At 32.3% G+C, this 72089-nt stretch overlaps 6 protein-coding genes and 2 non-coding genes across 9 annotated transcripts; 4 read left to right on the top strand and 4 right to left on the bottom strand.

Annotated features, from left to right (window-relative positions):
* Positions 1-30250: 30250 nt before the first annotated feature.
* Positions 30251-30469, top strand: BDBG_16418 (uncharacterized protein; the record flags this gene model as incomplete). The annotated part of the gene is made up of 1 exon (XM_031724375.1): positions 30251-30469. The coding sequence occupies one exon, from the start codon at positions 30251-30253 to the stop codon at positions 30467-30469; it is 219 nt and encodes a 72-aa protein (XP_031576549.1).
* A 6499-nt stretch (positions 30470-36968) lies between these two features.
* Positions 36969-37061, top strand: BDBG_16417. The gene has a single exon. It is a non-coding gene; the product is annotated as a tRNA-Pro (tRNA).
* A 183-nt stretch (positions 37062-37244) lies between these two features.
* Positions 37245-37336, top strand: BDBG_16416. The gene has a single exon. It is a non-coding gene; the product is annotated as a tRNA-Pro (tRNA).
* A 347-nt stretch (positions 37337-37683) lies between these two features.
* On the bottom strand, positions 37684-38151 carry BDBG_16415 (uncharacterized protein; the record flags this gene model as incomplete). The annotated part of the gene is made up of 1 exon (XM_031724374.1): positions 37684-38151. One exon carries the CDS (start codon positions 38149-38151, stop codon positions 37684-37686), a length of 468 nt encoding a protein of 155 aa, XP_031576548.1.
* A 61-nt stretch (positions 38152-38212) lies between these two features.
* Positions 38213-38562, bottom strand: BDBG_16414 (uncharacterized protein; the record flags this gene model as incomplete). The annotated part of the gene is made up of 2 exons (XM_031724373.1): positions 38213-38445; positions 38511-38562. 2 exons carry the CDS (start codon positions 38560-38562, stop codon positions 38213-38215), a joined length of 285 nt encoding a protein of 94 aa, XP_031576547.1.
* A 573-nt stretch (positions 38563-39135) lies between these two features.
* Positions 39136-44900, bottom strand: BDBG_01549. Of its 2 annotated transcripts, XM_031720382.1 has the most exons (7): positions 44426-44854; positions 44153-44335; positions 41587-44077; positions 41306-41515; positions 40978-41237; positions 40237-40904; positions 39136-40156 (listed from the first exon to the last, which is right to left on the bottom strand). In XM_031720382.1, exons 2-7 carry the CDS (start codon positions 44207-44209, stop codon positions 40075-40077), a joined length of 3768 nt encoding a protein of 1255 aa, XP_031576546.1. In that variant the 5' UTR covers positions 44210-44335; positions 44426-44854; the 3' UTR covers positions 39136-40074. The 2 variants fall into 2 exon arrangements, with proteins under 2 accessions (XP_031576546.1, XP_031576545.1); XM_031720381.1 differs by having other exon boundaries at positions 44153-44900.
* Positions 44557-46641, top strand: BDBG_01548 (uncharacterized protein). Its single transcript, XM_031720380.1, has 6 exons — positions 44557-45110; positions 45245-45288; positions 45397-45470; positions 45595-45656; positions 45762-45863; positions 45969-46641. The coding sequence occupies exons 1-6, from the start codon at positions 45016-45018 to the stop codon at positions 46048-46050; spliced, it is 459 nt and encodes a 152-aa protein (XP_031576544.1). The 5' UTR covers positions 44557-45015; the 3' UTR covers positions 46051-46641.
* On the bottom strand, positions 45648-48030 carry BDBG_01547 (proteasome component PRE6). The gene is made up of 5 exons (XM_002628593.2): positions 47476-48030; positions 47390-47396; positions 47275-47327; positions 46798-47185; positions 45648-46718 (listed from the first exon to the last, which is right to left on the bottom strand). The coding sequence occupies exons 1-5, from the start codon at positions 47504-47506 to the stop codon at positions 46388-46390; spliced, it is 810 nt and encodes a 269-aa protein (XP_002628639.1). The 5' UTR covers positions 47507-48030; the 3' UTR covers positions 45648-46387.
* Between the last annotated feature and the right edge of the window lie 24059 nt (positions 48031-72089).

Raw genomic sequence — 72089 nt, 5'->3', positions numbered from 1 at the left:
TTGCATTATATCTAGTTTATTATCAGAGTCATTTCTCAATTCTCTAATCTTAACAGGAGTTTGAGAATTCAAATTCTGTTTACATTTAGCTGAAGAATTGAAGTTTGAAGATTTAGATAGTTGAGAGTTTCTTCTTTTTAAGCTTACAGTTATAAGTCTACTGACTTGACTCTTCTCTTCAGTTCTAGATTGACTTTGAGCTTCATCTTTTCTCCAGTTCTTTTGAGTTCTAGAAGTAAATATACATTCTTTTGAGTTAGATGCATGTTTTTCTTTGCAATTAGAGCACTTAAGCAGAGTATGTTGATATATTTCATCTCTTTTTGAGCATGTTTCATATTTATACTCACTAGTTTTGTAATCTCTGACACAGAATGCATATTTTGAGTCTCTAAAATATAAGATTGTAAAGTGTTCATATCTTTAACAGTTTGAACACTATGTTTGAGCTTTGAGATTCATTCTTGAGTCTTTGTATTCATGAACTCTCATTTTCAAATCTGCTACTCTTACTTCAGAGATTTTTGACTGTTCAAGTGTTTTTATATATACTAGAACAGAGGCATTTCTTCTGCTTTGTCTGAACTCAATTGAATTTAGTTATACAGGCTTCTTTCTCAGTTGAATAGAGTTGTATTCTTTCAATTCATTTTTGAGAAGTAGCATTTCTTCTTCACAGTCAAAAATTTCAACTGAAATATTATAAAGAATGAATTTGTCTCACTTTTCATCTCTTTCAGATAGAATTATTGTGTTTAGTAAAGATTCTACTGCTGACTTTCAGAGATTCTCATTCTGAATAAGGAATTCAGTACTGAATTCAGACATTGTAGTCAGAATGATGAAGTTTTTAAAGAATAATGACTCAATTGAAGCTATAACTAGTTTTTAAACTTTAATATTAGTTATCAACTGAGAAAAGAACTGCTGATTAATTTCATTTCTAATTCTGAAAATGAGATTTGAGTTTAGCTTGTTTCTTTGCAGAATGTCCTGATTTGAGACTTTGAGAATAAGTCTTCTATTTCTGAAGATTTGAAAGTTTTTCTCTTTTTACATTTTCTTTTTCACTTTTCTATGAATAGAGATATGAGCAGTATTCTTCTCAGTTTTCTCAGAATTTTGAGCAGATTTTGAGATAGCAGATTTAGAGACAGCAGATTCAGCTGCTTGAGCATATGTTTTCTTCTGATTTAAAGAAGAAGAAGAAGTAGGAAAAAAAGAAGAAGAGTAAGATGAAGAGTCAGTGATTGTACTAGAAATTTTCAATATTTTTTGAACTGTATTTGAGATTTCAAGTTTGAACTTGATCATCTCCTGTAGTTGTCTAGTCTGAGTATAAAGAATTAACAGAACTTCTTCATTCATCTCACTCAGACACTGCTTTTCAAGAATCTTGCTTACTTTTTCAAGTTTCTGTATTTCAAGAACTTGTTGTTTCTTTATTTCTTCTTTCTTTCTTCTCTTCAGAATTTCAATCTCAGAAATAGTATTTGAGAAAGCATCTTTTTTCATATCAACTAAGTGTATTTTTGAATTTATTATTCTCACTTAATGAAAAGTTGATCAGACTGTTTCAATTGAGATATTTCTAAGTCTGTTTTCAATTGAAAAGTTGATCAGACTGTTTCAAAGGAAGAATAAAAGACTTTTATGTATAAAACACCTGATTTTTTTCACACTAGTTCAGTAACTAGAAACTAAAATTGATTTTTAAGATAAATCAATAAAATATTTACAATCTCTTTCTTGAGATACAGTGAGAAAGAGTATGATATCAATTGATAATGAATCAGATGATATGACAGTTTTTAAGAGAAAAACTGATAAAAAATAAATCAATTTTTTACAGAGAAATTGATTAAAACTATTCAATTTTATTCTAAATCATTCAATTCTTCTCACACAACAAGTGTGCAACTCAAATCAGTTAATAAAGAGTGTAAAAAAGAATTAAGTATTAATGAAAGCTCTTCAGTCACTGAAAAAGTAATTCTTACTTAAAAGAATATGAAATTATGATAGAAAACAGCTCTGTTTTTTATTCTTTATAAGAATATTGTATAAAACTCAGAGAAAAACATCTTACTTTTTCAAGAGAAGTAAAAAACTATTTCTAAGATCTTTGTTTTACATTAACTGCTGCAGAAGAATGAGATAGAAACTGCTAAGATATGCACTACTGTATACTCTCTATCAAGACTTTCTCTCTTCAGAGTCTTGATATTATAGAGAATATAAGTCTGTTTCTATATAATAATATAAATATTATCAGCATAATGTAGAGGAACTAGTTATTTATATCTTAAAATAGAAGACTTTGTCAATGATTATATTAATATAGAGTTAATTCTCAAATTTAATAGAAATCTAGTGTTGCTGTTCTCAATCTCTTATAGAATCTATTAAATATTGAGATATTAAAACTAGATTTAATATATCTCACTATTCAGAGATCAAAGACTCAGTCAGATCTTGAGATATACTGATTTTATAGTTATTGTATCTGCTGATTATGTATTGAGTACAGTTACTGAGATATCTTTTTATACTTTTCTATCAGAGATGAGCCAGATTGAGAGAAGTGATACAAGAGTGAGACTTGATGTTGATGTCTAGATACACTGAAGACAGATCACAGAGATTGCACTTCAGAAGTGACTGTTAATTATATGCTTGATATTATCACTGAGATATCTTTTTATATTTTTCTGCCAGGGATGAGCCAGATTAGAAAGCGTGGTATGAGAGTGAGACTTGGCATTGATGTTTTGAAACATCAAAGATGAACAGGGTTTTCACAGAGATCACTTCTCAGATTTCTTCACAACTACAGATCAGAGATCTTTCAAAATCAAGAAGATTGATGCATATGGCTAGGTCTCTTCACCTTACAATTTGTATGGCAATTTGGCCCGGGGTTGTGGTGTGGTAGGGGAGAATAGGGGATAATCCCACACAGGAGTTTTGAATGACATCTGGTTCACATTTGGCTGGATAACTCCACCATCACACAGGGTATGCGGTCGGTGATGGGGTCAAAATGCTTGTATGATCGAGGGCTTTTCGATGGATCTATCGGCGGGTTCTTATTCGAAAAATCGAGCGAGTTTGTGGTGAAGCGGTTGTGAATGTCATGACTGAGAGTTAACACTCTGAAAATCTCTGTAAGAATTCTTAAAGAGAGTATCTATAATCTGAAGAGTTTACAGACTTTAAGAAGTGCTGTGAAAGACCTGATATAAGAGAAAATAGAGTATAAGTCTTTATAAGATCTTCTATTCAGATTGTCTGAACTATAACTGAAGAATGAATATACTCAGTATATTCAGAAACTGCTTATAATAGAGATCAACTCTACAGAAATAAAGAATTGAAGACACTTAAATAATCTCTTATGAAGAGAGAGCTGAATTTATATACTTATAAATAAGTTTCTATATATAGAACTCATTAAAAGATATTATAACTCTTCTCTAGCAGATCATTTTATAAATACTAGAACTCATGAGTTACTTATAAGAAAATACTTCTGACTGAAGATATAAGAACTTGTGAAGAAGATAGTGAATTCTTATACTATTGATCAGAGTTCATAGATAGTGCAGTTCAGATTATATAAAGAACTTACTTCTCTACTTATCTTATGAGAATCTTGAAAACAGTTAGAAATGAACACTCTTGTGAGCCTCTCTGAAAGCAAGGACATATATAATGCCTGCTTCAACAGTGTACTGATGATAGTGAATTACTTCATCAAGATAACACACTTTATACTCACTCACAAGAACTTGAAGTCAAAAAATTTGACTTATATCTTTATTCATAATGTGATCTAGTTGTATGAGTTGTCTGTGAACATTGTCTCAGACAGAGAATTAATCTTTATAGAAAAGTTCTGATCTGATCTGATAACTATACTGAAGATCTTACAAGATCTAAGCATGACTTTTCATTAACAGATAGATAATCAGATAGAATATCTGATAAGTATATTAAAACAGTATCTGCAGTGCTTTATCAATTACAATCAGAATAACTAAGTGTATTAATTATTACTTACAGAGTTTGTATATAATAACTTAAAATATATCAGTACAGATAAAACTCTCTTTGAGATGCTTACTGAGACTTATCTGTGAATAATCTTGATGAATCTGTGAGAGTACACTATAGAGTGTGATGATACTTGTGAACAGGCTGAGAGAATTCAGAATATCTGAGAGAAAGCCTGTGAATTCTTGAGAAAGACTTAGAAGTATCAGAAGAGATACTATAACTTCAAGTATATTATAAAGAGTTTCAAGAAAGATAATAGAGTCTGACTAAGTCTAGAAAATATTATCATGTAAAGATCTAGTAAGAAGCTGAATCTCTTACAGATAGAGTCTTATAAGATTATGAAAAAAGTTAGCTTATAGTTCTATAGATTGAAACTGTTATCTAAGTTACAGATGTATAATATTTTTCATATCTCTTTACTTCATAAATATAAGAAATTCTCAGAAGAGAACTCTGTGACTTATTACTCTGTTTATAATGTACTAGAGAATGAAAGAGAATATCAGATCAAAGAAATTATTAACTCAGAGAAGTGAGATTATAAGCTCTGATTCAAGATTCAGTGATAAGAATATTCTGATAAGATGAATAAGTTCACTTAAGAATCATCTGAGCAGATAAAATATCTACAGAAACTGAGATATAACTTTCATATTATAAATTCTGATAAGTCAGAATAACACAGTCTTCACTAAGAATCTAATTGTGATAAAGATATTAATACTATCATTTACAAACTCTAGTCTATAAGATGATGAGTTTCTACTGAGATGAACAGTTCACAGTGTATACAAAGAGAAGAAGAAATCATACTCTCATTAAAGTTAAAAAAATAAAGAAAATAAAAACAGAGTTATGAATATAATTTAGAGATTAACAAAGAAAAAATAAAAAAAAACTCACACTCACATTCTCAATATTCATAATATTTAATTCTCTTATAACTATCAATTTTCTTCTTCAAAGAAGCAGAGAGTATTATACTCACAGTACAGACAATTGTTACATTTGATATAAAGACTGTCAGAAATGCATAGACTTCAGAAAAGCTGAACACTAGAGTATATACAGTTGTAGCAGAATCTTGAGAACTGACTGTCTACATATATAATCAGATATCTCTTATAAAGCTGTATTCACTTTCTCAGTTATACTGAAGTATTTAGCTCAGAAATAATTGAGATATAGAGAGAGAACTTATCTGTTCAGACTAACTCTTATCATGAATTCATGATATTTATATTGTCTTAATTATCTGAATTTTACAGATATCTGAGAACTCATCTCTCATTAACTATGAGATTGCAGAAATGCATCATGGCTGTCACGCTCCCGGCCGCGCCAAGGCCCCGCTGCGGTTTCACACGGCTCATCACTTTCATGCGGATGATTTCATCTCATCTGAACTGGTTTCCAACCACTCTATAACATCATTCAGATATATCATAGAAAGATTCAATTGATGAATATAAGAACTCTGCTTTTATACAAGGTCAGCATATTATTCTTTCTTAGCAGTGAGATGCTGCTGAGATATTACTTCAGCTATTCTTGCTCATGAAATGAGAGAAGAGTATTCACTCATTATCTATATAGAATAGCTAGATGCTGGCTTCTCATCAAAGAAGTCAGTGATTTATTTTTCTTCTACTGAAATATATACAAGATTATTATTATTATTATTCTTCAATTATAGATGTATACAGTCAGAGACTATGACATCTACCTGAGAACTTTTAGTTCTCAGGGTTTTTCCTATGTCTGTAAAGTTAACTATTATACATTCATCAATTTCAGATATGCAAAATCAGAAAATTCCAGCCCAGAATACAAAAACTGTTTACAAATTGCAGTGTTTTAACATCTTTTGATACTTTGAAACCATTTGACAATATCATGACAAAGGAAAAGAGAAAAAGAACACAGTCTCAAAGATAGACACATTAAATAGATAGATAGAAAGAAATTGAAAGGAAAAGATAAAGAAAAAGATAAAGTAAAGAGAGACTATAACAAAACAAATTATTAAAAGAGAGTGTATAGCTGTTTCAACAGACTATATCTGATTGATTTCCTCCTCTTCATATTCAGATAGTTCTGAATTTAGTCATTTTCTTGTAGCTGCTTGAGTTTCTGATAGAAAGTCTATTAAGTATTTAATTCCTGTCTCAGTTAAGAATAAGAATCTCATATTTAATTGATTTAGATCATACTTCTCTTTCAATCTGGCTCTGAGACTATTGTATAATGCACAGTGTATTACAATATGCTCAGGATTCTCATTTGTATTGCAGAATGAGCATTCTATTGAGTCAAATCTATCATCAAATCTTTGTATATAAGATTTGAAATAGCCATGTTCTAGTTTCAGCTGTATTATAGATGAGAATATTTTCTTTTTACATTTAATTGAACAAGATTTTCACTTGGGTTTTATTTCAAATCTTGAATAATGTATACTCTTCTTTTATTTCTATCAGCTTTCATTTCACTTGTCTAAACAAGATTCTTTTATTTTTCTCTTTATAAAAGATCAGGACACAATTTTTTGAATAGATCTGCTTAATTCTGCACTCTTTTTTACAGCTGAATCAGCCAATTCATTATCATGAATATTCATATGAGCAGGAACTCAGTGCAGATGTATTATCAGCTTTGATGTTCTTCTCTTTTGAATTTTCAAAACAGAGTTTAAGATCAGTTCAAGATTCATTTGATCATTATGAATCTGACTATTTCTAAGTCTTTTTAAAGCAGCTTGACTATAAGAGAATATTCATGTCTCTTTCAAACTATTTTCTCTTTTATGAGATTTTATTTCTATGAGTTTGAAAGCTTTCACTATTACAAATAGTTCAGCAGCAAAGACTTCAGATTCACAGCCTAGATTTCAGAAATCTGAGATAAAATTGATATTATCTTCAGTATAAGCAATGCCTGCATCTAATCTATTCAGGTTCTCATTTTTTGAGTCATCTGAATAAATCAGAATAGAGTCTTTTATATTGATTGTAGAAATTCTCTTCAAATACTGTTCATATTCTTTCTCTTTTGATAGTTCACTTATTTATAAGTCTATAAGAGATTCAAGCTTTTCTCTTCAGAGAGATAACTTCTCATGATCCACTTTTTCAACATTTAAAGAAGAAAATTGATTTTTAATCAGAGAGCATAGTCTGTAAAGTTGAGAAGACATTTTCTTTGAAGAATCATTTTCATTTCAATCAAGAAATCTATTTCAATTCAGTTCATTTTCAGAGTTAATTAGTGGAAATGAAGAAGAGACTCTTTCTCTGATTATATGATTTGAGCTCATCTTTATAACTCTCAGTGCATAGTTCATACAGGCCTTTTCAAATTTAATAGCAGAAGAGGGAATTGAAGCTTCAATTTTCATTGCTTTAATAGAAGATGATTTGAATGCTTCTAGAATTCTTCTCAAGGCTCTGTTTTGCAGACTTTGAAAGAGTTCAGTGAAATTTTCTTGATTATTTCATCAAACTTGAACTTCATAATCAGCTACTGATGTAATACAGGCTATATATAACTGTCTCATAGTCTGGAAGAATAGATCTCTCTCTGTATTTAATAGTCTGATTATGTTGTTTAATAGTCTTTCAGCCTTGACAGTTCTTTGTTGAATGTGATATTTAAAATTTAACATGAAGTTTAATTATACTTCTAATTATTTGACATTTACACTGGGTTTAATCTCTCTATTTAAAAGAGTTAGAGATAGTTCTTTCTCATTGAATCTAGAAAAGAAATGAATTAACTCAGTTTTATTCATATTAAATTGAATTTGATTAATATCTGCTTTAACAAAGATTTTCTTTGCAGCTTCTTCAATTACTTTCAAATTCTCTTTGATAGTTTTTGAGCTGTAGTCTAGATCAATATCATTCATATAACTCAGAGATCACACTATTCTCATATTTCTATTTTTGAATAGATATGCAGTATATATTGTAAATAAAATGAGTGAGATTGAAGATCTCTGTGATACTTCTATTTTTATCTCAGTCTTATCTTATTTCATTTCATTAAAGAAGAGTTGTATAATTCTTTTAGATATAAAATAGTTAACTCATTTTATTAGAGAAAGTAGCAGTTTTAATATCTTCAATATCTGAATTAACTTTGACTTTGAAACATGATCAAATGCTTTCTTTATATCAATAAAAACTGCAGTTAAGATCAGACTCTTATGCTTTGCTATTTGAATATCATGAACAACTGAGAGAATAGTGTCAATTGCAGAACACTGTTTTCTATCTTCTATTTATTCACTGAATAAAAGAGAATCATCTATAGAGCTTATAAAAGATAGTCAGATAGCTATTATCTTTTCTAAAACCTTTTCTAGACAGTTCAATAGAGATATTACTCTATATGACTTAGAAATTGAAGTTTTTCTATTAGGTTTTGCAAGAATTACTTCAGTGACTTCTCTTCAGTATTCAGAATGATATTCATTTTTCAAGAGATTGAAAAAGAGCTCAAAATATTCATTCTTTAAGTAGGAATATATATTTTGAATAATCAAGTGATTAATTGAATCAGGATCTGCAGCAGTTTTAACAGAACTTGAGAAGATAGCTGACTCTAATTCATCTCATGTAAGATCAGGCCATTCTCAGTCATTTTTATCAATGTAGTTGAGAAGTGATATATTCTCTTTCTCTGAATCTGAATCTGAATCTGGTGAGTTCTGAAAGAGAATTCTCATGAAATCTTGACATTTTTTCTCAAAAGAGTTTGCTGTATATGATTCATTCTGAAACTTATATTCTAAGGCTGGAAGTTTTGCTACACTTCTTGTTTTAGTATAGTTAAAAGCTTTAAAAACTTTCTTTTCTTGTACTTCTTTAAGAAATTTATTCCAGCAGTCTGTTTTAGCTCTTTTAATATCTGAAAAATATTCATTTCTGACAGCTTTGAACTCTTCATCAGATATTACATTATTCTTTCAATCTCTTCTAGCAGTAGCTAATTCTTTTCTTTTAGATGAGATATTCTCATTTCATCAAGGTTTTAAATACTTAGAAGATTTTCTCTTTGAAATATTATCTCTAACACTTGTTAGAATAATAGATGTAATAAGCTTCACTCTATTCTCAAGCATTTCATTTGAGATATCTTGATCAGAATTTCAATATGACTCATTCTGTCTTTCAGATTTTAACAGTTTTATGCTTTCTTTAACTGCTTTTCAATCAGCTTTTTCAAAGTTATACTGATTAGAGAGAAGAGGATTTTCACTCATTTGTTTTTCACTCAGTTCAATATCAAATTGAATAATCTCATGATCTGATTCTGATGTCTCATTTGAATCAATAAACCAGTTTACAAGTCTTCTTTTTATTAGATTTTGTGATATGAAGATTAGATCTATAATAGACTTCTGTTTCATGCCTTTTCTAAAGAATGTTTGTTGATCAGACTTATTAACTAAATCTATTAAATGCTCAAAGATTCATTCAATCAGATTATCAGCTCTCACTGCTCTCTTGCATTCTGAATTTTATCAGAGATGATGTGTATTGAAATCTCCTGCAATTATAGAGTTTCTTGATGAAGTTATGTTCAGAAATTCTCTATTAATTGTTCAGATATTATTATTTTTCTTCAATGACTTTTCATTATAGATATTTATGAGCTGTATAGTATCAAACTCATTTTCTTTATCTATAATATCACTCACCAGAATATCAGGGTCAGACATGATATCAAATCTTAGATTAAATTAATATCTTGATCTCTTTCTTTCATAGATCACTACTCTTGACTTTATCTCAGACTTTTAAGGTAGAAAGCAGTAGTAGCTTGAATGAGAAATGATGTAATTTTACTCAGCATCAAAATTCAGTTCCTGAAGTAGTATAAAATCAACTTTTTATTCAAATACAATTTGAAGACAAGAATAAATACAATTTGAGTTTCTATTCACATTATTTTGAATAAATGTGATTTTTAAAGAGTTTTTAAACTTTTTTTATTATTTTTGTTGTATATTCATACTAAAAGAGAGTAGAGATAGAGTAGAATCTAGTCACTATCATCAGATAGTAGATTATAACTATTTTGAAAAGTAGAGATCTCAACTGCTTGCATTATATCTAGTTTATCATCAGAGTCATTTCTCAATTCTCTAATCTTAACAGAAGTTTGAGGATTCAAATTCTGTTTATATTTAGCTGAAGAATTGAAGTTTGAAGATTTAGATAGTTAAGAGTTTCTTCTTTTTAAGCTTGCAGTTGTAAGTCTACTGACTTGACTCTTCTCTTCAGTTCTAGATTGACTTTGAGCTTCATCTTTTCTCCAGTTCTTTTGAGTTCTAGAAGTAAATATACATTCTTTTGAGTTAGATGCATGTTTTTCTTTGTAATTAGAGCACTTAAGCAGAGTATGTTGATATATTTCATCTCTTTTTGAGCATGTTTCATATTTATACTCACTAGTTTTGTAATCTCTGACACAGAATGCATATTTTGAGTCTCTAAAATATAAGATTGTAAAGTGTTCATATCTTTAACAGTTTGAACACTGTGTTTGAGCTTTGAGATTCATTCTTGAGTCTTTGTATTCATGAACTCTCATTTTCAAATCTGCTACTCTTACTTCAGAGATCTTTGACTGTTCAAGTGTTTTTATATATACTAGAACAGAGGCATTTCTCCTGCTTTGTCTGAACTCAATTGAATTTAGTTATACAGGCTTCTTTCTCAGTTGAATAGAGTTGTATTCTTTCAATTCATTTTTGAGAAGTAGCATTTCTTCTTCACAGTCAAAAATTTCAACTGAAATATTATAAAGAATGAATTTGTCTCACTTTTCATCTCTTTCAGATAGAATTATTGTGTTTAGTAAAGATTCTACTGCTGACTTTCAGAGATTCTCATTCTGAATAAGGAATTCAGTACTGAATTCAGGCATTGTAGTCAGAATGATAAAGTTTTTGAAGAATAATGACTCAATTGAAGTTATAACTAGTTTTTAAACTTTAATATTAGTTATCAACTGAGAAAAGAACTGCTGATTAATTTCATTTCTAATTCTGAAAATGAGATTTGAGTTTAGCTTGTTTCTTTGCAGAATGTTCTGATTTGAGGCTTTGAGAATAAGTCTTCTATTTCTGAAGATTTGAAAGTTTTTCTCTTTTTACATTTTCTTTTTCACTTTTCTATGAATAGAGGCATGAGCAGTATTCTTCTCAGTTTTCTCAGGATTTTGAGCAGGTTTTGAGACAGCAGGTTTAGAGACAGCAGATTAGACTGACCGTGTGACCGTGTCTGAGACCAGGACCAGATTTTTTGATAGTCTCATTACCAATTCGACTGATCCCATTACACGGTTTTAACATTAGATAGTAGTCTCATACTGTCCCAGTGGGGCTTACTGTCTACTCTTGTCACATTTTCCAAATGAGACCATGATTTCCACTTCTCAATTTAAATTATTTTTATTGCTTTAAATGACTTTAAATCTCATTTGAGTGTTACCAAAAAGCGTTACTTTTTAAAAAATTAAAAATAGTCTAAAAAAAACCTTAAAATGTCTAAAAATAGTAACTTTATGCCAAGAATGAGACTAAATGGGACCAAATGGGACCACTTTCTCATTTTTTTCAAGTCATGGTTCCATTTTAAGATCTGATATATAGTCACTTTACATGTTTTTTTGATAGCCAGTCCCAGCGGGATTCACGCCAAGAAATGTATGGGACCAGACCAAATGGGACCAAACGTGAAATTCATGGTCCTGGCGGCCAGTCTACAGCAGATTCAGCTGCTTGAGCATATGTTTTCTTCTAATTCAAAGAAGAAGAAGAAGTAGGAAAAAAGAAAGAAGAAGAGTAAGATGAAGAGTCAGTGATTGTACTAGGAATTTTCAATGTTTTTTAAACTGTGTTTGAGATTTCAAGTTTGAACTTGATCATCTCCTGTAGTTGTCTAGCCTGAGTATGAAGAATTAACAGAACTTCTTCATTCATCTCACTCAGACACTGCTTTTCAAGAATCTTGCTTACTTTTTCAAGTTTCTGTATTTCAAGAACTTGTTATTTCTCTATTTCTTCTTTCTTTCTTCTCTTCAGAATTTCAATCTCAGAAATAGCATTTGAGAAAGCATCTTTTTCCATATCAACTAAGTGTACTTTTGAACTCATTGTTCTTACTCAATGAAAAGTTGATCAGACTAATTCAATTAAGATATTTATTAAACTCTTTTGAATTGAAAAGTTGATCAGACTGTTTTAATTAAGAGGTTTCTAAGTCTGTTTTCAATTGAAAAGTTGATCAGACTATTTCAAAAGAAGAATAACAGACTTTTGTGTATAAAATACCTGATTTTTTTCACACTAGTTCAGTAACTAGGTTAGATTTTTGAAGAGAATCTAATAAACTAAACTTGATTTTTAAGATAAATTAATAAAATCTTTACAATCTCTTTCTTGGAATACAGTGAGGAAAAGTATGATATCAATTGATAGTAAATCAGATAATATGACAGTTTTTAAGAGAAAAACTGATAAAAAATAAATCAATTTTTTGCAGAGAAATTGATTAAAACTATTCAATTTTATTCTAAATTATTCAATTCTTCTCACACAACAAGTGTGCAACTCAAATCAGTTAATAAAGAGTGTAAAAAAGAATTAAGTATTAATAAAAGCTCTTCAGTCACTGAAAAAGTAATTCTTACTTAAAAGAATATGAAATTATGATAGAAAATAACTCTGTTTTTAATTCTTTGTAAGAATATTGTATATAATCCAGAGAAAAACATCTTACTTTTTCAAGAGAAGTAAAAAACTATTTCTGAAATCTTTTTTTTTGCATTAACTACTACAGAAGAATGAGATAGAAACTGCTAAGATATGTACTACTGTATACTCTCTATCAAGACTTTCTCTCTTCAAAGTCTTGATATTATAGAGAATATAAGTCTGTTTCTATATAATAATGTAAATATTATCAGCAGAATGTAGAGAAACTGATTATTTATATCTCAAAATAGAAGACTTTGTCAATGATTATATTAATATAGAGTTAATTCTCAAATTTAATAGAAATCTAGTGTTGCTGTTCTCAATCTCTTATAGAATCTATTAAATATTGAGATATTAAAACTAGATTTAATATATCTCACTATTCAGAGATCAAAGACTCAGTCAGATCTTGAGATATACTGATTTTATAGTTATTGTATCTGCTGATTATGTATTGAGTACAGTTACTGAGATATCTTTTTGTACTTTTCTATCAGAGATGAGCCAGATTGAGAGGGGTGATATGAGAGTGAGACTTGATATTAATGTCTAGATACACTGAAGACAGACTGCAGAGATTGCACTTCAGAAGTGACTGTTAATTATGTGTTTAATATTATTACTGAGATATCTTTTTGTATTTTTCTACTGAGAATGAGCCAGATTAGAAAGGGCGGTATGAGGGTGAGACTTGGTGTTGATGTTTTGAAACATCAAAGATAAACAGGGTTTTCATGAAGATTGCTTCTCAGATATCTTCACAACTACAGATCAGAGATCTTTCAAAATTGAGAAGATTAGTGTATATGACTAGGTCTCTTCACCTTACAATTTGTATGGCAATTTGGCCCGGGGTTGTGGTGTGATAGGGGAGAATGAGGGATAATCCCATGCAGGAGTTCCGAATGATGTCTGGTTCACATTTGGCTGAATAACTCCACCACCACACGGGGTATGCGGTCGGCGATGGGGTCAAAATGCTTGTATGATCGAGGGCTTTTCGATGGATCTATCGGCGGGTTCTTATTCGAAAAATCGAGCGAGTTCGTGGTGGAGCGGTTGTCTTTCTTCTGAACATCTTGTCATTCTTCAAGTGAGAGATGAATATATACAAGAGTTACTGTGTTTCTTAAACAATCTTCTTAGTATACTAAGTATCATATCTGTGATATTCTCATAATAACTCTGTAGTCTACAAGCTCACTATTTAAGTAAGATAGTCAAGCTCACTTATACAGCTTCTTAAACAACTATCTCTATATAACACTGCTGACTAGTCATCACTTCAGTTCTATTATATTACAATTCAAATCACTTAATCTGATTATAAGTTTGAATCAGTTGAGCTCTAATAAACTGATATAATCTCATACATCTGTACTGAGACTGATCTGACTTTATTCTCTGAGAAAAATACTACATCATCTTCTAGAGTGTATATATCTCTATTTTAGCAGAAATTCAAGATTTCTGAATCTGCTGCACATTTTGACATGAGCTCTTCAACTGCTCTATCATCACCGCGGCCTCTACACACCTACATCTATTATAAAGATAGAGAGATTAAGATCAGAGATTCTCTGAGATATAAGAAAAACATCTTATCTGAATTTCACAGCTTTATTCATATTCTTGAACAGAAATTCTGCCTTAATCTGAGCCAGTATAATACTCATGAGATATGAGTAATATACACTATTAACCTTCTTGAAGACATCTCTGCAACTACTTAAATTATTAAGAAGAGAGAGCTTAAGTATACTGATACTGTAATGACTTGAGAAGAATTCAAGAACTTTCTACTGAATTAAATTAAAGATCACTGTAACTACAGCTGTATAATAATACAGTGATTTAACTTATTACATTAATAAGATAATAAGAATTCTTTCAATTTCAATACAAGATTTGAAGAATATTGAGAGAAATTGACTGATAATTTGAATCAATTAAAAACACAGTTTTATCTTATAAAGCTGACTTACAAGATATAGATAATAATATTATAATATCAAAGTTTATTAACTAATTGTACTGAGCTTATCAATCTAACTTCTCAGATCTATTTGAATAATCAATTCTCTGAGAAAAAGATTAATAAGATCTCTTCTAAGTAATTAATAACAGAATCTAAACAGCACTGTAACAGCTTCAGTGTAAAGAAAGTAAAGAAGAATTTCAAGTATTCTGATTCTTCACTCACTGTGAAGAAATATTAAAAAAGATTTGATAAAGATCTCTATTTCAACTGCAGAGCTAATGATCACTATATCAGTGATTATAAGAAGTTAAAGAAGAGAAGAAACTAAGAAGATATCTTCTTAAAGTTAACTTCTCTTCTGACAAACATATCTGTGAAAGATAAAGAAGAGAAAGAAATAAAGAATTGATAATTCTCATATCTCTGAGTTCATATTATGATTACAATACATACTCTGAATAAGAAGATATCAGTGAAATGTCTACTTAACTCTGAGATAGATATCAACTTCATATTCTATTTCTTTTCTTTAATAAAAAGTTGAAAGATGATAGACCTGTCAGATCATATAAAATTTACTGATAAAATAAAATGTCACTGTTTTAACATAATTTAAGCAAAGTATATGACTACAGATTCAGAAGAAATCTTCAAGAAAAGCAGTCTACTTCTTCACACAGTTAATATTATAGATGAGAACATCATTTTAGATCTTTTATAATTGAGAGAAAACAACTCTCTCATTGACTGAGTCACTCAGATATGACAGTACTGTCTCACTGATGAAGAGCCAGTAATAGAGAAATCTGAAGAGTTTTATTAAAAGAATCTTGAGAAAAAGATAGAGTTAATATACTATGTAGCAGATGACTGAGACTTGAGAACAGATAAAAAAGTCATCACTCTCACTGTAAGATTAGCAGCAGTATTCATTATTGAAGACAGATAAACATAATATCTCTTTATAGATTATAAGAATGTCTTTTTGAAAAGAGAAGCAGTGAAGTTTTCTGATATCAAGATATAATATAAGATTCATCTTGAAGACAGTGCAACAGTATTATACAGATCTCTTTATAACTTATCTATAAAGAAATTGAATATTCTGCACAAATATCTTGAGAAAATGCAATCAAAGAACTGAATACATTTATCAAAGAGTTCAGCAGAGACATCTATACTCTTTATACTTAAGAAGAATAATAGACTGTATCTATGTATAGACTACAGAGGTCTTAATAAGATGATGATTAAGAATTACTATTCATTATTATTAATTGATAAGATAATCAATTGATTATCTGAAGCAAAGATGTTCTCAAAAATTGATATATAGAATATCTATCATAGAATCAGAGTTAACAAGAACAATGTTTGAAAAATGACTTTTCATACTAAGTACAGTAATTTTGAATATCTTGTTTTATCTTTTGATCTTTGTAACACTTCAGTCATCTTTCAGACTTATATAAATAAGACACTGTAAGGCCTTATTGACATCTTCTGTATAGTATACCTGGATAACATTCTAATCTTCTTAAAATCAGAGAAAGAATATAATATTCATGTTTAAGAAGTATTGAGTCACTTGAGACAGTATCAACTCTATACAAACACTGAAAAATACTTGTTCTATATACAGAAGATTAATTTCTTAGATTATATTATTAAAGTGAACAGCATTTCAATGAACAGAAGCTGAGTCTTTATCATTGAGAACTGATCAGCACTGTGAATATACTGTGAGATGCAGATATTTCTAGAATTTATAAATTTCTACAGATAATTCATCTATATATATTCATGAATTACTGTCTCTCTTACAGATCTGTTAAAGAGAAGTGTGAAAGACAGAAAAATGAGATTATTTATCCTCACTCAAGATATTATGCAGGTATTTGCAGAATTGAAACAAGCTTTTATAGATATTATAATACTGAATCACTTTAATCTCAACTTACTCAGTCAGTGTGAGACTGATGTATCTGAGAATGAAGTCTGTGAAACCTTTTCACAGTTGACATTAAAAGTCTTTCAATGTTGAAAGAATCAGAGAATAATCATCTCTGAGAATACAGACAATAAATTGTCTGTGAGAGAAGGCTGGTTGGGCAGAGTCTATAAGATATTATAAATGAAGATCAGTGATCTTCTTCTTCAAGAAGTTATCACTTATGCAGAGAAGATATGATATTCATGATTAAAAGATGTTAATAATTGTCAAATTCTTTAAGATCTGATGACATTATCTTCAGAGTAGTAAGTACTCAGTGCAAGTTCTCACTGATTATGCAAATCTGTATTACTTCTTGATAACAAAGAGCATGACAGAATGTTAAGTCAGATGAGTGAAGCTGCTTTCAGAGTATGATTTCTATATTCAATATATTCAGATCAGCTTAATCTCACTGACATACTATTAGACAGCTCAATATAATATTATAATATAGAGAAGAATTCTATAAAGAATCTCTGTCATCACTGCTGAAGAAGCTGACTGTAGAGAGTTAGAGTTCTCTGAAGCTCAGAAACAGCACTGATAAGACAGCTGTGTAACTCAGTATAGAAAATGAAAGAAAATCTGAGTTCTTACAGAGAACTGATACTGAAGATCATAAGCTTCTTATATTATATCTTACAATTATTGAATTGATAAAGAATAAAACAGTTTATAATCTTTCAATCTGACTACTTTTAAAATTTATTAATAAGTTATAGAAGAGAGATATCTCTACTACAGCTTGAATTCAGAAGTTGAAGAAGAAAGAATTTAGTTTGAACTTGAAAGAGACAGACTCTGAGCAGAACAGTGTCACTAAGAAATCAAGTCACTGATAACTAGAAGAATATGAACTTCTACTACTGAATAATTCAGTCTTTGTCTCTTGTAGTAGAGCAGTGTGTCAGGAGTTATTAAGAATTCATTATAATAATTCTTATATAAGATACTTCAGATTAGAGAAGACTGAGAAGCTTCTAAAATATAAATATATTTAAAACAAGCTTCAGACAGATGTCAAAGAGTATATTAAGACTTATAATATCTATTAAAGAATAAAGATTCTATAATATAAGTAATACAGTAAGTTGATATCACTGCCTGTTTTAAAGAGCTTATAACAGAATTTATTAATGAATTTCATAGTTAATCTGCTGAAGTTAACAAGAGTCAAAGAATATGACTTAATTTTAGTCATTGTTAATCACTTTATAAAGATGATCAGATATATCTCTACTTATAAAAAGATTAAAGCCTCTGAATTGACTGATCTATTTTTAGATATCATTATTCATAATCACAGTGCTTTAAAATTATTAATAACAGATCAAGAATCTCTCTTCATTAGTAAATACTGATCAGCTTTTTACTATTATCTTATAATAAGATATCTTCTCAGTACTGTATTTCATCTGCAGACAGATAATCAGACTGAACACTAGAATCAGACACTAGAATAGCATCTTTAAGTGTTTTATTTATATTATTAGAATAATTGACTTAAACATCTTCTGATTACTGAATTCATATATAATAATACAAAGAATGTAATCTTAAAGATATCTTCTTTCTATACTTATTATAAATATAATTCTTCAGTACTCAGTGATATTACAGACAATGTTTCAAAGAAGAAAATAGACAGTCAGAATGTTGAATAGATACAGAAAACAGAGTATTTCTCAGTATCAGAAGTAAAAGTGAGATTGAAACTTTTAAATAAAATTCATAAGAAGACAGTGAAAAGTATTTATTACACTCAGAAGCAGTAGATGATTATTATTATTATTATTATTCTTCAATTATAGATGTATGCAGTCAGAGACTATGACATCTACCTGAGAATCTTTAGTTCTCAGAGTTTTTCCTATATCTATAGAGTCAACTATTATACACTTATCAATTTCAGATATGCAAAATCAGAAAATTTCAGCTCAGAATACAAAAACTATTTATAAATTACAGTATTTCAACATCTATTAATACTTTGAAATCATTTGAAAATATCATGACAAAGAAAAAGAGAACATAGTCTTAAAGATAGACACATTAAATAGATAGATAGAAAAGAATAGAAAGAAATAAGTACAGTAAAGAGAGCTATAGAACAAGATCTCTGCAGTTTACATCTTAAGGTATATACATATTTTAACACTCTATATAACTGACTGCTGTCTCTGTTCTCTCAGGCCTGCTTCAGAGATTATCATTCTCTCTAAAGAGTCATCACTCAGCTAGCTTCTGTAACTAGCTTACTCATAAGTGAGATTCTCACTAAGAATAACATCAGAGCTACTCAATTCTAGTTAAGTCTCTAATCTTTCAGCTGTTAATCTCAGCATTTCAGTCTATCAATTGACTGTCATGATCTTGCTTGCACTAATCACCTATTAAGAGTGTCTAGATCTCATCTCATCTAGGTTCTTGCTAGACTCAGAGTGTTCTAATTGAATAGTTTTTAAATCTCATTTCTCAGAAGTGAGTGTCTAGAGTGAGAGAGATGAGATCTGATCAGTTAAGCTTGATAATGATTTACTATTCTGTAGACACTCTAGATCTCAATCACTCTAGTACTAATCTAACTTGAAGTATCTGAGAGACTGTTAATTCTAAGATCAGTGAGAATTAGTATTCAGAAACCTCTGAGATAAATATTCTAAGCTTGATAATGATTTGCTATAGTGCATCTGAGAGTTCTCAGTACTGTTTCATAACTTAACAGTGAAAGCTGTAATTAAGATGACTCTTGCAGAGTTTGAACCTGCCCTCTCTTGACATTCATTCCCCGGGAGGAAGGCCGCTAATTGAGGCTCTATAGTAGTGTAGTTAATCACTACGCCACCGGGCCAGCAGTAGATGAAATACTATAATTAAAAACATCTTTTAATGAAGTTCTTAATAGAGAATCAAGTGCTACTTTCAGCAAAGAATATTAAGATAATAAGACTGTATAAGAAGCTCAGTGAGTGATGACTAGAATCTTTTTCAGTAATAAGAGTAATAAGTAAGTAGATATATGAGTTAAAATTATTCATAGAATTAAAATCAATTCATTCCATTTTTTACATTTTCTATTTAAAGCTCTATAAGCAATGTCTCAGAGTAGAGTCATCTCAGCTAAATAATATCAAGATTGAGAGTAATACTGAATATCTTATGAAGAAAATATTAAATAAGTGAATATATTATAATAAGCTTCAATATCTTGTAAAATGAGAAGATTATTCATCATCAGAGAATTCATGAGAATTACTTAAGTATTTGAAAAATACTGAGAAAGAGATTGTAAGCTATGAGATAACTAGTAGAGACTGCTCTATTACATATCAGAGATATTAAATAAGAAATACTGTTTAAAACTTCTTATTTTTTTCAAAGAGTTTTTTTAAAGATAATCTCACAGTGATAAATCAGTGTCTTATAAGCTCTGTAGCACTCTTCTTCTATTTTCTCTTAAAGAGTTTTTTAGAAGTTTAATAAGACTATACAAGTATAAAATTTCTGAAGCAGTTAGAGAAAAGAGATATTTGAAATTAATAAAAAGATTAATATTATTAACTCACAGATTACTACTATTCTAATGAGATCACAGCCTGCTAAAAAAGTAAAAAGAAGAAATCTCAGAGTCTACTTATTAATAATCACACTCTTATCAAACTCATTCTTCATCATTGAAGTCTCTGATACTGATATCTTTATCTGCTAAGAAGTTAGTACTGTAGTATTACAGAGAAGCATACTGTAGAAGAGTATAAGAGATAATTAAAGTATTAATTTATCAATTTATAAAGTATCTCAGTCATCTGCTTCAATTGAAGTGAGATTCTCTTTAATCAGTAATTAATCTCTGTGATACTTTTAATAACAGCACTGACTGATTTCTTCTTAAAATTAGTTATTCTGAGATATTTTTTCATCTTAGAGACTTACACTTTCATCTTCTTTTATAGATAAGTAAGAGAGATCTTCTCAGTCTTGATAGAATCTATCAATACTTAAAGATCTGAGACTCTTACTCTATACTACTTAAATGTCTGAACTTCTTATCAGAGCTAATATAATGTATTTTTATAGAATAGATAATACTTACAGAGAGATAGAAGTCATTATTACAGATATAATAAAAATAATAAAAGTGAGAGAAGAGATAGATATATAAGATCTCTCTCTTCTTCAGCTGTTTAATATAGTACAGATAAGTAGCAGTACTGATCAGAGACTGCACTGAAGCCTTTTTACAGAGAGAAGATAAAGAAACTACAGAACTCTGTAGACTCAACTCAGCAGTATTCTGAGCAGGGCTTAGATATACTGCAGAAGAGAAACTATGAATTAAGCTTCTCAGAGTCACTATCTCTGAAATCAAGCTCTTCTCAGATTTCTCTCTGAATGATCACACAGAGTTATACATCACTATGTTGACTGAGAAGAGAGACAGTGTTGCAACAGTAATGAGAGAGACAGAGAAAGAACTGAATACAGATGAACTGATTAGCAGAAGAGATAACACTGCACTGCAAGGTATGACAACTACTGCCACAGCTGTAAGAGAAGCAGGAGAAGATGTGATAATAAGAGCAGTACTCTCATAACTCATTGACATCATCATCTTCATCTTCAACCTGACTTTCTTAATAGTCACAGAGATCACAGCCGCATTACAAAGATATTTACTCACTAGAAAACATCAGAATAAGTCTCTTATTATCTCTCAAGAATGATGCTCTTATACACTTACTATTACAGATAAGAGAGAGGGGAGAAAAATGTGTCATAGAGAAGAGAAATCTTTTCAAAAAATTCTGTCACTGCTGTTAACTTTGTCTCTAAAACACATCACTTTTACAGAGAATTTCATACATAGAACAGAATATAATGAGAGATCTATAAGTCACTTATTAACTATATTTTTTACATTTTAAATCAATATATAAGAAACTCACTTATCATGTGTTTGATTTGAATAAAGATGAGAAAAGAAAGATCTATATAGTCAGCAGAAAAACTCATCTATTTTTTTATATTATATATAGCACATATACTATTAATCAGTTGATAACTATTGCTATATAACAAAGATAACTTCTAATCTGATAATCTTAAGAGCATCAGAACTATACTCTTAAAGAAGAGAGTATTATCATACTCTCAGTCATGTCAAGACTCTGCTGTGATTTCACACAGCTCATCACTTTCATGTGAATAATTTTATTCTATTCAAATCAGTTTTCAATCACTCTATGACATTATTCAAATATATCATAGAAAGATCTGATTAATGAATATAAGAACCTCACTTCTATATAAGATCAGCAGATTACTCTTTCTTAGTAGTAAGACACTGCTGAGATATTACTCTGACTATTCTTGCTTATGAAATAAGAGAAGAGTATTCATCTATTATCCATATAGAATAGCTAGATGCTGACTTCTTATCAAAGAAGCTAGTGATTTGTTTTTCTTTTACTGAAATATATGCAAGAGTTACTGCATTTCTTAAACAATCTTCTTAGTATACTAAGTATCATATCTGTGATATTCTCACAATAACTCTGTAGTCTATGAGCTCACTATTTAAGCAAGATAGTCAAGCTCACTTATACAGCTTCTTAAACAACTACTTCTACATGATGTCACTGACTAGTCACTGCTTCAGTTCCATCACATTACAATAGCATGAGAACTGTTGATAGAGAATCTAAGCATATTTATATATGCCTGATCAGAGATTGTGTGAGAAGAGAGAGAGTGATTATAGACTCACAGAGCTATAGAAGACACTGATAATATTAGAAGCTTTACAAGAACTATTAGCTAGAATCTGTAAGAAATTACTTATAGAAAGACTTATAGCAAAGAGTAGAACTCTACTGCTTAAAGTCAGAAACTGATCTGAGAAAGACATGAAATTAATCACTGATCTGAAGATCAGATGTGATGATGAGACTGAGAGAGATGAAGTCATTATTATAAGTAGTAGTATTTCTGCTTCATCAGTCAGTAAAAAGTGATCAGAGAAGTCACAGAGACACTTACAAGAAGCTTAGTAGTAGTCAGACATTGTTATAAAGATATTGAAATTGAAAAATTTTTATTCTTGAGAAGTTCTTGAATTAATATATAGATATTGTCAGAAACACTCTCTCTCTATTATCTAAGTGAAAACACTTTACAGATGAATGAGAATACTCACAGTTTATAAGAATAAGAGCTGTTATAGAAAAAGAGAAAAGAAGATGAAGTTCTACAGACAGATCTGAGATATTTATACTACTCTAAAGAGATTTATCTACACTATAAGTGATTTCATAGAACAGTCAGATTACTCTAGTAAATAAAGAGTGATTATAAATTACAGGTCTGAATCTTTCTATATGACTATAAAGAGTGATTACAGACTATAAATATCTTGATTCTACAATTCTACAGAGTTAATAAAAGAATGAAAAATTCCTCACAATTCTACAGTGTCAAAGAACAATGATTTATAAGAATAAGTAAAAGATTAACTTATAAATACTTCTCTTTAATAAGAGTGATCTCACAGAGAGTGATTTATCTATGAGATGAATCTGTGTAATAATTACATAAGAACTTCATGAAAATAATTGAGAGTTAAGTGAAATTCTTCTATATAAAAGATATGAGATGAATCTGTGTGATAGTCAGAGAAGAATCTGTAAATTACAAAGAATCTTATAAAATAAGAAACTGAGTGATAGACTCTTTTCTCTTTATAATAATAAGAGATTTTTTCTCACTGAGGTTTTTTTTATAGATGTGAAGAATTTTTAGTTAGTATCACTACAGTGCTAAGCTGATTTTATGAAGTCACTCAGTGAAAGACTTTACAGACAAAGTCTTAGAGAGAGAGAAGTATGTAAGAAATTTCACTCTCTGTGAATTCTTTATCTCTATTTCTATCTCTCATATAATTAATAGAGTTACCAGCTCTTGACTACACACAACTATATAGACTGAAGTTCATGAATACTATTCATAACTCAGCTTGAATGCTAATATACATTTGATCTCTACATTTTATCTCTCTATCATGAATACTTCTAGTAGTTAACAGCACATATCACGCCAAGCTGCAAACACCCGAATAATCGCCTGCGAGCACTTATTCTTACAGAATCAGTCAATTCATTATCATGAATATTCATATAAGCAGGAACTTAGTGTAGATGAATTATCAGCTTTAATATTCTTCTCTTTTAAATTTTTAAAACAGAGTTTAAGATCAGTTCAAGATTTATTTGACTATTATAAATCTGACTATTTCTAAGTCTTTTTAAAGCAGCTTGACTATTAGAGAATATTCATGTCTCTTTCAAACTATTTCCTCTTTTATAAGATTTTATTTTAATGAGTTTGAAAGCTTTCACTATTATAAATAGTTCAGTATTAAAGACTTCAGATTCACAGTCAAAATTCTAGAAATCTGAGATAAAATTAATATTATCTTCAGTATAAGCAATGTCTATGTCTAATTTATTCAAATTCTCATTTTTGAAGTTATCTGAATAAATCAGAATAGAGTCTTCTATATTAATTGTAGAAATTCTCTTTAAATGCTGTTCATATTCTTTCTTCTTAGATAGTTCACTTATTTATAAGTCTATAAGAGATTCAAGTCTTTCTCTTTAGAGAGATATCTTCTCATGATCAACTTTTTCAATATTTAAAGCAGAAAATTGATTTTTAATCAGTGAGTATAGTCTGTACAGTTGAGAAGACATTTTCTTTGAAGAATTATTTTCATTTCAATCAAGAAATCTATTTCAATTCAGTTCATTTCCAGAGTTAATTAATAAAAATGAAGAAGAGACTCTTTCTCTGATTATATAATTTAAGCTCATCTTTATAACTCTCAGAGTATAGTTTATACAGGCCTTTTCAAATCTAATAGCAGAAGAGAGAATTGAACCTTCAATTTTCATTGTTTTAATGAAAGATGATTTGAATACTCTCAGAATTCTTCTCAAGACTCTGTTTTACAGACTTTGAAAGAGTTCAGTGAAATTCTCTTGATTATTTCATTAAACTTGAACTTTATAATCAGCTACTGAGATAATACAGACTATATATAACTGTCTCATAGCCTGGAAGAATAGACCTCTCTCTGTATTTGATAGTCTGATTATGTTATTCAATAGTCTTTCTGTCTTGACAGTTCTTTGTTGAATATAATATTTAAAATTCAACTTAGAGTTTAATCATACTTCTAATTATTTGACATTTACACTGAGTTTAATCTCTCTATTTAGAAGAGTTAGAGATAGTTCTTTCTCATTGAATCTAGAAAAGAAATGAATTAACTCAGTTTTATTCATATTAAATTAAATTTGATTGATATCTACTCTAACAAAGATTTTCTTTACAGCTTTTTCAATTACTTTTAAATTCTCTTTGATAATTTTTGAGCTGTAGACTAGATTAATATTATTCATATAACTCAGAGATCACACTATTCTCATATTTCTATTTTTGAATAGATATGCAGTGTATATTATAAATAAAATAAGTGAGATTGAAGATTCTTATAGTACTTCTATTTTTATCTCAGTCTTGTCTTATTTCATTCTATCAAAGAAAAGTTATATGATTCTTTTAGATATAAAACAGTTAATTCATTTTATTAGAGAAAGTAACAGTTTTAACATCTTCAAAGTCTGAATTAACTTTAACATTGAAACATGATTAAATACTTCTTTTATATCAATAAAAACTGCAGTTAAGATCAGATCTTCATACTTTGCTATTTAAATATTATAAATAACTGAGAGAACAGTGTCAATTACAGAACATTATTTTCTATCTCTCATTTATTCACTGAATAAAAGACAATTACTAATAGAGCTTATAAAAGATAGTTGAGTAGCTATTATTTTTTCTAAAACCTTTTCTGAACAGTTCAATAGAGATATTATTCTATATAACTTAGAAATTGAAGTTTTTCTATTAGATTTTATAAGAATCACTTCAGTGACTTCTCTTTAGTATTCAGAATGATATTCATTTTTCAAGAGATTGAAAAAGAGCTCAAAATATTCATTCTTTAAGTAGAAGTATGTATTTTAAATAATCAAGTGATTAATTGAATCAGGCCCTACAGCAGTTTTAACTGAACTTGAGAAGATAGCTAACTTTAATTCATCTTATATAAGCTCAGATCATTCTCAGTCATTTTTATCAATATAGTTATGAAGTAATATATTCTCTTTCTCTGAATCTTAATCTGATGAGTTTTGAATGAGAATTCTTATAAAAGCTTAATACTTTTTCTTAAAAGAATTTACTGTATATGATTTATTCTGAAACTCATATTCTAGAGCTGGAAGTTTTGCTACACTTCTTGTTTTAGTATAGTTAAAAGCTTTAAAAACTTTCTTTTCTTATACTTCTTTAAGAAATTTATTTCAGCAGTCTGTTTTAACTCTTTTAATATCTGAAAAATATTCATTTCTAACAGCTTTGAACTCTTTATCAGATATTATATCATTCTTTCAATCTCTTCTAGCAGTAGCTAATTGTTTTCTTTTAGATATGATATTCTCATTTTATCAAGATTTGAAATACTCAGAAGACTTTCTCTTTAAAATATTATCTCTAACACTTGTTAGAATAATAGATGTAATGAGCTTCACTCTATTCTTAAGCATTTTATCTGAGATATCTTGATCAGGATTTCAATATAGCTCACTCTACTTTTCAGATTTTAACAGTTTTATACTTTCTATAACTGCTTTTCAATCAGCTTTTTCAAAGTTAAACTCATTAAAGAGAAGAGAGTTTTCACTTATTTATTTTTCACTCAGTTCAATATTAAATTGAATAATCTTATAATCTGATTCTGATGTCTCATTTGAATTAATAAATCAGTTTACAAGTTCTATTTTCATTAGATTTTATGATATGAAGATTAAATCTATAATAGATTTCTATTTCATGTCTTTTCTAAAGAATGTTTATTGATTAGACTTGTTAACTAGATCTATTGAATATCTAAAGATTTATTTAATTGAATTATCTACTCTTACTGCTTCTTTGCATTCTGAATTCTATCAGAGATAATATGCATTGAAATCTTCTGCAATTATAGAGTTTCTTAATAAAGTTATATTCAGAAATTCTCTATTAAGTGTTCAGATATTGTTATTTTTCTTCAATAACTTTTCATTATAGATATTTATAAGCTGTATAGAATCAAACTGATTCTCTTTATCTATAATATCACTCATCAGAATATCAGGGTCAGATATGATATTAAATCTTAAATTAAATTAATATCTTGATCTCTTTCTTTCATAGATTACTACTCTTGACTTTATCTCAGACTTTTGAGATAGAAAGTAGAAGTAGCTTGAATCAGAAATGATATATTTTTACTCAGTATTAAAGTTTGATTTCTGAAGCAGTATAAAATCAACTTTTTATTCAAATGTAATTTGAAGACAAGAATAGATACAATTTGAGTTTCTATTCACATTATTTTAAATAAATGTGATTTTTGAAGAGTTTTTAAACTTTTTTTATTATTTTTATTATATATTCATACTAAAAGAGAGTAGAGATCAAGTAGAATTTAATCACTATTATCAGATAGTAGATTATAACTATTTTGAAAAGTAGAAATCTCAACTGCTTGCATTATATCTAGTTTATTATCAGAGTCATTTCTCAATTCTCTAATCTTAACAGAAGTTTGAGAATTCAAATTTTATTCACATTTAACTGAAGAGTTGAAGTTTGAAGATCTAGATAGTTGAGAGTTTCTTCTTTTTAAGCTTACAGTTGTAGATTTACTAGGTTGACTTTTCTCTTCAGTTTTAGATTCACTTTAAGCTTCATATTTTCTTCAGTTCTTCTGAGTTCTTGATGTAAATACACATTCTTTTAAGCTAGATACATGTTTTTCTTTGCAATTGAAGCACTTAAGCAGAGTATATTAACATATTTCATCTCTTTTTAAGCATGTTTCATATTTATGCTCACTAGTTTTGTAATCTCTAGCACAGAATGTGCATTTTAAGTCTCTGAAATAAGAGATTACAAAGTATTCATATCTTTGACACTTTAAACACTGTGTTTGAGCTTTGAGATTCATTCTTGAGTCTTTGTATTCATGAACTCTCATTTTCAAATCTGCTACTCTTACTTCAGAGATTCTTGATTGTTTAAGTGTCTTTATATATACTAGAATAGAGGCATTTCTTCTGCTCTGTCTGAACTCAATTGAATTAAGTCATATAGACTCTTTTCTCAGTTGAATAGAATTGTATTCTTCTAATTCATTTTTGAGAAGTAGTATTTCTTTCTCACAGTCAAAGATTTCAACTGAAATATTATGAAGAATGAATTTGTCTTACTTTTTATCTCTCTCAGATAGAATTGTTATGTTTAACAGAGATTCTACTACTAATTTTCAGAGATTCTCATTCTGAATAAGAAATTCTGCACTGAATTCAGACATTGTAGTCAGAATGATAAAGTTTTCAAAGAAGAATGACTCAATTGAAGCTATAACTAATTTTTGAACTTCAATATCAGTTATTAACTGAGAAAAGAACTGCTGATTAATTTCATTTCTAATTCTGAAAATAAGATTTAAGTTTAGCTTGTTTCTCTGTAAGATGTTCTGATTTGAGTCTTTGAGAATAAGTCTTCTATTTCTGAAGATTTGAAGATTTTTCTCTTTTTGCATTTTTTTTTTTCACTTTTCTATTAATAGAAGTATGAGCAGTATTCTTCTCAGTTTTCTCAGAATTTTGAGCAGGTTTTGAGCTAGCAGATTTAGAGACAGCAGGTTTAGAGATAGCAGGTTCAGCTGCTTAAGCATATGTTTTCTTCTAATTTAAAGAAGAAGAAGAAGAAGTAGAAACATAAGAAGAGTAAACTGAAGAGTCAGTGATTGTATTAGAAATTTTCAATGTTTTTAGAACTGTGTTTGAAATTCCAAGTTTGAACTTAATCACTTCTTGTAGTTGTCTAGTCTGAGTATGAAGAATTAACAGAACTTCTTCATTTATCTCACTCAGGCACTGACACACTGCTTTTCAAGAATCTTACGTACTTTTTCAAGTTTCTGTATTTCATGAACTTGTTATTTCTCTATTTCTTCTTTCTTTCTTCTCTTCAGAATTTCAATCTCAGAAATAGTATTTGAGAAAGCATCTTTCTTCACATCAACTGAGTGTATTTTTGAAGAGACTATAATATTCATTCTTACTACTTCTCAGAACTTTCACTTCTTTTTTCTTTCACTCTATTCTTATTTCTCTATCTGAAAGTATATTCACTTATTACTTCTCAGAGCTTCTGTCTCTTTCTAAGACTTCTGTCTATTTCTTTCTAAGACTTCTGCTTCTTTCATTCTGAGATTTTTATCTCTTTCATTCTGAGACTTCTACTTCTTTCTTTTTAAGACTTTTACTTCTTTCTTCTGTAAAGTCAACCACAATAAACAAATAAGCATGTATATATATATATATATAGAGGCGCCGGCCCATCTTCATCTTAGAAGAATGAGACAAGATTTATCTATTTACATGTATAATACATAATTAGTATACACTACAGATAATATATACTGCAGGCCTACACTGAATAGATTAATATATATATATAGATTCTATATAACAAAGTGAAAAACATTAGAGAAGAAAAAGAATGAGAAAGTATGAGAATCAGTGATTAAAGTGAATATTTAAATGTATACATAGTGAAGCTTTAAAGCAGAAGAATAGAAATTCTATAAGTTTATCAGTCAAGAATCAATAACTGAGAATTAGAGCTTTCAGCAGAAATGAAAGCTATAAAATATAATAAAATAGTCTATATAAATAATTAAGCACTGCTTATCACAGAGCTGTCAGGTCACGTGATCTGGCTTACTAATCCTTCCACCATATAACTTCCCACAAAGCTAGCAACCTTTCAATCACATGAGCTTTACACCTTTCACAGGTTATGAGACCCGTTTTGCACAAAAATCACTGCCAATTCAGGATTCCTTGTCAATATAATCTATTTGAACTACTGCTTCATTTGATACACTCATCAGGAGTTAAAATTGTCTTATTCTATCAGTATTGATGCGTTTGAGATCTTGATGATCAATAATACTACTACTCACTTAAAAAAGAGACTTGTAGAAAATGCATCACATTTGCAAAAAAGCAAGAAAAAGAGAATGATATTGACTAGGATTCAATAAATGAATATCAAGATGACAGATTCAATATGATCTCGCTCACATACATGTTCGCGATCTCGCATTCTTTTCACTGAATCAGTTGCAGTTGATGATGATGATGATTCTTCACACTCACACTCTGTCAGTGAACATTCTCCTGAAGTCTTTGAAAGCTTCATTGAAGAACACCCTGCAACACCCTCTCAATTTGAAGCTGGTTTGAATACAGCTTCTGACATGGTCAGGCCGGCCCCTCAATCTACTCAACAGCTTGATGCTGATTCTCTTGATAAGAATAATAAACACTCAGATATCTACTATTCAGGCGAGGCAATATCAGACCAACAGATAAAGCATCTCAAGATAATACTTGAGATGAACAAGGGGAAGCAAAGAGTTCTAGAACTTGAACTACAACTGAAAAAACTCTGTCAACAGAGATTCTCTACAGATTAATCACAGAATATCAACAATCATTCTGTCACTACATTCACAGCCTGTACAGCCACATGAAATCCTAATCTCGATGAAAGGTTGAAATTCAATCTTTATGAACTGAATAGCTGTGTTGGCAAGACAATCTCTCAATTCAAGGAAGATGTCAAGAATACTGTGAGATCAAACAGTCTAACTGACACATTCAATTACATCACATGAAGCATCTTCATGAAATTGAAACTGGTTGATGCACAGTGTTAATATATGATAGAGAAATGACAGACTCAGAACCCTCTACAAAGAGATGATGAATAAGCATCATTCTGAGATGCCAGAAACCGGTGGCTCTACACATTCATCTCGAACTCCTTGAGTGCAGGTGTCAGACCATGTTTCTCCAAATATGATGAAAATCAGATTGCTTATACTCTATGAAATGTGATTAAATAGGAATACTCTGTCCTCAAAACACAGTTACACTGTGAGACAGTTCTGGAATTCATGTCTCTTGATGACACACAGGTCACTAATCTACACACATTCTTTGATAAGTTCTGGTCCGCCATTACAAAATTAAAGATGTTGAATGCTTCCTTCTCAGATGCATGGATATTTGATATCTTCTACTCAGTTCTACTCAACAATTGAAGGAATTATGTTCAGAAGAAGATAGAGGAGATACAGGATTTCAAATCCACAGCTGTGGTATTGAATATTGATCTTCTCATGAAGGAAATTCATTCGCAGCTTAATTCTTCAAAAGATAAAAAGAATCTGCAGAATATAGATTCTGCAGTCAACACAGCTACAACAGCTATAACAGTCACAATGACTATCAATAACAATACATTGAATTCGGCCTGTGAAGGCTGTACTGAATGTGGTCATGGTAGTACTCTAGAGAGCTTCTGAAATCATCAGAGATTGGGAAATCCATCTATCTGTTCTGAATGTGAGAGATCTCACTTTGACATCTGTTGATTGATCAATTCAGACAGTGCTTCAGATAATTGAAGAATAAACAATGCTGTGAGAATAAAGGAATTCAAGAAATTCAAGAAAAAGAAGAAAAAGAACAATAGTGAGAATAGAACTTAACTATTCATTACAGATAAATCAGACACCTATCAGATGACAAACCTTGCAGAGATTATCAATGTGTCAGCCTGTTTTGTGAAATCTCACAAGAATCTCCTCACTATATGAGATAGTGATGCTGAATGCCACATAGCGAGTGATAGATCACGATTTTCAGAACTTATAGTAATCAATAATTCAACAGTTCAAGTGGTCAATAAGGCCATTATGAAGGTTCAGAGTGTCAGCACTGCATTCATCTCAGTGAGTGAAAGATTGATAGAATTCAATCATGTATACTACATGTCAGAACTATCCGCAAATCTGATCTCTGCTGAGCTTATGAAATATCAGAGCTATATTTACTGTGATATGCAAGTTGATGCTGAGAACTACTTTGAGTTTCTGTCATCTATTAACAGTGATATCTTCTACATCAATCTGTCTCATAATAATATTTACATTCTATTCAACAGCTCACCGATATTTCATGAGGTTATGAATGACTCAATGTATGAAGCAGTGGCATATGTAGCTGTTTCAAAACCAAAGGCAATCTCAACAGATTATGATTCAAATGCAGGGTCTTTGAGGCCTTTCAGCCGTGAGGAGGTTGAACAGTTAATCAATCCCAAGAATTCAGATACTGATTTCTTTATTATCTCATCTTCATCTCAATTATCTGCAGTCCTTCTGAAACAGCTTTCAATAGATGAGTGGCATCATTGACTTGATCATATCAGTGAAAATAGTATATTAAAAATGACCAGAGACCTGTGATTTGATATTGTTATTATCAGTCTGAAGAAATTATCATTCTGTATCACATGTATTAAGTCTAAACAGAAATGCACTTTCTATAAGGATTTCACATCACATCATGCCACCTGCAAGGCCTTGAAGGTTTGGGTGAATATATTCAGTGATGATGAGACTCTTGAAACTGAGAATGATATATCATCTTACATCAGCAAGAAGCTTGCAATGATGATAACAGATGATATCACCTGTATAAGGTGAATATTTCTATTGAAATGCAAGAATGAGATGTTGAGATATCTATGAATCTTCAATCAATTTATCAAGAATCTGCTGAGATGTGGCATTGCAATCATTCACTCAGATTGTGAAGAATTGAATTCAAATGCAGTCACAGTATATATACTCAGTGAAGATATAAAATGAAAGCTGACTTCTTCTCATACTTCACAGCAAGATGAAGTATCTGAATGATCAATTGATTTAATCATTGAGAAGTTTCAATCACTATTAATAGACTCTTCAGCTCTGGAAAAGATGTGAGATGAGGCAGTTATTGCAGTCACAGAGCTGCTTAACCTTATGTCAACCTCAATGATATTGTATGAGAGCCCTGAAAATACAAAGCTGATTACACTGTATGAGGCCTGACTTGAAGCTCTACTCTCTGCATGCGGCATTCACTGATGAGGTTGCAAAGCATTCTTGAAGATAGTTCTCAAGCTCATCAATAAGATGACTTCCCGTTTCAAAGAGTTGATTTTTGTGAAATATGATGATTTTATCAATTATAGATTGATGGACCTCTTCAACAGGCATTTATACATATCAAAAGATGTTGTCTTCCGCGAGGATCTTCATCTTGCTGATTCATTGATACTGACTACAACACACAACCTGAAGGTTCTACTCAATGCAGTCTGTAAAGCGGCTGCGGCGATTCCTTCAGCAACACCAGGCCTATTCACTGTGACCTGTCAAGAGACTGCAGCAATTCCTGATCTATACATTGATAAGAAAATCCAACCTGAGTGTTCATTATTTCTCATACTCACTAATAATTGATGGATTGACTATGAAATCTCCATGAGAATATCTACCTTTTTAGTGCAGAATACACTGAACTTCTCAGAATTCACAGTTGAATCTGATGATCCTCTGACATCTACAAGAGATATCACTATAGTGAGGGAATCAACAGTGAGGAAATCTTCAGTGAGAAACAGTCTTGAAGACCTATTCATTGATTCTGAGATTGCTGCACTTTCAATCCTGAAAAACCTCACACATGTCAAAGCTTTCATGAAATGAAAGTATTATTATAAGGCCTGTGTTAAAGAGATCAACTGTTTGAAACAGATAGAGACCTGACAACTGATTGAGAGAACATCACAAATGAGTGTCCTCCACAGTCAATGAGTATTTGACAAAAAGTTCAATAATATGAGTGATGTTATCTGCTATAAGACCCACTGAATTGTCTGTAGAAATCTTCAACAGAAGAGAGTCAATTACTCAAGAATCTTTACATCTGTTGTCTCTGTATTCATCTCATGAGCTCTCATGATAATCTCAGCATCCTGAGAATGATATGTTCTGCAGATTGGTATGATGACTGCATTTTTAAATGCTCAACTGCCTGCTGATGAACAGATATATATGAATCAACTCACAGAATTTCATGAAGACTATGATAATCTTGTATGTGAGTTGATACAGAGACTCTACAGTCTTAAGCAGGCAGCACTCTTATGATATGAGAAGCTGTGAAAGATGCTATTACACTCAGACTTCTGTGTCAGTCTCTATAATACTGAACTATTTATTCATGATGAAAGACAGGTCTATATAATTATCTATGTGAATGATGTCTGTCTCTACAGTCTGAAAATCAAAGATCTGAACTGGGTCAAAGCTGAAATTGCTGCTAATTATGAGATCAAGAATATAGAGGATTTCAACTGCTATCTAGAAATGAAGATTGATAGAGATTCAACTTCATTAACATTGTCTCAATTCCTCTTTATAAGGAATCTTCTGAAGAAGTTCTCAATGAATGACTGTCATTCTACATTCACTTCTATGAAGAAGAATGTCAATTTCATGAATGATGATGAGAAACTGATTGCATCCACAGCAGAATTTATTCTACAGTTCTATCAATCTGGTATTGAATCTCTGCAATATCTTGCATTCAATACATGTTCTGATATGAGCTTCATTGCAGGATTCCTTGAATAATTCAGCTCCTGATCTACATCAAAGAACTGAGCTGCATACAAGTGTACACTCTGATATCTACAGAGTTCAATCAATGAGGGTATAACCTATCACAGAGGTGCTGAAATTGAACCTGTAGCATACACAGATGCCGATTGAGCCGGTAGGGATCCAGAATCCTGTTCAACCACCGGTTATATCATCTACATGGCAGGTGGCCCTGTTGCATGGCGGAGCTGCTGGTAAACAGAGGTCTCTAAGTCATCAACAGAGGCTGAATATATTGCATTCTCTGAGGCTGCATATGAGCTTGTCTGTCTCTGAGAGCTTCTAGAAGATGCTGACTTCATCCCATCTCACCTCAACAATCTGAATGCCGATGATCATTCTATTCCCATCACAGTCAATTGTCTGGCTTATACAATTCATGCTGATAATAAGTCTGTCATAGAGCTATCCTCTTTCAAAGCAATTTCACACCGCTTGAAGCATATAGAGGTCTGTTTTCACATTCTTCAGAATCTTGTCTGCAAGAATGAGATATCTATCTGATATGTTCCATCTGCTGAGAACACAGTGAATGAGCTTACTAAATCACTTGAAATGTTGAAATATATGCATTGAAAGGAGATTATGAAGATGAAGGAATAGAGGAATAAAAAATAATATATATCATGACTGGTTTTTCATTACTTCACATTTTCCAGTCATTTTTAGTACTTGTACTTGATTTGAAGGTGAATTTTGTATATAGTATTGTGTATAGTTACTCTGATGAGTGAGGGTGTCAGGTCATGTAATCTGGCTTACTAATTCTTTCATTATATAACTTCTCACAAAGCTAGCAATCTTTCAATCACACGAGCTTTACACCTTTCACAAGAGCTTGATAAAGAGAGAGTGTAGAAATCTTGTATAAAATAATAATATTTAATAATTATAATAACAGAGATAATAATTAAAGAATGAAAATATTAGTAAATAAGTAGTATAAAATAGTAAAAGCTTCTCTGAGAGTAGACTGACTGTGTGACCGTGTCTGAGATCAGAACCAGATTTTTTGATAGTCTCATTATCAATTTGACTGATCCCATTACACAGTTTTAACATTAGATAGTAGTCTCATACTGTCTCAGTGAGACTTACTGTCTACTCTTGTCACATTTTTCAAATAAGATCATGATTTTCACTTCTTAATTTAAATTATTTTTATTGCTTTAAATGACTTTAAATCTCATTTGAGTGTTATCAAAAAGCATTACTTTTTAAAAAATTAAAAATAGTCTAAAAAAAACCTTAAAATGTCTAAAAATAGTAACTTTATGTCAAGAATGAGACTAAATGAAATCAAATGAGATCACTTTCTCATTTTTTTCAAGTCATGATTTCATTTTAAGATCTGATATATAGTCACTTTACATGTTTTTTTGATAGCCAGTCCCAGCGGGATTCACGCCAAGAAATGTATGAGACCAGATTAAATAAAATCAAATGTGAAATTCATAGTTCTGACGGCCAGTCTATCTGAGAGTAACTTATATTATAGTTATATAAGTGTGACTGAAACTGATAAGAGAGAATATAATTTGAAAGAATACATAATTACTGAATAATAATACAGTTACTTCTGAATATATTTATAAATGTAAAAAGATTATAGCAGTCATTAATTAATTTAGTATAATATATATAAGAAGTTAGTAGACTGACTGTATAACTGTATCTGAGATCAGAACTAGATTTTTTAATAGTCTCATTATCAATTCTACTAATCTCATTACACAGTTTTAATATTAGATAGTAGTTTTATACTGTTTCAGTGAGACTTACTGTCTACTCTTATTACATTTTTTAAATAAGATTATGATTTTCACTTCTTAATTTAAATTATTTTTATTGCTTTAAATAACTTTAAATCTTATTTAAGTATTATCAAAAAGTGTTACTTTTTAAAAAATTAAAAATAGTCTAAAAAAAACCTTAAAATGTCTAAAAATAGTAACTTTATACTAAGAATGAGACTAAATGAAATTAAATGAAATTACTTTCTTATTTTTTTCAAGTTATGATTTCATTTTAAGATCTGATATATAGTCACTTTACATGTTTTTTTAATAACTAGTTTCAGTGAGATTTACATCAAGAAATGTATGAGATCAGACTAAATAAGATTAAATATGAAATTCATAATCTCAGTAGTTAGTCTAGAAGTTAGTATATATCTGTAATTATACACTAACTTAAGCAATTTTTGAGTTATATATATATTAATAATTTTTTACTGATTTAAACATTTTTAAATTATAAAACAGCAGAAAATAATATTTAAAGTTTAAACTTGAAATTATCATTTTTTTTCTGCTGTATACAGGTATAGTGCAGATATAAAGTGTGAAAATGATAAAAACTCTGTAGGCTAGATGAAAGCGCACTGACAACCGCGGTCACGTATTGAAAGGTAGGTCCTGTGGTCTAGTGGTATGATTCTCGCTTTGGGCTCTTCAAACCTGAGTTCGCTTGCGAGAGGCCCCGCGTTCGAATCGCGGCAGGACCCATTCATTTATTCCTTTTTGTTTCGCCTCTGTTTCGCCTCTGTTTCGCCTCTGTTTCGCCTCTTTCCCGCCTCTTTCCCGCCTCATCTACTCGCTCCACCATCAACCCACACCAATATTTTTACACATTTGCCTGTCCACCTCACTGATGAGTGGTTCGGGCTAGGCGACTTCCATCAATTCCAGGTCTTGTGGTCTAGTGGTATGATTCTCGCTTAGGGTGCACCCTAATGGCAATGTTTGCGAGAGGCCCCGCGTTCGAGTCGCGGCAAGACCCTAACGATATGATTTCTTTTTGCTGACGAGATGATATTTTTGTTGGTGGAGGATAGCTCGGGTGCTGAGGTCAATATTGATTGAGATATATTTTGCTCGGGTGCCTTAAAGCTGATAGAATTGGGTTCAGTCCCACTGAAATGTGAACGGGATGATACGGATTAAATGCAAGTTTTCAGAAGTCTTGGGACGCTGGTTCGTCTGGTTGCGTTGAAACGCCCTGCTGGAGGGTGGGTGCATTTGTTTCCGGATGCCAATGATTGTTATTGTATCCAATTTCTCTTCGAATGGGACCATTAATGTCATAGGCAATGTGTCCATCCCTCCGACCTTACTTCCCTCACACTTTCACCTGTCCTTCTTCGGTACCGACCCCTCCTCCCCCCTCGCATTCAGTACTGCTCTTGTCTTCTCATCCCTCTCCCGCACACTCAACCTGACAGACGGTCCATAAACCTCCTCCGTCTCACGAAACACTCGTTCCTCCCAGCCCTCCCCCTTCCCAAAGCCCACTCCTTCCTGATCCTCCCAACAAGCCTGCGCTGTGACCCCAATCTTCTCAAAGAAGGCCCTCAACCGCCCTTCTCCACCGCCCCATATGATACGACTTAAACGGCACTGCAACCGTCCACCGCGGACCCATCGAGTTCTCAACAATGGCATCCAGCTCGTCCACCCCAACCACACCAGATGCGCAGCCTCCCGCAGCAGCGCATACGCAAGCTGTTCGCCACAAACCCTATCGTCTCCCGCACGCGTGCGCTCGATCAAGGCGTGCGGCGTAGCTAGTGACGGGACAAGTTCTAGCAGCGGCATGATGTGCGGGGGATTATAGGGGGTGAACGACGATAAGGCGGGATTTATCGCGCATGTGGAGTTACTGGGTGGAGGCAGGGATGCCGGAGGTACTGGACCAGAAGAGGGCGTGCGCGGGGGCATAAGTTTCGATCTGCGGCCAGAGGGATTGTTTGAACGCGGGGGTTTCGCGGCCTCGTTCTTGGACTATGTCCACGGTCGAGACGGCGGTCGGCAGGTCTGGGCTGATGGTGAGGCGGTGGGAGGAGAGGAGGTCCGGGAGCGTGTGGGTTGCGGAGAGCGTGGCTAGGTAACCTGTTTTGGGGTGTTACATACAGTTATAATTGTATTTTGATAGGTGTCTAGAGAGCGGGGCGGACCCGGTAGAGTCACCTCAATATTCGCCTTCAGATCTGGCCTGGTATCGTACATGGCCACTTCGACATTGGGGGACTATGTAAGATATAATGCAGCAAAGGAGAGAGCCCAATTTTCCCTGGCCCGATGAGGACGATGTGCATTGGCATCAGAAGCTTGTCGGCAGAATGATTGTACGGATCAAGTTTGTTCATCTACACTTAATTAAAGAAGTGGCCAGCGCAGAATTTGGCTGATAAGATAAATTCAGAAACACAACGACCTAAAAACTGGAAAATATAATAATAGAATATGTAAGTTATAGTAAATAAATATCCAGTTCAAGTTCCCCAAATCTGTTTAGTTACACGCCAAAGGAATGCCGAGGGGTTACGTTGTTCGGGCAGTTTTCACCAAGCGAACCCGCCTCCGAATCTACGTTTCTGATTTTCTTCTTATTTACCACAGCGGGATGCCGTGCATTTCTGCCGGCTGATTTCGACGGGTTTTAGCTTGGTCGGCGGATTAGTAGTATACTGTGTTCTATGTCGCCAATAATGGGAGAAGTTTATTCCTGTTATTGGTTCAGACGTGAAGGTCATGTTAAGTAGGAATAGATGACAATCATATAGTTAACTACTCTGTTATGCGTGATGTTAGAGCCTAAGGTATCTAATTAATTGGCTTTCGTCGCCGCTAGATATGCTACCGCGATGTTGTTTCGAGCAGGGTTCACGATCCCTATTCTCAGTTGAAAGATTAAAATTGCACCGAATTAATTACTACATAGGGATGCTCTGCACTGGACAACGCCTCTCCGGCACCTGAAAAATAAAAAAAGAGAACACGTTTCAATTGAGAACTTCAATGAGACTCCATTAAGGAATGTATACAACCATGCAGGCTTTGGTGCGTGTTGGACAAGAGTAATATCTCGATCTATAATACGGTAAAATAGTTATAAGAAACGATGCAGGTAATTAGGTGTGTGTATACATTGCCCTGAAGAAAAAGAAAAAAGGAAAAATTAAAAAAGGCAAGAAGAAGTGTTGGTGGAAGAATGGGTATGTACACTGACGCAGAAGCAAACTAGCAAACCATCTATCTCTTTATTATCAATAACCAAGAAATAAAACAGAAAAAAAACAAAAAAAGGGAAAGAGCAAAAGCAACGTGGTCATAAAATCATCCGGCGTCGTTAAACCTGCTGGTGGGGTGGGGAAAGAGTTTGCAGGAGCAAGTGGAAAAGGCAAGGGTACAGTTAAAAAAAAATCAAAAGGAGGAATATCTAATATGCAATGTGTTGTGGCAGGGAGAAGTTCCCGTTCGGACCGAGAGTGGTCGTTCTCGCTCTCTCGATCTCTATGCTCTGTCCAATATATTAATGCAAAATGTGAGATAATAAAAGTACCTGGAGTATGAAAAGAGTACAGAAGGAAAAGAACAAAGGCAAGCAAATAAGGCGCTTAGATTATAGTGTTCTTGGTCGATGTTGGAATAATATAGGATGGTTTAAAAGAGCGTTAAGTTGGAGGTGGCGTAGTTGGAGAATGGTGAGTTGCAGAGGGGGCTTAGGGAACCACACATTTATCTAGTCCCAGGCGCAGTAGAGATCAACGACCTGGCCTCCTTGGGATCTAGGCCAAGAATGCGAACGAGATAGTCGATGCTGCAATCATTGTTAGTACCCTTGTTTCTCATATTCTGCCGGGCAGATCTACTCCACTCAGGGAAGAGACAAGTACGCACCTAGCATCCGTCGCCAACCTCCGCTTCACCTGTAAAAACTCCTCCTGACACTCCTCCCACACAGCCGTCCGCTTATCTGTGGAGATAGTCTTGATGCGCATCTTAAACAGCCCGCTAACTGGGCGATGATCCGACACCTTAACCTCATGACGGCGGTACTCGAGCTGCTTGACCCTCCCAACACCCCGATAGAGGAGGCGATCGCACCATGCGGGAGACCGTTTCTTCTCGCTAGAATCATACTGGTCTGAGCCGACGTCGTATTTATAGGTCGGTGAGAATGTGATGGGCGCCTCATTGAATGAACGGAGGCGGAAACTGGGGTTTTTGCGGCGGGAGGCGAGGAGTTGGTCGCGGTCGAGGAGTTTGGGGAGGTTGCGAGCCTTGACGGCTTCGATGACGGTATTGCGGGGCATCGAGTCGATGCGGTAGTTCAGATCACCGTTTAGAATACAGATTTCGTGATCCAGGATCATGGTGCCGTCACCGCCACCGACGAAGAGATCAATGCGGGACGAGTAGCTTGATTCGGAGGGAAGGGAACTGCTTTCGAGAATTGCGGCAATGTCGTTGTTGCGGTTGGCGGTCTGGGATTGGCCAGCTGCCAGATGGCAATTTATGAAGCAGAGAGAGCTGTCGTCGAGGATGAAGCGGAGGACGAGAGCACCCTAATGGTCCGATTGAATTTAGCTTGGCGTTTGGCAAGAGAAGGGGAACATACAGTATAGGGACTAGACGAACCTTGTTGCCATGCAGCCCACCCATGCCGCGCTTGACTTCTGCTGCACTTATACCTCTGATTCTTTGGCGTTCTTCTTGTTTAATGAACACGCATGTGAATAGGCCGATGAGGTTTGAAGTGTGGAGGAGGACATAAGGCTGATCAAGTGGCATTATATCATGAATGCAGGAAGCAAGATAATCTTTCCAGACGCGATACTGTCGGCTCATATGTTCTTTGTCTGCGCTATCTTTCTTCTTGCTGCCCATGAGGAGACTCTCTGTGGTAGGTTGTTAGGTGAAAAAGAGTCGTACTTAAGATTTGTTGCTAGGGTATGCTGTAACTCACTGGCAGTGATCTTTTTGTTTTCCAGGTCCACAAGCTCTTGAAATCCAAAAACCAAGATATCAGGTGGGTTTTCAGGGTGGACCACCTCTTTGATGAATGTGCTATCTCGTAAATTTCCCGGGACCGTTGCGCCTGCGTTCCACGTAAGAACGGACGCGGTAATTTCACGGAACTGGCAATATTCGACGTCCCTGTCATGCATGCGGTCCTCTAAAGAGTAAAGTAAGCACGTCGCTCCTAGCATATTAGACAAAATGGATAGAAAAAAAAAGGGTACGAACCAAGCCAGTCATCCTCAAGCATAGCATCCCAAATGCGAATATAATTATCCACCCCAAGAGAAACAACTTGTAGCCTATTCACAGTCCAAACACTACTAGAATCCAGCAACAGCCCGCAGACAGCATGATCGTGCGCCTGCCAGTCCTTCTTCACCGTCCAGGGTGTGGTAGAAGTGTCGTAGACATAGATCATGCCCGTTTTATAAGCCGCCCAAAGATAATCACCAACCATCGCTAGGCAGTGTATTTTATACAAGCTCACGTTCAGTGTTGCTCGACACGAGTAATCCTGGGAGGAGTAAATGGAAACTTTCCCATCTGCATGGCCGAGGTATACGAGGCCGCCGTCTTTGGGACTGGTGGTACCGGACGTGATTTCGCCTGCATCTGATTTTCCTAGGGGCCCCTTGAGGACGTGAAAATCTGCATCTTTCGAATTGGGCCGATAAACCCACACTTCCTTACCGGATGCGAGCCACAACATCCCTCCAACAACTATCGAGAAAGTATGACCCCTTGCAACCCGATCGTATGGATGGCTATAGCTATATTGTAGATTAGGCGCACCGGATTCATCCGGAGGCCAGACCAGTAGTTTGCCATCATCATCAAGTGTCCAAAGTTCCTTTTTATGCCGATAGATCTTGATAATTTCTCTTCGGGAAGGTGACGTCCTCGACGAAACAATTGACTGCGTTTGAATATCAACCTCATGGATCTCTCCTGAATTCGTGCCAAGCCAAAGTAGTTTCCCCTCATCGTTCATTGTATTTCCTGGTTTAAATGCAATACATAAACCTTTAACAGTTTCCCCGTGGTTCAATCCTAGAATTTGCTCTCCGCTTACTAAGTCCCAGACGCGAGTAAAGTAACCCGTCGTGCACGCATAATTCCCGCAAACGTCAAAGACTCGAGTGTCATGCTTGGTGTGAATACCTCTTGTTCCGCTTTTGAAAATCGGTGGGCGACGGTTGGTGTTAGAAAAGTCAGGATAGTCTGTGCGAGGAATTGGCGCATCGTCGAATGGATACTCCGATTCATCTGACTCCACGAGGGTAGATCTACTGATCTGGCGTTGGTTGGAGGCTGGGGACGACGAAAGGGATTCTACTGAGCGCATTGGTGACCGTGCAAATTGTGTCGGGGCATGCTGTGGCTGGACCTTGCTGCAACTAGGTATTCGGCCAGCAACGACAGCATTATCTCTTTGGGGTGGTGGAGGGTAATATGTACCAGTTTCTGCGTTTCCAACACGGAAGGAAGAGTTGGATGTGATAATTGGTCTGGAAGGCACATCAAACGAGCGTCTAGACGATAAGTGGGTGGTAGTTGATTGTACTCCAGTCCGTGGGGGAGCGCCCCGGCGCGATATTCGCGGTTGAGTGCGGGGTGGCAGACCTGGTCGATCCTCTGGATTATCACTGGTATATTGCCTGTCTTGGGCTTCCTTCGCGTTCCTTCGTTTTGCAGCGTCAGTGTCACTCCGTTTCATTGGAACGGGCGGAGGGGACTGTTTGATTTCGCGACTTAATACTGTCGTTGCGTTTCTCGCGCCGGATAGACCAGGGTGCTTGGCCTCAAAAGTCGCGGATCGGCGGGGATGTCGAAACGGAGCAGGTTCGGGGAAAGTGGCACGAGATCCGCGCTCAACAGCGGAGTAAGGTTCGGGAACGCGAACCGAGGCATGTCCGTTTGTTGCTACGATATTAGGGTATTTTTTTTCAGGACTACTCGGAGGGGTACTGAAAGGTGACACTGCAACATTGACTGTGACCTTTTCCGATGTTGGCGCAAGAGACTTCGGGGTCTCCAAACGAGAAATAGGGATGGGACTTTTGGTAGTGGCAGGGATTTTAGGCTTTTCCGCTCTGTTGACTGGTGGTGGCAGAGACGCGGCTTTGGGGAACTTCTTTGAATCACGAACTCTGTTATCCGCCCGACGGGGACTACCACCAGTCGTTACTACACTTGAAGAATCGACTAAAGGGGTAGTCGGTCTACTCATCGGACGACTCTGGCTGCTGGGCGGTCTTCGGGGCGGCGGAGGTTCGGGAACGGTCTGGGCTTCCCCGAGGCGATTCTCGGTGGCAGGGATGACATGTCTCTTGGGACTAGACCGTGGGGAATCTATAGTGAGGACTGGCGCTTTCCACTGCGCTGAAGACACATTCATGGACACTGGCCTAGCCGATATCCGCCTTCCTGGAGTCCCATCTGTGTTCCGAGTAGTAGCACCTCCATGGTTATGCCTCGAAGTGTGAAGCCACCCGGACGACGAGGGGGGGTGAGCATGGGAGTGTGCATTGGAAGAAGACGACGACCAATTTGAATGGTCTGGGCGCGGTAGGTCCAAGGATGCACGACCAGCGACGACGGTTGGAGTTTCTAGGAAGTTGGAGCGGGACTCACGACTTGGTAAGGCGGTGTGATCCGACTTGGGTTCAAGGTGAGCGAGGTTTTCGAAGTGAGAGAGGAGGGAAGAAACGGGTTTCTATCAAAGTATAGCAGGGCATGGTAGTCAGCATTAGGGTAGATCAGAAAGTGGCGATCAAATGTTCAATCATACAATAGAGCCCTCGTCGGTGCCATTCCCATCATGGCCTTCATTATTCTTAGCCTCCATCACGGAGAGCGTAGCAACCGTTAGTTGCGAATGAAAAGGCTACACCGTATACCGGAAACCATCTGTAGGTTGAGTGGTTGGTAGAGGATAAGGGGTATAGGCAAGAGCGCAGGAACGGAGTTATGTCTTTGAGTGACGTCGTAGGCAATGCTAATCGCATAAGTTCAAGATCTTTACTCCGTCGAGCGAAATCCAAAAAGGCGGCTAACAACTAACTAGACTCGAGCCAACGGAGCTAGGAATGACGCGGCCTGTAGAAAGGCTAAACCTGAGGTGGGGGAATCAAGAGGCTATTTTCTCGCAATAGAATCGTTGCGTATCCTCGTGATGCTGAAGAGGAGTGGGAGGGAGTGTCTGCTGGAGGTGGGTGGAAGTGGAAGTGGAAGTGGAAGAAGTGCTGGAGGCGAAGTTGGTCTTTGGGATGCGGCTCTTTGTCTGTCCCCGTGATCTGGGCTTTGACGGCAAAGAAACAAGAGCAAAACTAGACTTTGATAGTAAAGGAAAAATACCAGAGCGAATAAGCGAGGGAAGAGAAAAGGAAGAGAAGGGATTATTAGATACACGTATAGCAGTAATTAGAATTATTGCTCTGGTATTCTGGTAAACTAAGCCATTGTCCCAAGCACCGTCATGCACGGGTCCACGATGTTGTACAGTAGTTATGTAGTTACATGATTTACCTAGGTAACTAGTTAGAGATCGTGGCGGGTGCTTAATATATTGTGGAGCGGCTTCTCGCTTTCTCTGGGAAACTGACATTCATTCCTACCACGCTTTACATCTCCAGTGCGCCATATTATTCTTTCATGCAGAAACAGTTCCTCTACAGACAACAAGAAACTGCCCTGAGACATACACCCCGTTGTTGTTGGAATTGTTGCATTTCTTCGATCGCCATGTGGTATGTGTGTGCCATTCCCCTCGTTCTACCTCATCCACTCTCCACCAAATCCATATATTTATAAACCTATAATTATAATACTCGTGTCTCTGTTTTAATTACGACCCAATACTTATCCAGACCCATTCGCCCAGCAAGCACATCCTGAATGCCCAGGTCTCTATCCGCTCGCCATGCTGTGAGTTACAGACCGTCCGGTCCCCACCCCGCGCGAGAGCCTCACTCCCTCCCCTCCCGACAGGAATATCCCAAATTTTCTAATTACCCTGCTATTTGTCCCATTTAGGCCGACGATGGTTCGACTGCGCGGAATGCCACCAAGAACAGGAGAATCATGAGCTGCTACAGTCGTTTGATATGGTTGTTAATCCCCGAGCTCCCCTCCGCTCCCCCCTTCTCCCCGCATGAAGTACAGGTACAATAGCAGTTGGAGGACTAATCTTTCTCTTAACACCTCTATTTGGGTTATATTTGGATGGTTTAGACATTCGCCTGCAAGAAGTGCAAAAAGTGTTTCCGGAAGGACGCGCGAGAATTCGAGGAGAGGTATGTTCTATGGCAACTTCTACACCCACACCATTCAGATTTTTTTTGTATATTTATCGGATGAAATAAAAATCAACTTTATTCCTATTTATTGATTGGCATAAGTGACGAATACTGCCCACACTGCGATAACCACTTCGTCCTTGAGGCCCTCACGCCCAAACCAGCCTTGAAGATCGAGGGAGAGGATGCCCGGGTTGATTCTAGGTAGGTGTTTCATCTATCTTCCAATTTACATATCTTGGTTTTCTGGTATAAATATGTAGTGTACATTATATATGGCTAACGGCTGGAATTTTCCCAATTAATTAGAATGCTGAAGGATGAACGAGTGCGGCAAGAGGAGGAGCGGACAATCTTCAATGTTAAGGATGCGCCTAATCGGCTTGGATAAGATGGGATATTGGATGGTGGATTAGACTGATGTGATGTTGTGTAGCACGTGGGCGTGCCGTAGAGGTTTCATGACGATATGACCATACATTATTTCCCTAATTTCTTATTGCCTTTTTTTTTCTTTCTTTTCTTTTCCCTTTTCTTCTATTTCTATTTTGTAAATGCAATTATACCAGACGAGATTGAAATTAGGGATTTTTAGACGGTTATTGGGTAGGCATAAAAACATAGAAATCCTAGGTGACGCAAAATCCATGGCTGATAAAGAAAAAAAAGGACACAATTCATCCATTACGGCCAATAAATAGCTAAATAAAAGACATTAAACACCCAGCTCAGCTTTCCGATGCCTCTCCTGCGCCCCGGGTTAATATAGCAGCAGTCCCTGTCCCCGGAGTTCGACCGGTTTTCTTCTTAGCAGCCTCCTCCTGCTTCTCAGCCTCTATGCTCTTGACATAAGCCTCAATCTGATCACTAGGCAGCAGTTCCATAGCCTTCCCGGGCGCCATGATGGCAATTTCGATATTTTTAGCCCCCGTCTGCACGACCTCCAACAGCGACTTGATTGTCAGCTGAATCGTCGCTTCCCTGTCCATATCATCCTTGTGATGCCTTTCTAGGAATTCCCGCACAGTCTTGCTCGAGCGGCCGATTGCGTTTGCTTTCCTGTAGTTTTCACAGTTATAGGTTAGCCAACTATATGTGTAGCACCTCAAATTCCTGGATTTTATATCCGTAAACATACCACGCCGAATAAATCCCTGATGGCTCCGTCTGGTATAGACGCGGAACATTATCGCCATGGTCAAAGCCCACAATCAACGTACTAATGCCAAAAGGCCGCACACCACCGCTCTGAGTATACCGCTGCTGCACCCCAGCAACGTACTTGGTAATATATTCGATGGTAACGGGGTCTTCGACGGTAAGGCGGTGGGACTGGGCTTCTAGTCTGGCCTTGTCAACTAGGATTCTGGCATCGGCATTGAGGCCTGCAAAAGCGAGGCAGACGTGGTTGTCCAGCATGCAGAGCTTAGAGGGTGTGATGCGGGTATCCTGTAGTTTCATTGCGGAGCGTTTTTCGCAACCTAGGACAACGATATCTTTGCCTTTTACGCCGACTGCACAGGTTCCTGTGTAATTTGCGTGAGTGCCTCAGTATGGGTACATATATATGCATGGAGAAATCGACCTGGCATCGATATGGTGATATAAGGCATACCTCTCTTAACAGCTTCGAGAGCATATTCTACCTGGAAAACGTGGCCATCGGGACTTTGTAAAGATGTCAGAATAGGTTCAGTAGCGTGGGCATATCTTCCCAGATGCGAACATACCTAAAAACTGATGGAGCGTTAGACGATTATCCACAGGTATAGCTTCCGGATCAAGTAATAACATAGCTATCGGACAGGCAACTTACCTGAAAGCGCTCTGTCGTATCCGGAAGCCATATTTGAGAACGAGCGTCACGGTAACTGGATAAAATGATATATCAGGGAGCGTTTGACTTCAAGAAGGGACAGCAATGTATAGAGACAAACGACCGGGGGTGATTTGGTGTTGGAGGAAAGCTGGAGAGATATCCAAGAGCCCAGAGGGATTGGTTACATACCAATTTAGGTGGGCCCGCGAGTCGCGGCTGCCTCCCGCTTCGGACAGACGCCAAGCGCGCGTCTAGTCGGTTTTGTGTCAATTTAAGAAATTTTATCCACATTGCCTTGAAGCTACAACGGCAGATGTTGTGTTGGAGGAAGATGATCCAGAGCTTGTACGTCGTGTGATTGCTCATTTACGGTGTGGAGGATCCCTCCAAGATCCGATATTCTCCGGACGGAACGTCCTGAAGGGGATACTGATACTTCTACTGTCTACGCGGCGGATTATTATTATTATTATTCTTCAATTATAGATGTATGCAGTCAGAGACTATGACATCTACCTGAGAACCTTTAGATCTCAGGGTTTTTCCTATATCTATAGAGTCAACTATTATACACTTATCAATTTCAGATATATAAAATCAGAAAATTTCAGCTCAGAATATAAAAACTGTTTATAAATTATAATATTTTAACATCTTCTAATACTTTGAAATCATTTAAAAATATCATGACAAAGAAAAAGAGAATATAGTCTTAAAGATAAATATATTAAATAGATAGATAGAAAAGAACAGAAAGAAATAAGTACAGTAAAGAGAGACTATAACAAAATAAAATTATTAAAAGATAGTATATAGCTATTTTAACAGACTATATCTAATCAATTTTCATCTCTTCATATTCAGATACTTCTGAATTCAGTTATTTTCTTATAACTACTTGAGTTTCTAATAGAAAGTCTATTAAGTATTTAATTTCTATCTCAGTTGAGAATAAGAATCTTATATTTAATTAATTTAAATTATACTTCTTTTTTAATCTGACTCTGAGACTATTATATAATATATAATATATTATAATATACTCAGAATTTTTATTTACATTGTAGAATAAGTACTCTGTTAAATCAAATCTATTATTAAATCTTTATATATAGAATTTAAAATAATTATATTCTAGTTTTAGCTGAATTATAGATGAGAATATTTTCTTTTTATATTTAATTAAATAAGATTTTCACTTTGATTTTATCTCAAATCTTGAATAATATATACTCTTCTTTTATTTCTGTCAGCTTTTATTTCACTTATTTAAATAAGATTCTTTTATCTTTCTCTTTATAAAAGATTAGAACACTGTTTTTTAAATAGATTTACTTAATTCTGAACTCTTTTTTACAGCTGAATCAGCTAATTCATTATTATAAATATTTATATAAGTAGAAACTTAATATAGATGAATTATCAGTTTTAATATTCTTCTCTTTTGAATTTTCAAAACAGAGTTTTAAATCAGTTTAAGATTCATTTAATTATTATAAATCTGACTATTTCTAAGTCTTTTTAAAGCAGCTTAACTATCAGAGAATATTTATATCTCTTTTAAACTATTTTCTCTTTTATAAGATTTTATTTCAATGAGTTTGAAAGCTTTTATTATTATAAATAGTTCAGTATCAAAGACTTCAGATTCACAGTCTAAATTTCAGAAATCTAAGATAAAATTAATATTATCTTCAGTATAAGCAATGTCTGTGTCTAATCTATTTAAATTCTCATTTTTTAAGTTATCTGAGTAAATCAGAATAGTGTCTTTTATATTGATTATAGAAATCTTCTTCAAATACTGTTTATATTCTCTCTCTTTAGATAGTTCACTTATTTATAAGTCTATGAGAGATTTTAGCTTTTCTTATCAGAGAGATATCTTCTTATGATCAATTTTCTCAATATTTAATAAAGAAAATTAATTCTTAATAAGTGAATATAGTTTATACAGTTAAGAGAGTATTTTCTTTAAAACATTATTCTTATTTTAATTAAGAAATCTATTTCAATTCAGTTCATTTCCTGAGTTAACTGATGAAAATGAAGAAGAGACTCTTTCTCTGATTATATAATTTAAGCTCATCTTCATGACTCTCAGAGTATAGTTCATACAGGTCTTTTCAAATTAAATAGTAGAAGATGAAATTGAGACTTCAATTTTCATTACTTTAATAAAAGATAATTTAAATACTTTCAGAATTCTTCTCAAAGCTCTGTTTTATAGACTTTGAAAGAGTTCAGTGAAGTTATCTTGATTATTTTATCAAACTTAAACTTTATAATCAGCTACTGAGATAATACAGACTATATATAATTATCTCATAGTCTGAAAGAATAGATCTCTCTCAGTATTTAATAGTCTGATTTTACTATTCAGTAGTCTCTCTATCTTGATAATTCTTTATTGAATATGATATTTAAAATATAACTTGAAGTTTAATTATACTTCTAGTTATTTAATATTCAAACTGAGTTTAATCTTTTTATTCAAAAGAGTTAGACTTAGTTCTTTCTTATTAAATCTGGAAAAAAAGTGAATTAACTCAGTTTTATTCATATTAAATTGAATTAGATTGATATCTACTCTAACAAAGATTTTCATTACTAGTTTCTCAATTATTTCTAAATTTTCTTTGATTGTCTTTGAACTGTAGAGTAGATTAATATTATCTATATAACTTAAAGATCTCACTATTTTCATCTCTCTATTCATAAATAGATATGTAGTGTATATTGTAAATAAAACAGATGAGATTGAAGATTCTTATAATACTTCTATTTTTATCTCAGTTTTATCTTGTTTTCTTTCATCAAAGAATAGTTATATAATTCTTTTAGATATAAAAAAATTAACTCATTTTATTAGAGAAAGTGACAGTTTTAACATCTTCAAAGTTTGAATCATCTTAGACTTTGAAACATGATTAAATACATCTTTTATATCAATAAAAACTGCAGTTGAGACCAGGTCTTCATACTTTACTACTTAAATATCATGAATAACTGAAAGAACAGTGTTAATTACAGAATATTATTTTCTATCTCTTATTTATTCATTAAATAGAAGAGAATCACTAATAGAGCTTATAAAAGATAATCTAGTAGTTATTATCTTTTCTAGAATTTTTTTCAAACAGTTCAACAGAGATATTACTCTATATAACTTAGAAATTAAAGTTTTTCTATTAGATTTTATAAGAATTACTTCAGTAGCTTCTCTTCAGTATTCAGAATGATACTTATTTTTTAAGAGATTGAAAAAGAGCTCAAAATATTCATTCTTTAAGTAGAAATATATATTTTAAATAATTAGATGATTAATTGAATCAGGCTCTGCAGCAGTCTTAATTAAACTTGAGAATATTATTGACTCTAGTTCATTACATGTAAGCTCAGATTATTATTATTATTATTATTCTTCAATTATAGATGTATACAGTCAGAGACTATGACATCTATCTAAGAACCTTTAGTTCTCAGAGTTTTTCCTATATCTGTAAAGTTAACTATTATACATTCATCAATTTCAGATATGTAAAATCAGAAAATTCCAGCTCAGAATACAAAAACTGTTTATAAATTACAGTGTTTTAACATCTTCTAATACTTTGAAATCATTTGACAATATCATGACAAAGGAAAGAGAACACAGTCTTAAAGATAGACACATTAAATAGATAGATAGAAAGAAATTGAAAGAAAAAGATAAAGTAAAGAGAGACTGTAATAAAACAAATTATTAAAAGATAGTATATAGCTGTTTTAACAGACTATATCTGATTGATTTCCTTCTCTTCATATTCAGATATTTCTGAATTTAGTCATTTTCTTGTAGCTGCTTGAGTTTCTGATAGAATGTCTATTAAGTATTTAATTCCTGTCTCAGTTGAGAATAAGAATCTCATATTTAATTGATTTAGATCATACTTCTCTTTCAATCTGACTCTGAGACTATTGTATAATACACAGTGCATTACAATATACTCAGAATTCTCATTTGTATTGCAGAATAAGTATTCTATTGAGTCAAATCTATCATCAAATCTTTGTATATAAGATTTGAAATAGTCATATTCTAGTTTCAGCTGTATTATAGATGAGAATATTTTCTTTTTACATTTAATTAAACAAGATTTTCACTTGAATTTTATTTCAAATTGTGATTCAAAGGTTGCTTGAGCCAGTGTATGATTACAGGCGTACGCCGGCTTCTTATATATCATAATATCATATGCTAAATTAATTAGTAGCCGCTATGACTCTCTTTACACTTGTAAGCAAGTTCAGAAGCAGCTGTGTTATTATTCAACAGTTATACATTCTTCTGAATCACATTCTCTCTCATCAGATTCAGTCACACTCACATGATCATGTTATACACTCTAGCTTCATACAGATTAGCTTATCACTAGCATCTCACAATTATGTGATCTATCTCTGATTCAGCTAGTGTTCTGCATACACTCTCATAAAGAAACTTTTACTATATTACATCACTTATTCACTAACTTTTCTCATTCTTTAATCATCTTCTTCATCATCATTATTATTGAACATTATTATCATTTCATTCAAGATTACTATCTCTCTTTCTATTTAACACTCTCTATTCATTTATCTATCACATTGTATATGTTTCTGGCAATAATCTCTTATTCTCATAACAAGTGTCATTGTAGTGCTCATATCAGGCAGTTCATTAGCAGTAAGTGTAACACATTATAAAATATAACTGAATCAGTTTATCTTCTAACAATCATCAGAACATATTATTATAAATGATATATCTTCTTCATCTTCTTATACACTCTCAATTATTTTTCTTCTCAGCAGCTTCTGATCATGTTTTCTGACATGATTTTGCATGAACACAGATACTGATGTTTGTTTTTATTCACATAGAATCTTCATACATTGACAGATCTGTGTCTGTCAATGATAGTGAACTCAATATTGAATCATTGATTGAGAACTTGAAGAATGTGATAATGAAGAAATTGCTTATATCATATATGACTGAGTCTTCTGCATTCTCTTCTACTTCTTCTGCTACTATCTCTTAATCTTCTACATCTGCTTCTGTGTCTGATTCTCCCGCTTCTGCTATCTCTGTTCCTGTGACTCTCACTCTCACTACTTCTGCTTCTTCTGATTTTATCATCTCTGTTTTCATTATCAGCTCTTCTCATTTCAAGAAGATGTTGCATAGACTTAATAAATCATGTTTATCAGTGTGTACACTCTCACCTTTCTTACTGACTTCTAGAATAATTTATTGTATAAAGACTGTATATAACATGACTATCTGAAGCTCAGTCACAGACACTGATTATTACATTCATTTTAAATATTTATAATAAGATAATTATTTATTTATATCAGAGAATCACTTTCTCTCTTAACAGTGTTAAAATTGTAAGTCTTTTTCTTTTTCATCTTTTCTTTCTAATGCTGATTTTTCTGTTCTTAGAGAAAATTATTATGAGTTTTACTGTGTATGAAGTTATAATATTCACAGATATCAAGAAACTTTTCATAACTGTTAAATTCAATATTATAAGTATATCTGCTCTAATGAATATCTTCAGAATGATTGATCTGTATCAGTCTATTCTCTGATATTTATCATCTGACTTTGTGATGCAGATGAAGAATATCTGTGTTTTCAGAAATACAAATATAAATATCATGCTCTTTTACACTTACAGATATGAGACTTATACATCTTATCTAAGATATCATTGTGAGAATAAGCTGTTCACACACTGTATTCTACTTTCTGTATTTCTCTGTGTCTCTCTCTCTCTTTCTGAGAAGTCTTGTACATGTTATAATTACATATACAATTCTAAGATCAGCAGGTGTTTGTTTGATAATTATTATCTCTGCTTTTGCAGTTTCATATGCTAATAATAGTTCTTAGTTACTTCAGTGTCAGAGATCATTTTAATCAAAGATGATAACATCATTAAGACTATTCTCTCTCACTCTTAAGCTTCTTTTATCACTTTCTCTTCCTTCTCTGCAGAGAAGGTTGTGCATATATCAGATTATAAGTATTCAGCTCTGAGTAACTCCTGTTATTATTCATTCAGTTCTGTGTCTTCTTCTTCTGTTTCTTCTGTCTCTGCTCTCTCTGCTCTGACTTCTGATTCTGTAAGTCTTATACTCTTCTTCAATTTTTCTACACATATATGTATGCATTTGTATATTGGCATTTCAGTCAATCTTGTGATAAATGACATTAATATCATATACAGAGTAGTAGAGAAATTGAAGATATATACAGTGTTGTTACAAGAGCAGCTTACAGTTCTCAAATTTCTTACAGATCTCAAGTTTTAAGATTTTCTTTGTTTTTTTGACATTTTTCAGATGATGTAATGTTGGAAATAGATTAAATGTGTGATGTATGAAAATGAATGAGATGTATATAATAACATTTATCTTTTTTTTTACAGCTGACTCTTACAGTTGATGATTAATTCATTTTCCTTTTCTTACACTTTTTCTTTATCTGCTAGTTACTACTCTTATATAATCTCTATATAATACAGCATTCAGTGACTAGATTCAGCAGCTTTCATCTTTTGTGATTCTGTCTTATATATTATACTGTCTCTCTTCACCTGCTCAGATCACTACAGTAAACAGCTTATTGAAACTAATCTTATCTAATCTCTGAGCATTCTCAGAGATTGAGATGACTTGATTTCATACATCTGTGAATGTTTCAGATAGTTTATTCTCTGTGATCTCTGTAATTGAACTGATATAAACAGTTAAATTCAACTCTGAATTTCTTTTTCTTCTGTGATCTAATTCATATACAAGTCTGTTACTTTGAGACTGCTCTTTACTATGTTATATTCACTGTCTGCAGCATATTATCATATAACTGACTACAGTCTCATTACTTATTAAAGTGTAATATTCATCTGATTTCTTCATTGCTTTTCATTCTTTTCTTATAATTATGAAAAGATTGAAATAAGTAAGATCATCTAATTCATAAGTATCTATGATTTCTCTTACTTTATGAGACTTTTCAATTATAAGCTTCTTCTTTTTCAACACTGATGATAGTGTTGTAGATAATTATAATCTACTTAAGTCTTACATCTTTACTTTTATAAGTTATGAATCATTTATTAAGTTATATAAGACTCATCTCTCTGATTCTTTCAATGTGTATGTTTTCAGAGAATGTGATTTGAGTATTTTATATGACTGAAATCATCTAGATTGAAACTTCTCAGAACTCTCATTGTGTATAAGAACTCATGTTCTTATCTTGAGACTTAATTTCTTAACTAGTGAGTCTCATATTCTTTTTAATTAAATTGCTCAGTTCAGAAGTAACTCATTAGCTTTTGCACATGTGTGACTAATCTCTTTCAATCTTGATTCTGCATCTGTGACTGTTGCATTCACAACTGCTACTACTGCATCTGTAACTGCTGTTCCTGCTGCATCTGTGACTGTTGTATCCGCGACTGTTGCATCTGTGACTGTTGTGTCTGCAACTGCTGTTCTCTCCCTCACCTTTTTCAAAGCATTCTCCGGGATGCGCGGATGCAATTCATACAACAGATAGAATGATGAATGCTTGAAAACTGCATGCTGTTGAATTCATGTGATTAATAGTATCTGTCTGAGATATTCATCTCATAGTCTTATAGACTTGCTCACTAGATATTTCATCAGCATATTACTCAAGATTTCATTCAAGCATTTCATCTTTCTGTTTATTCACAGATGATATGATGTTATTCTACAATATCTTGTCTGTAACTAGCTCATGAAATGTCTTACTACTTCTCTCACAAGATTCATATCATTATCAGTTAGAAGCTCATACAGCATTTCATAGTTAATATAGATCTCATTATATAGAAACTTCACTATTATCTTTTCTATCATCTCTGAAACTGCTTTTGTAACTGATCAGTCAGTAGTGTAATTAATAGCAGTGATTATTCATTAATTTTCATTTGATGTTCACAGTAATATATCTATGAGATTCACTTCTCATTGTTTAAACAATTGTATTATACACTTTATCTGATATTGTACTTTCTTATATTCTAATTCTTTCTTAGATTCTTTTACAATCTCATAATTCAGACACTTGTGAGTATATATCTGAATATTCTCAGTTATGCTTAGTCAGTATACTCTTGATTTGAGTACACTCATGAGTTCAGAGCTTTCTAAGTGACTGAATTTCTTGTACATGTAAGTTATTAAGTCATATCTAAATAAAGATTCTAAATAGAGAGCTTCTGCATATTCTAAATCACAGTAAAGTATAATATTGTTTTTCAATTTTCTCAGCTTGAAGTTCAGAAGCATCTCTTCTACTACTCTTATAAAATACTTATCATCTGATATCTTGTCATTCTTTAAGTGAGAGATCATGATGTTCACTTATTCTGATTTCTTGCATTCTCTTAGTATGTTTAATATGAACTTCTCTTATATCTGATTTACAGAACTCTCACTCATGAAATCAGATCTGTGACTGATTGCATCAGATATCACAGTGTCTGATTCTTTTCAGTATTTAATATGAAGATTATATACTTAAAACTCTGAGATTCAATGTACTAAGTATTTAAAAGATTTTATTATTAATTGTAGATAGATGAGACTTTCATGATCTGTGATCATTATTGTTGTATATCTGTTGTTAATATATCTATCTTACAATGTCAGTGTGTGCTTGATCACTAGCAATTTCTTTTCATACACTGAATAATTGAGCTCAGTATCTGATAGTTTTCTACTATTATATATCACTGAGTGCAGCTTGCTATTCTTACTCATCTGTAGAAGAGTGTCTCTGATAGCTCATTTGAATATGTCTATCTCAATGTAGAAAGATTTATCATGATCTGGTTAAATAAGCACTGAAGATATTATTATACATTCTCTCAGTGTAAGAAAAGTCTCTTCATACACAGTATTTCAGATAATTGAATGAAACTTCTTCTTTCACAGATTTGCATCTATTTCTCTTAAGAGATCTGAGAGTGATGCAGATATTCATGCAAAATCCTTGATAAATCTATGATAATATAAGATCAATTCAAGAAACTGTTGTATATGATGTATATTTCTCAGTCACAGTCAATTCACTATGACATTCAATTTCTCTGAGATAAGATATATACAGTCTTCACTCACTACATATTCTATGAACTTCAACTCTTCTGTTTCAAACACATATTTAATTAATTTAGTGTAGAGCTTATGCTCTGTCAGAGTTATAAGCACTTTATCAAGATACTTCAGATATTTATTATATAAGTTTGAAAAGACTAGAATGTTATTAAGATATATGAGATATGAGATTTCATTCTGTTTATAAAGAATTGTATTCATCATTGTTTAAAAGATGATAGATGTATTTATCAGACTGAATAACATTGCCAGAAATTCAAACTTTTCTTATTATATATTAAATATGATTTGCAGAACTGATAGTTTATCTATATAAATCTGTCAGTATTCTGAGAGAAGATCAATCTTCAATAGATATCAGATGTTTTCAATCATATTCAACTGTTATTGAATTCATAACAGTGAATATTCATTCTTGATTATAAGCTTATTAAGTGCTTAATAATTAATACACATTCATCACTTCTCATCTGTCTTTTTCATAAATAGAACTGAAAAGCCTCACACACTTGATAAGAATTATATGAGACTACATTCTAGAAGATCTGTGATCTGATACTTCTGTTCTTCAAGATATGTTTGTGACAGAGAATACACATTCTGATTGACTGGTTTTGCATCCCCTGTGTCAATCTCATGTATGAATCCTCATTTCAGTAGTAATTTCAGTGAAAGATCTGTTCAGAAGATCTTCTTATACTTCTTCAGAAGCTTCTTCATACACTTATTCTTCTATATATTCTTTATCTTGATTTTCTTCACTTTCAGATCTTATATGATATACAGAATGCTTTCAGATAAGATCTTGTAAATTATTCTCTTTACTTGGTAATATATAAGCAGATTTAACCCTTCTATATCAGAGACATGAAATGTTCTTCTCATATCAGTTGTAAGAGGCCTACGCCGAATAGATCAGTATAATATTGATAGGTCTTATATAACAAAGATAAAAACATTAGAGAAGAAAAGAAAGAGAAAGTGTGAGAATCAGTGATTGAGATAGATATTTATACACATATGTGATGACATACACAGTGGAGCTTCGGGGCGGGAGAATATACACGCGTTCATAGCAGCCGAGGATTGGTGATTGAGAATGACTGAGAATCAGAGTGTATGTGTTGAAGAATGAAGTGATTGAAATCTGTGAAGTGTAACAGAATAGTCTATATGATTGATCAGGCACAGCCCGCCACATTAGCCCCTTCTTTCAGAAGTAGTTCTCATCAGTCAAGGGCCACTGTTTCAGATAACACAGAACTCAGAGTTCAGGTCAGTTAATTATAACTGACTCATTTTATGAGATATTATCAGCTACAGTCATGAGATCTCTTATCAAGAATATTTTCAATCTCTCACTCAAGCTTATTATCTTCTTCTATGATGTCTGATGACTGTCAGTGAGAAGTCAGTTGAGAAGAGAATGAATCAGTGACAGTATAACAGAGCAAGCTTGTATGAAATATATTATGAATTTCTGATGATATGTCAAGATAATAGTTATGACTATCTAGAACTTCTATCACTTTATACTTGATATGACAGTAATCTAGCATATAAGATGAACATGTAATTTATATATTCTTAAGATTCAATCATATCAGATCTTCTATCTTATATTGTTCAGTGAGATCTCAGTAAACATTGATTTGATTCTCTTAATCTTATTTCACAGTTGTTATGAAGATCTCTGCTCAATCACAGATATCTCAGAGTTTCATTACTATATTATCAGTGATCTGAATTGAACTACAGAGATTCAGTGTGAACTGTGTAATCTCTAGAAGATTTAACACTTTCATGTGATATCTGTGTGTAAGAAAGAACAGACTTATATCTATTAAAACAGTATCTTGACTGTTAATAGTGACCTCTGTGTGTAGAAGAAGGTCATATCAATCATCTTATAAGTGATTACAGAACTTACAGAGATAATTCTTCACAGTCTGAATTATCTGTTCTGACACATTATCAGTCTCAGAATAATAGACAGTTGATAGACAGTGTATAATCTTGAGAACTTGACAGATTCTTGTTCAGAGAGCACTCATGAATTGATAATCTTAATTCAATACTATAGATCTTGATAATATGTGTATCTGATAGAACAGACTCTGTAGAAAAGCTTCAGTGACTTGTTCAGTATTTATCTTATTATAAGATTTCAATATTATATCTTTACTCAGTTAATTCATAATGATCAGAATGTTTCTATAACTCTTACTCTTAGATAGATTGACAGTGAAGTCAATTACTATATCTTATCAGATTCTATTGAAAATATTGAGTGATTTTAATAGACCTTTTCTATGATTCTTTCATAAGATAATAGAAGAACAGTGATTACAGTTTCAGACAAAGTGTCTGATGCTGTTTAATATCTCAGATTAGTAGAACTCTCAGAAGATCATTCTATACAGTTGTTTACAGTCTGAATGACTAATTATATATGAATTATGCATCTCTTGCATTATCTGAGTGTATAAGAGTTCAGAGTGAGAGACTCAGTATTGTTTACAGAATCATAAAGTATTATTGTCATCAATTGAATATTCTAAGATATCAGTTCTTATACATAGTTCTGAGAGAAATCAGAGTGCTTCTTGATATACTGCTTTAATAAGAGTCTAAAGAAGTTCATCTGTCTGAGCTGCTGCATATCACAGTTCATTCAGTATAGAGAAAGTGAAGATATCAATGACAGTTCTAACTGAAGAAGTATATATAGTGTCATGAACTGTTTCATCTTGATCAACTAGTATCTTTAAGTTCAAGAGCTGATGCTCTCAGTTCATTCAGTAAGTATCTATTACATCAGATGATATATCTTGCTCTCATTATAAGAGAGTATCTGTCATCAAGTTCTGACTATCAGAACAGTAGTGTATTGTAAAATAAAAGTAGCTTCAGAACTCAGATTATTGTATCTATTATTCAGTGAGTTTACAGATAGTTGTGAAGTATTTGAAATTCTTATAATTTATAACTATCTCAAATTCAGAGATACTTCAGAGTTCAGAGTCTCATTCTTCTAAACAGTATATAATTGTAAGAAGTTCCTTATCATAGATCTCATAATTGTATTCAGTGAGACTCAGTTTCTTAGATATAAAGATACATGATTATAGAATATCTTCATTATTATATTACAATATCACTTCTTTCATTACATAGTCAGAGAAATCAGCTTCAATAACTGTCTTATAATCAGAATCAAATATTATCAGTAGAGAAGTATTAATAAATATCTTCTTCATCTGTGTAAATACAGCTTCAGTATTCACTGATCATTGAAATACTGAGTCTTTCTTAGTGAGATCTGTAAGTAATCTCATAATATCTGAGAAGTTTTATATAAATCACTGATAGAAGTTAGCAAATCTGATGAAGCTTTATATATCTTTCACAGTACACAGAGCTTCTCATTCAAGAATGACAGAGACTTTCTCAGAATTCATTTGAATTCTCTTGTCAGCTTCTATAATAAAACTCAGATACTTGATACTCTTGACTTCAAAATTATACTTATCAATATCTATCAGTAGTTCTGCTTCTGGTAGCTGTTGTAATATCTTTTACACATACTTTTGATATTCTTTTCTGAATTCATCAGTGAAGATGAGAATATTATCTAGATAAGTAGATACAAACTTATTAAGAAAATCTCAGAGCACTCAGTTGATATATTTCTGAAATGTACTGAGAGCATTAGTCAGTTCAAAGAGTGTGACTATTCATTCAAAGAGATTATAATATGTTTGAAATGCTGTAAGTCATTTATCTTCTTCAGTGATACAAATCTTATGAAACACAGTGACAATATCTAGTTTTATAAATTATTGAGCTTGTCTGATTCATGCTAGGGTTTTATTAATAAGAGATAAGAGATATCAATCTTTCTTTATTAATCTGTTCAGATCTCAGTAGTTCACACAGAATCAGAGTTCTTCATCTGATTTCTTTATAAAGAGAATAGAGGCTGCAGCAGAAGAGTTGCTAATACATATAAATTCTTTATTCAACAGATCATTGAGTGTCTTTCAAAGAAGAAGAAGTTCATCTTGAAACATATTATAAAGAGAGTCTTATAACAGTTCAAGATTCTTATCATTCTTTTTCTCTAACTTGATACTGTGATTCACTTCAGAATCTTATAAAAGAGATATATTTATAATATTATCTTATCAGAAGACATCTAGATATTTATGATATTATTAAGAGAGTTTCATATGAGAATCTGTTATTATAATATAAGATAATTTTTTTAGAGTCTTTTTAATATCAGTTAGACTGATGAAATAGATTGATATATAATTCTGCTATCAGTAATTTTTTCAGCAACTTCTTTTTCTGAGTATTTCATAGATATTGACAGAGATCTGTGTCAGATCAATAGTCTTGTGAATATCATCTTCATGAATTCTATCATTGTTAGAGAATATCAAGCTTCTGTTTTAAGTGTTTAATAAGATATCTTATTCAGATAGTCAGGTAAGTTCTAATATAAGATTATAATCAAGATTATCAACTTCATATGCATAGATATTATCATATTAATATTCTTCTATATCTATGATCAGCTTCACTATGTAATAGGTATAAATATCTTTTGAATCATTAAATTCTGTAAGAAGTCAAGATTTTAATAAAGAGATATACTGAAGATTATAATATCTTACAACTGAAGATTTTATCATTGCATAGTGATATAGACTGCTGTCTATCATAGCTTTCATATTATACATATTATCAATCACAGTAGATACAAGAATCACATTTATTATTATCTTCTCTTCAAATTATTATTATCTGACCTCTTCAAGCTTCTGTTTATGAATTTGAACAGAAGCTAATCTTTTCTCTGTTTCACTGAGACATTCTTATAGTTATCTTCTGAATCTTTCTCTAATATAATATGATTGACACAGACAGACACTGATTCATTCTTTGAACAAGAAGACACTGATCTTTCTCTCAAGTATGAAGATATATAGATTGATCAGTAGTTGAAAGCAATGTGTTCTGATCAGTTACAGTTGATGTATACTTCACATTGACATTGATCAGCAACTTCTTCAGAAGTGATCTCAGAAACTTAAAAGTCTGTCTGAACAGTGAAGATTCTTGCTTGTGTGTAGATATTCAAGTCTACTCAATTCATGACATCTGCATCATTGTTATTTCTCAGTGCAGATGTATAAGTTACTGAGATGTAATATCTTCTATCACTGTTCTGTATATTCTTGAGCTTAGTAAGACAGTCATTCATTGTTCAGAGCTGTGTGTAGAAGTCTTCATAAGTCTGATCTTCATCTGCACTTACAAAAGCTTGTAAGAGTTTGAAAGTTAATGTCTTCTTGAGTATGCTAATCTTCATTCAATTCTTTCAAGATTGATTATCTGCTTCTAGAATCTTAGTGTTGAAGTCAGAAATGAATGTTGTAAGAGAAATATTTCTCTGTCAGATACTCTATAGTTAATCTAATACTTTCTGTTACATGACAGTGTCTTGAAACAGAATATCAAGATATTTCATGATATTATCAGACATTTATAATACTGATTCACATGCTTTCATTTATAAATAAAACATCTGTTTCATACAATCTTTCAATCATTCATTGATATATCAATCTTGATTAATTAATGAACTGATGATATCTTTGTCTATACTCAGTTTCATGAGCATTTTCATTCTTCATGATGAGTAGAGAGTGAGATCAGAAGTATTAAAATATATGAGAGTATCTAAGTATTTTTTCAGTGCTTTTGTATTCAATTCTGTAGATGTTGAAATTATATAAGTTAGTTATTAAATCTTTTTATATTGATGTTGTTGAGTTGCATGTATATCAGCTATTTATTATTATTATAGTTTCAACATTGCTCAGAGTCACTGTGACACTGTATCTATGCTCATGTTCAGAGATTCTCTCATATTATTATTAGACATGATTATATTATTTATCAGATGTGTGATATCTGTGAAATTTGAAGAAGTGTAATTGTATGAATATCTTATATATCTGAGTGTCAGAACTCTCAGGTCTTTCACTGATATTCTCTTTGTAGAATCTTATTACAGGGTCAGAGTGACTGATGAGCAGCTTCTATCTGAGAACTCAGTGTCTGCTTAACTATTTCTCTGTTTCTTATATATCATTACATGTTCAGATATCTCTTGATAAATAATTGTTTCTGATGAGAAGATAATGCATGAATAATCATTTTCTAATAAGAAGACAATGAACATTTTTATAGTGTAAGAGATCTACACTGAATAGATCAGTATAATATTGATAGGTCTTATATAACAAAGATAAAAATGTTAGAGAAGAAAAGAAAAAGAAAGTGTGAGAATCAGTGATTGAGATGGATATTTATACACATATGTGGTGGTGTACATGGTGGAGCTTCGGGGCGGGAGAATATACGCGTGTTCGTAGCAGCCGAGGATCGGCAATTGAGAATGGCCGAGAATCGGAGTGTACGTGTTTGAGAATGAAGTGGTTGGAATCTGTGGAGTGTAACGGAATAGTCTATATGATTGATCGGGCGCAGCCCGCCACATCAGTTAATAGAATTGTATGAACTGTTTTCTTTTCTATTGATCAACTGTATATAATATGTACATCATTGAATCTGTGAATTGAATCTTTAAAATCAATTAAGTCTGAGAATAAAGTTGTATTTCACATTCTGCAGCTCTCATACTTAAATATAGTAAGATCATTTTCTGAAGTACAAGAAAACTCTTACTCTTGCAGATAATATTAAATATCAGTTATCAGATAATTTTATATATCAGAGATTCTTCACTCAGCAGATCTCTTTCAGTCTTCAGATTATATAATTATTAATATATTATATAGAAGCTTCTATATCTGCTAACACTTTTACAGTTATCTCTTAATTCTTATTTAAGTATCTCTTATACATTAACATTTCAGGTCTCAAGATGTTAAGATGAGTGTTTATCTTATTCTCACTCACATCTCAGTCAGAAGCCTGCTTTCTCTTGATATTTATAGAATTCAGAGAGTTATCTAACACAGACATCTCTTTTACTTTGAAGACTTTTTATAGAATATCAGTAAGTATCTCTAAGCTCACTGATTCTGTTAGTTTTTTAACTCTCTTGCTTCTCTTGACTGTGTATACTGAGTGTAATCTTTTACATCATGATTTTAACATTCACAGTTGAAGCAAGCTCAATACTTATAATATTAAGATTTCTATTCAGAGAATCTCTTTTTTAGAGAATTCAGTGCTTTAGTAATAGCATTCAGATTTAGATTCATTATATCTAGATATATGACTTATGTCATAGAAGTCTGATTATCTGTTCTCTGCTGAAATATACTTGATTACAGTATTTTCTGTTGTAATTGACTCACTTATTTCTGTATAATAAGAATGTTGTATGCTTCTTTCACTGTATCTGATTATAAGATTAAGCATTTTCATTTTACTCTTAACTTAAGTATAAGATCATGAATAAATATTTATAAACAGAAAGATGTTAAAAGCTCTTCATTTAATATAAAATAGTGTAAGCTGAAGTGTGTGAAGTATTTGTAACACTTATCTTATATATTCACTTTCTCAAAGTTATATAAGATTCATTTGAAAAACTCATTTCATATTTATAAGAATGAATATTACTCTGAGTCTGTGAGATTTATCTTTTCATCAGTTATTCATAATAACTTTGTTTTTTTATATAGAAATATAACAGATCTTAAGACTTGTTAAAATTCTGTTAACTATCTGTCTGTGAGTTCACATTCAATCTGATAATATAATTATATCTGACTTAGCTAGCTGATTGCAGCATTATTTTTTCAGTTGTTATTAAAGCTTAGTAACTTCAGCAGATCTTTCAGCTTGATGTATTTCATACTGAGATTCTTATTCTGCACAGTGATCTCTGATAATATATACACTTCTGAAGAGATTGTGAACAATCATGATAAGATCTTCAGATTCAGTGTAGTTATTTATCTATGTAAATATTTAATCTTCTGCTGCAGATCTAAGATCTGGTTTTCTCTATTCTTATTAATGATAATAATTGTGTCAGTAAAGCTCTTCATAGTAAATACTTAATCTGCAGTGAATGTCAATTGTTGTTTGACTTCTATCTCAGTCTGTCACTGTATATACAAGATCTTGATCTTGTTTAGAATTCTTGTACATGTACAGAGCTTTGATTTCAGTTCAGTGATTTCAGTCACTTTTCTTACTGCTTTAAGTAAACTCTCTGAGAGATTCTGTATATCTTTCAGTTCAGATAGCAGAGAAGAGTGTTATTTATATTAACTAGAAGAGATATTCATTTCAGTGATTTCTTATTAATTGTATAATATCTATTATTATATCACTGTATTATTATATTACTATATTATTATATAATTTCTGTTATTATTATATAACTTCAATAATAATCACTCTCTTCTTTTATCTCTTTGAATGAAGAGTAGTCTTCTTTGAATCTGTTCACTGCTTTCATTTCTTTTCTCACATCTTATCTGTTCACATACATGATATTCACCTGAGTGTGGAGTTTTTCTCTCAACAAGTGAAGCAGTATCAATCAGATGCTCTTTCACTCATTACTCTTCATACACTATCTTTTGAGATGTTCTAGAACCACACTGATATGATAACTATAAATCACTTTGTAGATGAAATTATCACACTCTGAAGAAGTCTGCACTTCTCACCAGTTTTTAGACATGCTATCAGATGTGATTCAAAGATTGCTTGAGTCAGTGTATGATTACAGGCGTACGCCGGCTTCTTATATATTGTAATATCATACACTAAATTAATTAGTGGCCGCTATGGCCCCCTTTACACTTGTAAGCAAGTTCGGAAGCGGCCGTGTTATTATCCGACGGTCGTACGTTCTTCCGAACCACAAAATCTTGAATAATGTATAGTTTTCTTTTGTTTCTGCCAGCTTTCATTTCACTTGTCTAAACAAGATTCTTTTATTTTTCTCTTTATAAAAGATCAGAATATAATTTTTTGAATAGATCTGCTTAATTCTGCACTCTTTTTTGCAGGTGAATCAGTCAATTCATTGTCATGAATATTCATATGAGCAGGAACTCAGTGCAGATGAATTATCAGCTTTGATATTCTTCTCTTTTGAATTTTCAAAACAGAGTTTAAGATCAGTTCAAGATTCATTTAATTATTATGAATCTGACTATTTCTAAGTCTTTTTAAAGTAGCTTGACTATCAGAGAATATTCATATCTCTTTCAAACTATTTTCTCTTTTATGAGATTTTATCTCAATGAGTTTGAAAGCTTTCACTATTATAAATAGTTCAGCATCAAAGACTTCAGATTCACAGCTTGAATTTCAGAAATCTGAGATAAAATTGATATTATCTTCAGTATAAGCAATGTCTGCATCTAATCTATTCAAATTATCATTTTTTAAGTCATCTGAATAAATCAGAATAGAGTCTTTTATATTAATTGTAGAAATTCTCTTCAAATACTGTTCATATTCTTTCTCTTTAGATAGTTCACTTATTTACAAGTCTATAAGAGATTCAAGCTTTTCTCTTCAGAGAGATAACTTCTCATGATCAACTTTTTCAATATTTAAAGAAGAAAATTGATTTTTAATCAGAGAGTATAGTCTGTACAGTTGAGAAGACATTTTCTTTGAAGAATTATTTTCATTTCAATCAAGAAATCTATTGCAATTCAGTTCATTTTCAGAGTTAATTAATAAAAATGAAGAAGAGACTCTTTCTCTGATTATATAATTTAAGCTCATCTTTATAACTCTCAGAGCATAGTTCATACAGATCTTTTCAAATCTAATAATAGAAGAAGAAATTGAAGCTTCAATTTTCATTGCTTTAATGAAAGATGATTTGAATGCTTTCAGAATTCTTCTCAAGGCTTTGTTTTACAGACTTTGAAAGAGTTCAGTGAAATTCTCTTGATTATTTCATTAAACTTGAACTTCATAATCAGCTACTGATGTAATACAGACTATATATAACTGTCTTATAGCCTGGAAGAATAGATCTCTCTCTGTATTTGATAGTCTAATTATGTTGCTTAATAGTCTTTCTACCTTGACAGTTCTTTGTTGAATGTGATATTTAAAATTCAACTTGAAGTTTAATCATACTTCTAATCATTTAATATTTACACTGAATTTAATCTCTCTATTTAAAAGAGTTAGAGATAGTTCTTTCTCATTGAATCTAGAAAAGAAATGAATTAACTCAGTTTTATTCATATTAAATTAAATTTAATTGATATCTGCTCTAACAAAGATTTTCTTTACAGCTTCTTCAATCACTTTGAAATTCTCTTTGATAGTTTTTGAGCTGTAAACTAGATCAATATCATTCATATAACTCAGAGATCACACTATTCTCATATTTCTATTTTTGAATAGATATGCAGTGTATATTGCAAATAAAATGAATGAGATTGAAGATTCTTACAGTACTTCTATTTTTATCTCAGTCTTGTCTTATTTCATTTTATCAAAGAAAAGTTGTATAATTCTTTTAGATATAAAATAGTTAACTCATTTTATTAGAGAAAGTGACAGTTTTAACATCTTTAATATCTAAATTAACTTTGACTTTAAAACATGATTAAATGCTTCTTTTATATTAATAAAAACTGCAGTTAAGACCAGATCTTCACGCTTTGCTATTTAAATATCATGAATAACTGAGAGAACAGTATTAATTGCAGAACACTGTTTTCTATCTCTCATTTGTTCACTGAATAAAAGAGAATTACTGATAGAGCTTATAAAAGATAGTTGAGTAGCTATTATCTTTTCTAAAATCTTTTCTAGACAGTTCAATAGAGATATTACTCTATATAACTTAGAAATTGAAGTTTTTCTATTAGATTTTATAAGAATCACTTCAGTGACTTCTCTTTAGTATTCAGAATGATATTCATCTTTCAAGAGATTGAAAAAGAGCTCAAAATATTCATTCTTTAAGTAGAAGTATATATTTTAAATAATCAAGTGATTAATTGAATCAGGCCCTACAGCAGTTTTAACTGAACTTGAGAAGATAGCTAACTTTAATTCATCTTATATAAGCTCAGATCATTCTCAGTCATTTTTATTAATATAGTTATGAAGTGATATATTCTCTTTCTCTGAATCTGAATCTGATGAGTTTTGAATGAGAATTCTTATAAAAGCTTAACATTTTTTCTCAAAAGAGTTTGCTGTATATGATTCATTCTGAAACTTATATTCTAAGATTGAAAGTTTTGCTACACTTCTTGTTTTAGTATAGTTAAAAGCTTTAAAAACTTCCTTTTCTTATACTTCTTTCAGAAATTTATTTCAGCAGTCTGTTTTAGCTCTTTTAATATCTGAAAAATATTCATTTCTGACAGCTTTGAACTCTTTATCAGAAATTATATCATTCTTTCAATCTCTTCTAGCAGTAGTCAATTGTTTTCTTTTAGATGTGATATTCTCATTTCATCAAGATTTTGAATACTCAGAAGACTTTCTCTTTGAAATATTATCTTTAACACTTGCTAGAATAATAGATGTAATAAGCTTCACTCTATTCTCAAGCATTTCATTTGAGATATCTTGATCAGGATTTCAATATAGCTCACTTTGTCTTTCAGATTTTAACAGTTTTATGCTTTCTTCAACTGCCTTTCAGTCAGCTTTTTCAAAGTTAAACTGATTAGAGAGAAGAGGATTTTCACTTATTTATTTCTCACTCAGTTCAATATTCAATTGAATAATCTCATGATCTGATTCTGATGTCTCATTTGAATTAATAAATCAGTTTACAAGTCTTTTTTTCATTAGATTTTATGATATGAAGATTAGATCTATAATAGATTTCTGTTTCATATCTTTTCTAAAGAATGTTTGTTGATCAGACTTGTTAACTGAATCTATTAAATGCTCAAAGATTCATTCAATTAGATTATCAGCTCTTACTGCTCTTTTGCATTCTGAATTTTATCAGAGATGATGTGTATTGAAATCTTCTGTAATTATAGAGTTTCTTGATAAAGTTATATTCAGAAACTCTCTATTAATTATTCAGATATTGTTATTCTTCTTCAATGACTTTTCATTATAGATATTTATGATCTGTATAGTATCAAACTCATTCTCTTTATCTATAATATCACCCACCAGAATATCAGAGTCAGATATGATATTAAATCTTAGATTAAATTAATATCTTGATCTTTTTCTTTCATAGATCACTACTCTTGACTTTATCTCAGACTTTTAAGATATAAAGCAGTAGTAGCTTGAATGAGAAATAACATATTTTTACTCAGCATTAAAATTCAGCTCCTGAAGTAGTATAAAATCAACTTTTTATTTAAATGCAATTTGAAGATAAGAATAAATGTAATTTGAGTTTCTATTCATATTATTTTGAATAAATGTGATTTTTGAAGAGTTTTTATACTTTTTTTGTTATTTTTATTGTATACTCATACTAAAAGAGAGTAGAGTAGAATCTAATCACTATCATCAGATAATAGATTATAACTATTCTGAACAGTAGAAATCTCAACTACTTACATTATATCTAGTTATTATTATTATTATTATTATTATTCTTCAATTATAGATGTATGCAGTCAGAGACTATGATATCTACCTGAGAACTTTTAGTTCTCAGGGTTTTTCCTATATCTGTAAAGTTAACTATTATACATTCATCAATTTCAGATATGCAAAATCAGAAAATTCCAGCCCAGAATACAAAAACTGTTTACAAATTGCAGTGTTTTAACATCTTCTGATACTTTGAAATCATTTGACAATATCATGACAAAGGAAAAGAGAACACAGTCTTAAAGATAGACACATTAAATAGATAGACAGAAAGAAATTGAAAGGAAAAGATAAAGTAAAGAAAGACTGTAATAAAATAAATTATTAAAAGATAGTATATAGCTGTTTTAACAGACTATATCTGATTGATTTCCTCCTCTTCATATTCAGATAATTCTGAATTTAGCCATTTTCTTGTAGCTGCTTGAGTTTCTGATAGAAAGTCTATTAAGTATTTAATTCCTGTCTCAATTGAGAATAAGAATCTCATATTTAATTGATTTAGATCATACTTCTCTTTCAATCTGACTCTGAGACTATTGTATAATGCACAGTGCATTACAATATACTCAGGATTCTCATTTGCATTGCAGAATGAGCATTCTATTGAGTCAAATCTATCATCAAATCTTTGTATATAAGATTTGAAATAGCCATGTTCTAGTTTCAGCTGTATTATAGATGAGAATATTTTCTTTTTACATTTAATTGAACAAGATTTCCACTTGGGTTTTGTTTCAAATCTTGAATAATGTATACTCTTCTTTTATTTCTGCCAGCTTTCATTTCACTTGTCTAAACAAGATTCTTTTATTTTTCTCTTTATAAAAGACCAGGACACAACTTTTTGAATAGATCTGCTTAATTCTGCACTCTTTTTTGCAGCTGAATCAGCCAATTCATTGCCATGAATATTCATATGCGCAGGAACTCAGTGTAAATGAATTATCATCTTTGATGTTCTTCTCTTTTGAATTTTCAAAACAGAGTTTAAGATCAGTTCAAGATTCATTTGATCATTATGAATCTGACTATTTCTAAGTCTTTTTAAAGCAGCTTGACTATCAGAGAATATTCATGCCTCTTTCAAACTATTTTCTCTTTTATGAGATTTTATTTCTATGAGTTTGAAAGCTTTCACTATTGCAAATAGTTCAGCATCAAAGACTTCAGATTCACAGCCTAGATTTCAGAAATCTGAGATAAAATTGATATTATCTTCAGTATAAGCAATGCCTGCATCTAATCTATTCAGATTTTCATTCTTTGAGTCATCTGAATAAATCAGAATAGAGTCTTTTATATTGATTGTAGAAATTCTCTTCAAATACTGTTCATATTCTTTCTCTTTTGATAGTTCACTTATTTGTAAGTCTATAAGAGATTCAAGCTTTTCTCTTCAGAGAGATAACTTCTCATGATTCACTTTTTCAACATTTAAAGAAGAAAATTGATTTTTAATCAGAGAGCATAGTCTGTAAAGTTGAGAAGGCATTTTCTTTGAAGAATTATTTTCATTTCAATCAAGAAATCTATTTCAATCCAGTTCATTTCCAGAGTTAATTGATGAAAATGAAGATGAGACTCTTTCTCTGATTATATGATTTGAGCTCATCTTTATAACTCTCAGAGCATAGTTCATACAGGCCTTTTCAAATCTAATAGCAGAAGGAGGAATTGAAGCTTCAATTTCCATTGCTTTAATAGAAGATGATTTGAATGCTCTCAGAATTCTTCTCAAGGCTCTGTTTTGCAGACTTTGAAAGAGTTCAGTGAAATTCCCTTAATTATTCCATCAAACTTGAACTTCATAATCAGCTACTGATGTAATACAGGCTATATATAACTGTCTCATAGCCTGGAAGAATAGACCTCTCTCTGTATTTGATAGTCTGATTATGTTGTTCAATAGTCTTTCTGCCTTGACAGGTCTTTGTTGAATGTGATATTTAAAGTTCAACTTGGAGTTTAATCATACTCCTAATCATTTGACATTTACACTGGGTTTAATCTCTCTATTTAAAAGAGATAGAGACAGTTCTTTCTCATTGAATCTAGGAAAGAAATGAATTAACTCAGTTTTATTCATATTAAATTGAATTTGATTGATATCTGCTCTAACAAAGATTTCCTTTGCAGCTTCTTCAATCACTTTCAAATTCTCTTTGATAGTTTTTGAGCTGTAGACTAGATCAATATCATTCATATAACTCAGAGATCTCACTATTCTCATATTTCTATTCTTGAATAGATATGCAGTGTATATTGCAAATAAAATGAGTGAGATTGAAGATTCTTGTGATACTTCTATTTTTATCTCAGTCTTGTCTTGTTTCATTTCATCAAAGAAAAGTTGTATAATTCTTTTAGATATAAAACAGTTAACTCATTTTATTAGAGAAAGTGGCAGTTTTAACATCTTCAATGTCTGAATTAGCTTTGACTTTGAAACATGATCAAATGCTTCTTTTATATCAATAAAAACTGCAGTTGAGATCAGACCTTCATGCTTTGCTATTTGAATATCATGAATAACTGAGAGAACAGTGTCAATTGCAGAACACTGTTTTCTACTCCTCATTTATTCACTGAATAAAAGAGAATTACTGACAGAGCTTATAAAAGATAGTTGAGTAGCTATTATCTTTTCTAAAACCTTTTCTAGACAGTTCAATAGAGATATTACTCTATATGACTTAGGAATTGAAGTTTTTCTATTAGACTTTGCAAGAATCAGTTCAGTGGCTTCTCTTCAGCATTCAGAATGATATTCATTTTTCAAGAGATTGAAAAAG

This window comes from Blastomyces gilchristii (assembly GCF_000003855.2).
Source record: "Blastomyces gilchristii SLH14081 genomic scaffold supercont1.2, whole genome shotgun sequence".
NCBI classification, from domain to species: Eukaryota; Fungi; Ascomycota; class Eurotiomycetes; order Onygenales; family Ajellomycetaceae; genus Blastomyces; species Blastomyces gilchristii.
Note: the sequence above shows the minus strand (reverse complement) of the source record. Positions and strands in the feature narration are given on the sequence as shown.

Excerpts from the sequence above, each read along its gene's own strand:
- BDBG_01549 (XM_031720381.1), bottom strand. The coding sequence starts at position 44,209 with ATGGAGGCTAAGAATAATGAAGGCCATGATGGGAATGGCACCGACGAG. Across the intron at positions 44,078-44,152 it reads GCACCGACGAGGGCTCTATT|AAACCCGTTTCTTCCCTCCT; the intron begins GTATGATTGAAC and ends ATACTTTGATAG. Across the intron at positions 41,238-41,305 it reads AAACAAAAAGATCACTGCCA|AGAGTCTCCTCATGGGCAGC; the intron begins GTGAGTTACAGC and ends AACCTACCACAG.
- BDBG_01548 (XM_031720380.1), top strand. The coding sequence starts at position 45,016 with ATGCAGAAACAGTTCCTCTACAGACAACAAGAAACTGCCCTGAGACAT. Across the intron at positions 45,657-45,761 it reads GCGCGAGAATTCGAGGAGAG|TGACGAATACTGCCCACACT; the intron begins GTATGTTCTATG and ends GATTGGCATAAG. Across the intron at positions 45,864-45,968 it reads GATGCCCGGGTTGATTCTAG|AATGCTGAAGGATGAACGAG; the intron begins GTAGGTGTTTCA and ends CCAATTAATTAG.
- BDBG_01547 (XM_002628593.2), bottom strand. The coding sequence starts at position 47,506 with ATGGCTTCCGGATACGACAGAGCGCTTTCAG. Across the intron at positions 47,186-47,274 it reads TCTCGAAGCTGTTAAGAGAG|GAACCTGTGCAGTCGGCGTA; the intron begins GTATGCCTTATA and ends CAAATTACACAG. Across the intron at positions 46,719-46,797 it reads TCAGGGATTTATTCGGCGTG|GAAAGCAAACGCAATCGGCC; the intron begins GTATGTTTACGG and ends TGAAAACTACAG.